Here is a 72,089-nt window from a genome sequence, read left to right as displayed (position 1 = left end):
GACAGACCTTCTCCTACAGAACCTTCACACAAAAGTATTTTACACCCTGGACATTTATAAGATAGTCCACGTGTTGGCTAATTACAGAGAAGTTGACTTTCCCAGGCTCGGTCATAGATTTGGGAGATATCTCGACACGACCCTGAAGCTTCTCCTTGGGCAGGGTCATTGTACTGCAAGGGCAATTCCAAGGCAATATGAATTTTGATTTCTTAGAAGTCTTCCTAATAAGATCAAGATTTAAACAAGGATGTCCATTAACAACAGTATTATGCACTATTGTACTGGAACAGTTTTCTTCAGTAATAAGTGATGAAAGAGAAATGGAAGGAATTAGTGTACTCAGTGTAAAAGCAAAAATAACACTTTTGGTAGTTCAAGTGCCTGATGGGATTTTGGAGTGACTGAACTCAGAAATATTTGGAATGTAATTTTTCAGGTTAAGGTATATTGGAATGGGGGGTAAAGCCAAGATGTTGGAGAAGGCACACGTGACTTTCTAAGTCCCTCTCATCCCCTCACAACCAAGTATTAAATTCAGCCTCAAAAATACCGCTTGACTGCTAAAATCCATGAAGATTAGAAGCACCCAATTTACCAGCCAAAGATAATCTGGAAGATCACCAGGAAAGGTTTGTCCTGAGGGGCCAGCAACAGACCAGCACAGGCAGGGAGAGACTAGCGTCCTGAGCAGACCAGGGGTGGGGGTGATTTCTGTGGCTATAGAAGCTATAGAGATGACTCTGCTATAGGCTAACTGCTCTTCCTTGATTACAAAGCAGTAAACTGGCAGAGAAATTAAAGCCTATAACAGAGGGTACTCTAAAAAATGCCAGAACCTAACAAGATCTTCCTAGAACTACCCAAAACCAGAAGTGACTCAGGCAGACTCGTAACACAGCCACACAGCCACATCCTGCAGTACGGGGCTTTTGCGGGGGCAGTTACAAATCTGCAAGGCAGAAGGCACAGTCCGGGGCAGCCTCTAATCTGCACAGTTGGCTCGGGCTGGGGCAATAGAACTTTCACAGGCAATTGTGCTTCCCTGGGCAGTGACACTTCTGGTTCCTGAAAGGCTATCCACTGCTCAACCCCTCATACCCACAGCCCCAGGGTGGGCTTTAGCTTGGGGTAGTGAAAATCTCACTGCTCAGCATCTAGCCCCAGGGCAGTTGTTATCCCACACAACGGGGGTTCTTTGCAGGGCATTTTCCCAGCTCAGCCCTGAATGCCTAAGTTATTCTCAGGTGGGGAACTCTTTCCCAGAGCATTCCAGTACCTCGCTGCTCTTTGTAGACTGTTGGCAGGACAGCTACCCATCCCTACACCTATCGCTGCTCTGCAGAGGAAGCTGGTAACCTCCTGCCCCTGAAGGCAGATCCCACAGGCTTTAAAAAATGAGTAAAAAATATTAAAAGTCCAACCAATAACTTCTATACAGAAAGAGAGCAGCTTTTCAACCCTGAAGAGACTAATTCCAGACAGTCCCAAGACAATTGCTGGTCCCCAACACAAAAGGCTCTCCTAGAAGAGACTATTAAAAACCTTAAAAGAGAACTAGAAGAAAAATGGGGAAAGGAAAGAGAAGCTATACAAGATTGGCTAGAAGCTGGAAAATTAATGGATGCTCATCAATTGGAGAATGGTTGAGTAAATTGTGGTATATGAATGTTATGGAATATTATTGTTCTGTAAGGAATGACCAGCCCAATGAATACAGAGAGGGCTGGCAAGACTTACATGAACTGATGCTAAGTGAATTGAGCAGAACCAGGAGCTTATTATATACCTCAACAACGATACTGTTTGAGGATGTATTCTGATGGAAGTGGATCTCTTCGATAAAGAGAGCTAATTCAGTTTCAGTTGTTCAAGGATGGACAGAAGCAGCTACACTCAAGGAAAGAACACTGGGAAATGAATATAAACTGCTTGCATTTTTGTTTTTCTTCCCGGGTTATTTATACTTTCTGAATCCAATTCTCCCTGTGCAACAATAAAACTGTTCAGTTCTGCACACATATATTGTATGTAGGATATACTGCAACCTATTCAACATGTAAAGGACTGCTTGCCATCTGGGAGAGGAGGGGAAAAATCGAAACAGAAGTGAGTACAAGGGATAATGCTGTTAAAAAATTACCCTGGCATGGGTTCTGTCAATAAAAAGTTATTTAAAAAAACAAAAAAGAAGAAGCTATACAAGAGAGAAACAACTTCCTGAAATGTGAATTGGAAAAGGTGAAAACCTCCCAAGAAGTTCAGGGAAACAGAAATTGTGAATTGGAAATAGAAAATAACTCACTAAAAAAAATTAGTGAAATGGAAAAAAGTTCCATAGAGCAAAACAACTCATTTAAAAACTGAATTGGACATCTACAAAAAGAAGTAAAAAAAAGCTAATGAAGAAAATAACTCACTAAGAACCAGAACTGAACAAATAGAAATGACTGATTCATTGAGACATCAAGAATCAGTCAAGCAAAATCAAAAAAAATGAAAGATTGAGAAAAAATGCCAAATATTTACTTGGAAAAACAATAGACCTGGAAAATAGATCTAGGAGAGATAACCTGAGGATCATTGGACTACCCGAAAATTATGATGAAATAAAGAGCCTAGATATTATTTTACAGGAAATCATCAAAGAGAACTGCCCAGGAGTGATAGAACCAGAAGGAAAAATGGGCATTGAAAGAATTCATTGAACACCTTCTGAAAAAGGCCCTAAAATAAGAACTCCAAGGAATATTGTGGCCAAATTTCAGAATTTTCAGACTAAAGACAAAATATTACAAGCAGCTAGGAAAAAACAATTCAAATACCGAGGTGCCACAATAAGGGTCACTCAAGATCTGGCTGCCTCCACATTAAAGGATTGAAGGACCAGGAAGCTGATATTCTGAAAGGCAAAAGAACTTGGAATGCAGCCAAAAATAAACACCTAAGCTGAGCATATTTTTCTATGGAAGAAGATGGACGTTTAATAAAACAGAGGAATTCCATTTGTTTCTAAGAAAAAACCAGATTTAAACAAAAAAGAAAAAAAATTGATCTCCAACTGTAGGACTCAAGAGAAGTAGAAAAAGTTAAAAGGAACTCTTGAGCACTGTGTTTCTGTTGTGGATATACGTAAAAACCACATGTATCATTTGATTTTATTGATATAACATAAAAAAGGGAAGTAGAAATGGAAAGGGGATAGTGTCTGAGAAAGGGAAAAGGGTAGATAAAAAGAGGGAAACTACATGTGATGATGAGGCAAAGGAAACCTATCATATCTGCGGGAACTTAGTGAGGGGGAGGAACATTTTGTGAATCTTACTGTCATCAGAGTTGGCTCAAAGAGGAAATAACTGACATATTTGTATTACAGAGAATCTTCTCTCATCTCATGAAAAAGTGGTAGAGGAAAAGGGAAAAGGAAAATGAGTTATAAGGGAAGGGTTCAAGAAAGGGGAAGGGATTTAAAGAGAGAAGGGAGGGATCCTAAAGAGGGAGAGCTGTGTGACGCAAGTGGGACTCTTAAGATTAATATTAGGGAAGGGGTAAGGGAGGCAAGGAAAAAAAGCATAATCTGGCGATAGTAGGTTGGCAACCTACTATACCAGTAAGAATCAAACCACAAAACAAATAAGAAAGAAATTAAAGTGGTAAATAGAGTCGGGTTAGATATGATAGATCTTTGAAGAAAACTGAATGGTGACAGAAGGGAGTATACTTTCTTCTCAGCAGTTCATGGAACCTATACAAAAATTGACCATATATTAGGACATAAAGACTTCAGAATTAAATGCAGGAAGGGAGAAATAGTATATGCTTTCTTTTCAGATCACGATGCAATAAAAACTACATTCAACAAAAAGTTAGGGGTAAATAGACCAAAAAATAATTGGAAACTAAATAATCTCATCTTAAAGAATGATTGGGTGAAACAGCAAATTATAGACAAAACAATTTCACTCAAGATAATGACAACGATGAGACATCATACCAAAATTTGTGGGATGCGGCCAAAGCAGCGATAAGGGGAAATTTTATATCTTTGGAGGCTTACTTGAATAAAATAAAGAGAAGATCAATGAACTGCGCTTGCAACTTAAAAAGCTAGAAAAAGACTAAATTAAAAACCCCCAATCAAATACTAAGGTTGAAATTCTAAAATTAAAAGGAGAAATTAATAATATTGAAAGTAAAAAAACTATTGAATTCATAAATAAAACAAAGAGTTGGTTTTGTGAAAAAACCAATAAAATCGATAAACCTATGGCAAATCTGATTAGAAAAAAAGAAATAGGACAATCAAATTGTTATTCTAAAAAATGAAAAGGGAAAACTTTCCACCAATGAAAAAGAAATTAGAGCAATAATAAGGAGTTACTTTGCCCAACTCTATGCCAATAAATTTGATAACCTAAGTGAAATGGATGACTACTTCCAAAAATATTGGCTTCCCAGATTAACAGAGGAGGAAGTAAATTGCTTCAATAGACCCATTTCAGAAAAAGAATTTAAAAAAGCTAGTAATCATCTCCCTAAGAAAAAGTCCCCAGGACCAGATGGATTTACATGTGAATTCTACCAAACATTTAAAGAACAATTAGCCCTACTGCAATATAAGCTATTTGAAAAAATAGGGAATAAAGGAATCCTACCAGATTCCTTTTATGACACAGACATGGTACTGATACCTAAACCAGGTAGGTTGAAAACAGAGAAAGAAAATTATAGACTATTCTCCCTAATGAATATTGATGCTAAAATCTTAGATAAGATATTAGCAAAAAGACTACAGAAAATCATCTCCAAGATAATATATCATGATCAAGTAGGATTTATACCAGGAATGCAGGGCTGGTTCAATATTAGGAAAACTATCAGGATAATTGGCCACATTAATAACCAAATTATCAAAAACCATATTATCCTCTCAACAGATGCAGAAAAAGCATTTCATAAAATCCAACATCCATTCCTACTAAAAAGCACTTGAGAGTATAGGAATAAATGGACTTTTTATTAGTAGTAACTATTTATCAGTAAGCATCATATGTAATGAGGATAAACTGCAACCCTTCCCAAAAAGATCAGGAGTGAAAAAAGGTTGCCCACTATCACCATTACTATTCAATATTGTATTAGAAATGCTAGCTTTGGCCATAAGAGCTGAGAAAGAGATTAATGGAATTAGAGTAGGTAATGAGGAAACCAAACTATCACTCTTTGCTGATGATATGATGGTATACTTAGAGAATCCCAGAGATTCTACTAAAAAGCTATTACCAATAATCCACACCTTGAGCAAGTTGCAGGATACAAAATAAGCCCACATAAGTCCTCAGCATTCTTATATATTACTAAAAAAAATTCAATAGTTAGAGTTACAAAGAGAAATTCCATTTAAAGTAAGTACTGACAGTATAAAATATTTAGGAATCCATCTGCCAAGGGAAAATCAGAAACTATATGAGTAAAAGTACAAAACTCTTTCCACACAAATAAAGTCAGATCTAACCAATTGGAAAAATATTAAATACTCTTGGATTGGGAGAGCAAATATAATGAAGATGACAATACTTCCTAAACTAATCTATTTATTTAGCACTATACCAATTAGACGTCTAAAAAAGTTATTTTAATGACCTAGAAAAAATAACAACAAAGTTCATAAAGAAAAACAAAAGGTCAAGAATTTCAAGGGAATTTTAAAAAAATCAAATGAAGGTGGCCTATCTGTACCAGATCTAAAATTATACCATAAAGCAGCAGTTACCAAAACCATTTGGTATTGGTTAGGAAACAGACTCGTTGATTAATGGAATAGGTTAGGTTCAAAGGACAAAATAGCCAGTAACTTTAATAATCTAGTGTTTGACAGATCCAAAGACCCCAGCTTTTGGGATAAGAACTCAGTGTTTGACAAAAATTGCTGGGAAATTTGGAAATTAATATGGCAGAAACTAGGCATTGACCCACACTTAAGACCATACACCAAAATAAGATCAAAATAGGTTCATGATCTAGGTATAAAGAATGAGATTATAAAGAAATTGGAAGAGCATAGGATAGTTTACTTCTCAGACCTGTGGAAAAGGAAGGAATTTATGACCGAAGAAGAACTAGAGATCATTATTGATCACAAAATAGAAAAATTTGATTATATCAAATTGAAAAGTTTTTGTACAAACAAAACTAATGCAGATAAGATTAGAAGGGAAGCAATAAACTGGGAAAACATTTTTATAGTCAAAAGTTCTGATAGAGGCCTCATTTCCAAAATATATATAGGGAATTGACCCTACTATATAATAATTATGTTATTATATGACTATAATTTATAAATCAAGCCATTCTCCCATTGATAAATGGTCAAAGGATACGAACAGACAATTCTCAGATGAAGAAATTGAAACTAGCCATATGAAAAGATGCTCCAAGTCATTATTCATCAGAGAAATGCAAATTAAGACAACTCTGATATACCACTACACACCTGTCAGATTAGCTAGAATGACAGGGAAAGATAATGCGGAATGTTGGAGGGCAAAACTGGGACACTGATATATTGTTGGTGGAATTGTGGATACATCCAGCCATTCTGGAGAGCAATTAGGAATTATGCTCAAAAAGCTATCAAACTGTGCATACCCTTTGACCCAGCAGTGTTAGGACTGGACTTATATCCCAAAGAAATTTTAAAGAAGGGAAAGGGACCTGTATGTACAAGAATGTTAGGCACAAGGTGTAGGAATAAGTTAACATCAATATGATGATATAAAAAAGAAATTAAAGGTGGAAAACAACTACAATGGGAAAAAAAAAAGGGGAAGTAAAATGAGCTAAATGACATCATTCAAAGAGGCACACATGGCCTATTACAATATAGGGAAAGAAGGGAGAAGTATGAGCATTGGTGGACTCTTAATCACCTGGGTTTGGACTCACAGAGGGAAAATCCTACATATTTTATTACATACTGAAACTTTTTTCACTGTCTATAGAAGTAGAAATGGGACTGGGAAAGAAAAAAAAGAAAGTTATTAGAAGGAAAGCCAGAAGTAGAAAGGAAAGGGATAAAATAAATGGGAAGTGACTGAAAAGGGGGAGGGCATATTGCGGGATGTGAGGATCAGAAGCAAATCACTGGTGAGGAAGGAAAGGGTGAAAGGAGAGAGAAAAGTATAATGGGAAAAACATCAATTGCTGGGAAATAGGGAGTTAGTAATCTCAAGTGTGAATATGAATAAGATGGGCACTCCCAGAAAAGAGAAGTAGAGAGTAGAATGGATTAAAGGCCAGAATCTTCAATATATTGTTTGCAACAAACAAATGTGAAGCAAAAATATACATACAGATTAAAGGTAAACAGTAGAACAAAATATATTATTCTACATCTGAAATAAAAATAAAAGCAGGAATAATGATCCTGCTGCTAGATCAAGTGAAACCAAAAATAGATACAATTTAAAGAGATAAGGAAGAAAACAAACTCTTACTGAGGAGTACCAGAGATAAAGAGATAATATTAATACTAATGTATAGAACCCAGTGAACATTTTACAAAGTAATAAGATTATATGATGGTCAGCTGGGATGGACTTGTTTCATTTCAACAATGAGATGACAGAACATAATTCTAATAGACTTTGGTCTTGGTTGTGAGTGTGTATGTGTGTGTGTGTGTGTGTGTGTGTGTGTGTGTGTGTGTGTGAATTGGGATTAAGTGACTTGCTCAGGGTCAAACATCTAGGTAGTTTAGTGACTCAGACTGGATGTAAACTCAGGTTCCCCTGGCTCCAGGATCGGTGCTCTATTCACTGTGACTAAACAAGATGCGGCGTATATAACAGTGAGAGAATAGTGTTGTGCTATTAGAAATGATGACCTGGTTGAATTTAGAAAAACAGAGTAAAAATTGCATGAAATAACAAAAAGTAAAATGAGTTGAACTAGGAAAATACTGTTCACAGTAACAGTGATGGTTTTCCAAGAACACTTTTGAATCTAAGTCATTTTGTGTGCTATCACTTCTAAAATCAATCACAAAGGACAGATGCAAGTATAAATAATTTACCTCGAAAGAGAGATAGAACATGGATACTTTTGTTTTACACACACACACACACACACACACACACAAACACAAACACACACATTCTCACACACAGATAGACAGATACACAGATACATTTTTTAGGGAAAATGTAAGCAATGTGAAATGGAAAGTTATGGTTGCATATTGAATCCTCTATATTGTGCTGCATACAAGCTAAAGGTTTTTTCATTCTTTCCTATATAAGTTGAAAAGAAAGACAAATTAAAATATACTCATGCCTGCTTTGGAAATGGCAAAAAATGGGAATATGAAATGGTATTATATTTATAGATATCTATGTGAATACATAGATCTAAAATTGCATATATGTGTATATTTCTCTGTGTTTAACAATATACCTATGTAGATGTATATAAATATAATAAAGCATTATAATGCCGTAAAAAATGATAAAGAGGATTGCTACAGAGAAAAGAGGGGAAACATGCATGAATTTATGATAATTGAAACAGAGCCAGGCCTACAGTCTAGCCATTTTCCCACCCAGCTGCACCTTTCAATTATGGAGAGTGCACCACATAAGTCAAAGATTCTTCTGCTGTTTAGGAGCATAAAGTAACATTAACAATGTGTCTGACCTTTGAACTCCATGCGCCCCACACTATGACATTTGCACAAATTGTAAAATCTTGACCGAGCTGAGCTTCTGGGATAAAGTCCCCCACATAGAGAACATGACCATTATAAAAATTGAAGTATATGTAGTTCATAAGGGCATAGTGAGCCTCTGTGCGTCTGTTCTCATCCACAAACACCTGCTCACCAACAACGTTCTCAAACTGGGTGTTCTTCAGGTAGGAGTGAAGCTGAAAAAGAGGAGAAATGTTCATCCGTGAGCGGTACCCAAGGGAAAGGCAATTGTACACGAGATTTTATGGAGTCTCGTGCTCTTATTTTCAGGTGGGATCAAATCTGAATTTCTTCTGGGACATGGAAATGACCCTCTGACACCCGCAGGATTGCCTGCATCTCCTAGGTTTGTAGTTTCAGTTTCTCACTCAAGTCCTCATTATTTCTCACCCCCTTTATTTAATTTATTGCCAAGGTCTGCTTGCAGCATCTCTCTAATATGTTCCCCTCCTGTTCTCTGCTCCTGGAACATCCTCATGACTTCACACCCAGATTATTGCAATAGCCTCTGACTAAACCTCTCCTGTTCTGCCTACCCTACTGCGTTGGAAGCGATTGCTCTGATGTTCAGGCCAGACCATGGCTCTCCCATCCTTGATAATCTGAAGTGGTTTTCTCTCATCTGCAGGATAAACTATCAAACCATTTGTGTGACATTAAAGGCAATTGATGCAAAGCAGGAGCTCAATTCAGCAGCCACTAAATACACAACACTCCAAGAAACAGCAGAAGGGGCAGCCATTGCAGGAGTTCTTGGACCACATATGGTAAGAGGTTGAAGAGCTTGTCAGAAGGTATTACAAGTGTCTCTTTTAAAGCACTGGGCCAGAACTCAGTTGCTTTGCCAGTACCCACATCGAGTGTACCTTCCTGGCTCACAATGTGAGAGTGAGGAAGAGAACTAGCACATGACAACATTTAGCAACAGCGGAATATGGATCTTCTCACAGTTGTGGTAACTCACAGAACAGAATAGAGGCCAGGACATTAATAAACACATTTCTTCTAAGTTCAGACAACCTTGGAAGAAGTGAAATATCCAGCTCCCTTGAAGAATCTCTAAAAATAGCTGTACAAACTCCTGAAGCTTGGGCCATTGGCTCTTTTACCACAGGAAACAGGGCACTACTCTAGTAAACAGGTAAAGTCAAATAATAGCCTGGGGAAATTGGTGAACAACAGAAAATGGTTCTGATCATAGAAAAATACTGTGATGAACAGGAAGATGAAAAATCCACACTAAGAAGAAAATAACAAAGTCAAAACTCCTTTATCAACTAAATCTGCAACATAAGTAAGAATTGGTCTAAAGTCACAGAAGGCTTAAAATTTTTCAAAAGGGAGGTACAGACAGAATTATGAAGAGAAATGAGAGAGATGTAAAAGAAAGCAGAAAAAGACAATAGAGGAGAAAATGCCTTAAAAATCAGAATTAGATAAATTGAACGGGAAATATAGAGGACCACTAAGGAGAATATCTACTTAAAAATTAGAACTAAGAAGGTAGAACATAATGACACCTTGAGAAATAAAAGAAAAAGCCAAAAGTAAAAAGAATGGAAAACAATAGGCAATATCCCCATAGATAATGCTGAACTAGAAAATAGATAGAAGAGAGAGCATTTAACATTATGAGATTACACGAGTTCTACAATGAAAAGGAACATGGATTCTATCTTTCAAGAAAATATCAAATAAATTTCTCCTGTATTCTAGAAAATGAACGTAAAATAGAGTATGAAAGAAGCCACAGATCATCTACTGAAAAAGATTCCCAGAGGAAATCACCAGGGATATTTTAGTCCAATTCTAGATCTCCAAAGTAAAGGAGCAAATAGTGCAAGGACGCAGAAAGAAGCACATATATATGTTGGAGCTACAGTCAGGATGACAAAAGAGCCCTCACTTTCTTAATTGAAAGATCAGAGTGCTTGGAATAGGATAAATTTGCAAAAAAAAAAAAAGGATCTGGCTAACAACTAAGAATCACCTGCCCAGAAAACCTGAGTTCAGTCCTTCAGAAAAAAAAAAGGATCTGGCTAACAACTAAGAATCACCTGCCCAGAAAACCTGAGTTCAGTCCTTCAGGAAAAAAAAAAGGGTTCCCAATGAAATAAAGGGCCTTCAAATATTTATGATAAAATAAAAGTCCAGAACTGAATTGGAAATATAAAATGTAAGCTTATTTATATCTCTAAGACTCTAGGAAAGAAGTTTAATTTTAGTTTTATATGCAATTTGACAAATATTGGAAACCAACAATAAAATCATTGAGGAATATACAATCAGAATCATTTTAGAAATTGAAAAGTCTTCAATGTCTCCCATGTCCCACTTCTTGCTAAAATACATACTCAAAATATCATCACTAAAAAGGCACCACACTTTCCATGTTACCTGCCATGGATGAGGCAATGCAGATTCTTCATTTCCCAGGGATCTTTTCATCACTATTTCATGGAGAGCCCACGCCACAGCATAAAAAGCATTGTAGATGTTGTAACTCAAGGTAGATGTTGGCATTTCCACAGGGTAAAAAGGTAAATGTTCCATGGAGGCATTTGGTAAATATAAATCTTGCTCTGGGATATCTGGTTGATCTGAGCATTTCAAAGGTGATGGCCTATATGCTTTAAGAAGACCAATGCTCCAAATTAAAGGAGATATAAAATTGGAGAGAAAACTCTCAAACCCAGGTATGCGACTAGTCAAGTGTGAAAAGAAGAGAGAAGCATGGAAAGGAAAACCATAATGGTACAAAGCTTTCGATGTAATGTCTGAATGAAATGTGACAATCCACACCTTCTTGGTTGGAAATAAGAATCCTGGTGAGTTTCCCATAATCGTAAATGAATCTGTGTCAGGATGGATGACAATGACTTTAACTTCTGAAATTAGGATCCTGGACATGAAGGCCTCAGAGGTCTTCCTAATTTTTCTGTCACTGAGAGGGATCTTCTCCGTAAATGACACACAAACTCTATTCTTTTTCATTTCCTCTCTCATTTCCCTGAGGAATTCCTCACCTCTCATGTCATCAAAGACAATCAGGCCTATCCAGTTCCATTGAAAATAGACCAATAAGCGGACAATTCCTCGGTGAAGAGAAGAGGATTTGTGGGCCATCTGATAGAGGGAAGGAAACTGGACTTTGTCAGCAAGACTGGGACTAAATGGACCATAAGTAATCTGGATGAGAAAAAAAATATGGATGAGCAGGTGCATGCTGCTGCTGAGAGAGCTAAAGTAAAAAATATACTTACTCCAACTGGCATATTTATTGTTACAAAAAAGTTTTAGATTTTATTGTAAATTTTATCATACATGACAATTTCCCTCTGAAAGTCTCTCCATTTATCTCTTGAAATGTATTGTTTATTCTCCACGAGACATCAAAACGTCTGCCGCCAAATTTGTTAACCATGACCACAATCTTTGGCAAGAACATTTATGTCATTGACAAAAACCAGATATTCATGGACTTCATTAGAGGCTGATGAAAATTCAAATCATCTATGACAAATAGTGTTTCAGATCTGAGGGTCAAATATATACCCACACATCACAGTAGGAAAGAAGCTGCCTGTTTGGCAAAGGAGACTTTTCCAACTTATCCTGCCATGTTCTTTCTGATCAGAATCAAAGGAAAATAATCCCATATGGAACAGGTTGCCTCTTCTCTAGACCAGACTTCCTTCTATTTTATTATCTGGCAACAAAGATGCTAGATGAACTCTTTCTCATGATTCTCTCAATTAGAGAGTTCAGTCATGTTTCCACAAGTATATCTAGAGTTAATTCTTATGCTTTTTGAGCCTGTAAGTTTTTGTTTTTACTATTCTCCAAGTATATGGTCAGGACTATTTATAGTTTCAATGTGAGTGAGACATCAAAGATCCCAATTGGTTTTTCTCCAAAGACCTTACATACAGAATCTGAAATATTGGACATTAAACAAATTATAGTTAAATAATGTTAAATTGTAGTTAAATAAGCTTAGGTTCAATCAATCTTTAAAATAAGAAATGTGGATATAAATGGAGAGAGGCTTCCAGTCCTTCACTCTTTTATATGCATAGTTCCATATTCCAAACTGACCTCCATTTCCTTTAAATGAAACCATCTAAATTTTCATTGTTTCTCTTCCATGAAATCATCCTTAATTTTCTTCTTGCTTCTGAATACACAAAGTAGTCACTCATCTGACTGACCATTGACAAAGTTCACTAAGCAGCCAGCTGAAACTACAGTGCTCAGAGAGGTCACTTTTCAGTTTAGAAAACATGAGGTGCTTTCTGAAATGTCTTTTCTTGCACCGTATGTTTCTGCCTTCCTTCTGTGCCCATTAATTGTTAGGTTCCTCTTTGAGAACAATGTCAGGAATATTTTCAAACTCATGTACATTTTTAAATGTACTTATGGTGTTCTTAGGACAGACTTCCCAGTGCTCCCCAAAACAAGCACTGTATACATCAGCACTCATGCTCAGTTTCCTTTTATAAATAATTCTCATCTCAATAATCTCTGGACTAATTATATTATGATTATGAAAAACGAAGCTCATAGAATGAGATGTAAAAACCTGAAAGATCATTCAACTTAAAGTCCAGAATGGTAAGATAATCAGTTTTCTTCCACCAGTGAATTGTGTACTGTTGATTAAATACTTTAACTTCTGTAATCATTATTGAAGTTATCTGTATAATGGGCAAATATAACTACTTCTGCTTTCAGATCTTTCTTTGGGCTGAAAACTAACTGGCTTCTTATCTTATAATAGGGTTGATATTCCAGGAGTTATTCAATTTCCCGGAGGATGAAAACAGTGGCTTTGTTCAGTCATTAGAGAGTTAAACTGTTCTAAGAAGACCTGAATTAATTAGTATCACAATCAATCACTAGCTGCATGATAACAATTTAAGTTTTCTCAGTCACAGTAGTCTCCACTATAAAGGGAAGTTAGAATATCTTCATCATGAGTTTATTGTGAAGATCAAAAGAAATATATATGTAAAGCAATTTTTTTTTAATTTTTAAAGGTACACATAGATGCATTTTGTTTTACTGCTGCTGCTCCTGCTACATCTACTTCCAATACTACTGCTCTGACTAGTAGATTGTACAGAAGAAGAGACAATCTATTAGGTTCTATCTCATTCACCTGGGGTAAATGGTAGAGGTCGAACAGGGTCCCCATCTGAACAGAGAGAGCTGACGTGGCTCCTCCAATGACAGCCACAACCTTTCCTCCCTTTCTGCAGTTGTAATTAGGGATGATCTGGCGTGTTCCAGACAGCCACCACAGGTAGCTCTCCAAGGTCCTTTCTTCAGTGGAGTAGGAGTTGTACATATGGTATCCCAGGGAAATGTTGGGCAACAGTTTGGGATTCCTGTTAATCTCATGTAGAGTGAAGGGAGGCATGAAGATTTGCTGGTAATTTTTTGTAATAGTTCTAGTGAATTAATGGTAAACATTACAGAACATTACAACAACCTTGACACAGAATTCATTTCAGAAGAGGGATTTTCCCAACATTTAGTCAAAACTAAGCACTGCAATAGCTATTTAGCTCCTTCCATTTGAATTCAATCTAGCCTCTATCCATACACATTGTTCCAATATTCTTTTCTTTTTGTAATTTGTAATGTGAGGACTATTGGCTTTCTGTCCTCAGGTAACTGCTTGCTTGAGCCATTCACTTATTCCACAAGAAGACATGGATAGTTGTTGACTCTAGAAGCCTTAAAGTATAATGGAAGGAAGAAAAAAGGTACTGTGACATTCTATCACTTATATTCAATTGCATCAACTTATCATCAGTGCTGACAATATGGAGGCCTTGCCTTCTGCATGGAGTGCCGTTCTCAAGGTAAAAATCAAATAATTCATAAAACATAAAAGGGCATTTGATTTAGAACAGGATGTTTATTTAATGTTTCAAAATGGTTGGTGAAACTTCTCCCTTTAGGTCAAACTTCCCACTTTTCCTAGATGATGAACTACAAATAGAATAAAAAGAAGCATACTAAAGCATTAAAAAATAACCAATAATTCATATCATTTAATGGCCTTGTTTCTTAGACAAAAATATACACAATTGTTATAAAATATTTATTATTTATGACTATTGATTCTTAGAGAATTTTTATTTGTAACTACAAAGAAAAATTCAAATGGAAAAAGAATCCAGAGGGATTAAATAATGACAGAAAGCTACAACAAGTTCAGAAAAGAATTCTTATTTGCCAAAGAACCATTCAGTAAAACTCATGCTGTGTCTTCAACAAGCAGAGGACAGAATAAATAGCCGATCAGCTTCTCTGATGTGATGGAGGAAAATGATCCATAAATCGGTGGAGGAGTCTGAATTTTTTTACTACAGAACAAACTTACAAAAGGTTATATTTGAGTGTCACATTGCTATATACTGAGATCCTGCCATGTAAAGGAGGGTTTTGCAAAGAGAGCTGATAGTGACAAACCATAGAACTAAGACCTTTGCAGCAGCAGGAAGGTCAGGATGCCTTGTCAAAATCCCAGAAAGTAAATACACCTACCTATCCTTGGTTCATGCAGTTAAGGAAGAGTTAGCTTAGAAATTAAAAGCAGCCCCTCTCACACCCCCTGGAGAAAACAGACTCTCCAGACATCACTGAGAAGGAACAGACATTTCCTAAAGCCATTTGCAAGTCTGAGAACTTGCTAGTGCTCCATCCTGCACCATTCTGTCTTTCCCAAATAAAGTCAAGTTTCCCAGCCCTCAGTTTTAGGCTCCATCAGTCCCAATGTACTCAGTACCTTTGAGATTCCCTAAGCTGGACACGCTGACTTTTGTTATCACATTACTTCATACAAAAAAAAAATAGGAACTAATGTAAATACACTTACCCACAGGGAGGAGTAACCATAAGATCGTATTTCCCGCTCATAAATGAGGTGGGAGGAGTAGAATTGTCCCCAACCCTAAATTTCCTGAAGAAGGGGTCCCATGGCTTCCTAACAAGGGCTGCTCTCTTGTTGTCACATAGGCAAAGCTGGGGAGGAGACACAGCTTCCCTTCCTGGGAACGGGCCAGATTTCCCCTTGCTCAGGTTCTGTACACTCAGCAATGACTCTGTCCTAGGGTGGAAAGGCAGTGGTGCCCAAGCACTTCTGCTGCCTCGGGCCATTAATCCTTCCCTATTTACATGAAGTCAGGATGGTCGGGAAGGGAGGGAGACAAAAGACTGAGCCTAGTAGGGAGGGAGAAGCCTGGGCACAGCCTGTTTGATGGGGAATGGGAAGGGACAGGAGGGGAGAGGGGTTTTCTTTCTTCAGCTCTGACTTTAAGGAGACAGAATGAAAGCTGCCCAGAAGAAACAAACAGTAAGAGACAGGGAGAGGGGGAGCGCCCCGACTCAGACTGACCAATGAGGACTTTTCCTGCATCCTCGCAGTGAAAATGAGCACAGGCACATAGAGAGACACTTACTCAAAATCCCTACAAGCCTTGTAAGGAGGACTCTGAAACCGCGCTGCTCCTGTTATGTTGCTCACTTCAACTGAGTATAGGGGGAGAAAGAAGCCAATCTCCACATCTCCAGGGATATAATCCATGGGTTGAAGATCTTCGTAGCAAATCTGCCCAGAGCCTGGAAGCTGCAGCAACAGACACACAGCAAGGGAAGGAAGGAGGTGAGAAATGCTTCTCACAATGCAGGGCCACATCCCCCTGAACAGTAACCAGAGCTTTAACTCTGAGGAAGTGGAGCGACTGCTCATGCTACAGCCGAGTCAGCTGCTAGAGTCAGGGACTGAGGAGGGACTTTTCCCCACCAGCCACGACCCGTCTATCTACAGAAGCCCGAGCTCTGATCTCCAGATTACACTGGAGGAAACAGAGGGACATTAGCCAGGTCCATGTGCAAGACAAAGACAATGGTGCGAGATGAGTGACCGTTATGTACTTTCTCTCTGTCTCCTGGTACATTTATTTTTAGATAATGATGGGCTCCATTCCTCTTATTCCAGTTTCCACAGAGAAGTCTCAGTCTCAGAAGAATTCCGGGGACCAGACTGCCTGCGGCATCTCCAGCTGAGTCCCTGCGTCCAGGGGAAATCCTAAGTGCGAAATTATATTTTGACCTCTCTTTCCCTTGTTCCACGTCAGGCTCCATCCCAGAGGTGCCTTTTGTAGGAAAATAGTTTTGTGACCTGAATTCAATCAATCACCTGTGATGAAGAAACTTTCTGAAATCTTCTATTATAGGTCACAAGATTTACTAAATCCTTCAGAGATGAGAATTTCCATGAAAAACTGTAAAATTGTAGCCTTTCTTCTCATCCAGGTCCCTGCACCAGGGTCCATGTGAGCCAGGTCTCCTGCTCAGGGCTCAGTGTCATCCATTTGGAAGAGTCATTCTAGAAAGTCCAGTGCTCATAGTTTTCCTCTGCTCGTGGGTCTCACTCTTTATGGAGGATTATCACATCCATCAGTTAGAGATGAAAGGAACCTCAGAGGTTCCTCAGTCCAGGATTTTGATGACAGATTTCCACTCTCCAACAACTAGAACAGAGACACCTGCAGGCCCATCTTCCCCACCTGAGAAGATAGAAATCCAGGATCTACAGATAAATCTTTGTACTCAGGGCATTGGGAGCAATGAGTTATGAAGTTGCAGGAACATTTGGAGGAAATCTTTCATGAAATCTCCACTTTACAGATGAGAAATGACTCCAAGGAGATTAGAATGACTTGTCTGCCTTTACACAATATGGTGCAGAACAATCCTGAGATTTTACTCAAAAGCTAATTCCCTTCCTACTCCCAACCACAGCCCTTAGACATGTTCCCAGGCAGAGCTCATGCAGTCAGAAACCCTTTGAATCAGAGGCCCAGGGCATTTTTGGGGTGTTCCCCCATCCCCCCTTGCTTCATGTCCCTGAGGGTGAGTCCCACTTCCTTTGCCAACGATAGGCCTTCCCTGAGCCTGGGCTTCACAGGGAGGGGGACTGGCCCATTCTCTGTACAATGAATTAGGACAAGTGAGAGCCAAAACCTGACTCATCTTTGGATAATCTGGGGGACCCCGGGCCTCAGTTTCCCTGGCTATGACATGATGCACTTGCACTTCCCATCTCCTTGGTCCTTTCTGGCTCTCCATGGAGACCTTTACCATCCCTCCTCCTCTTCCTATTTCCCTGCTCCCTCTTTTTTCTGGATGCTTTCACACTGGATAATCCTTGGCTCCAATGTAACCTTGACAAGCACCTTCCCTGCTCTGAGCCTCAGCTCCCTTGGAGCCCACCTGACTCTCCACATCTCCCCTTTTTCTCTTCACTTGCTCCTTTGCCTTCTTCCCCTCTTCCCAAATGAGTCTAATTGAATCCCTCAAGATGTTGGCCCATCCAGGCCATGAGAGAAGCCTTCCAGCCCAGACAGGGCACAGACAGGCCCTCAGTTTACTGTTAAGACCTCTGGGGTGGGGGGAGGTAATGAGGTCTAGATTTGAGGTACTCAAATGAAAATGAGGTCTAGTGGCAGATTCAGGGTACAGGGAGTCAAATGGAGCTGCTCTGAAACCCCTTTGGATTCTGCCCAAGGATAGGGAGTTAAATGAGGTCTAGTGCTGGTGTAAGAGTCCCCTGTAAAGGAATTTACAGACCCAAAAAACTAGATTGATAAAAGAGGTTTATTATGGGCATAGGAAGTAAGGTTAAAGTCTAGTTAGTAGCAAAAGGTGCTAGGTAAAGAGAAGAGGGCACTGGAAATATTATTCCAGTGGGCAGAGACCCTTGGCATGCCAGGCATAAGGCTGCATGTTTTGAACCTCTACAAAAAGAGGCCTCCTGTTTGGCTCTTTTGTTATGAGAGATTTAGCTAAAGGGGCCCCTGGGTGGATTCCCAAGTTGGCTCAGATCCAATGGGGGCTGGGAGAGCCCACGTTGGCTCAGATCTGGGCGATGGCTGGGACAGGCCAGGATCTCCCATTGGAATTTGAAAGGGTCCTTTTGTCCAGGATCAAAGGTCCTAGCTTCTTGAATTGATAATTCATCAGCCAGGAAGGGTTGGGAATCAGAAAGGAATAAATCAATCTGAAAGGACTAGTTTCTTAAAATGACCACAAGCTGCTTCATTGCCCCCTCAAGCAGTTAAAACTTAAATTCATTTAGGAGAGAAAAAAAGATTTGGGGCACTGAGGCAGAATTGAAGGAGATTTTCTTCAAGGATCTTCAGAGTTCCAGGGTCCCCTCTTCATTCTCCCCTCAAGCAGTCACCTGCAGATGCATGTGGGGAAAAGGGGTGATGATCCCTTACTTGCTTCAAGCTAGCAAGGGTTTTAGAGATTTGGGGGTTCATGCCAGGAGGTGAGGCATGAAGTGTGGGGCTTGGGGATGGCAGCAGGACATCTAAGGGGTGTTTTATCCCAGTCAGTCATTCCCAGTCTTCCCATGTTCTCCAGGCTGTAAAAATCTTTTAACGATGATGCTTTTCATTAAAAATAATAAAGTTGGTTCCTCAATAAGCAAAGCTCCTGAACCTTCCCTTCTGCTATCCCCACTCTTATGGGGATGGGGTGAAAGGGGTCAGAGGGAGATCAAAGTATCCGTATTGCCTACCAGCTTACCGGCCCCAAGGTGTTCGGACTATCTTGGGATAAAAAGAGAAACAGAACCAGACTCCAATTTCCTACCAGGCAGCAGGATGCTGGGGGCCAGTTCAGCCCCTGTGGTGTTTGCTGACGTGTTCCTACTGCTTAAATTCAGGATAGATGCTGGGGTCTCCTGGCACAGTTCTGTGGCACCTACAGGCCTGAGTCTGGGAGAGATTTGTATTAAAAAGGCACCTCTGCTCTGAGGGTCCTTTCAGGAGGCAGAAGTTGCCCTGAGAAGAAGAGAGGTGAGAGTTTCAGGTTAGAGAGTTCATGTATAGAACAGAGAGCAAGTCGAGAGAGAGCTGGAGAAAAAGCCAACAGGAAAGACGGACCGCTTTCCTGTAAAATGTTCACAAAATTGAAGTTAAGGAGTTTTGAAAATAACTTCAGTTTCTCCCACTGAGTCATTTCCTGCTGCAGTCAGGGAATGAGGGGAGAAAAGAAAGAAAGGTGCCATCTTTGCTCTCTTAATAATTTAATTTGCCTTGATTTGGAATTTTATTCCCCAGCCATCATCCCAAAGGTCTTTCTTGAAGCTGCAACTTGGCCAGGGTTGGAGCTTAGGGAAAAAAACAAAAACAACTTTAATTGTTGGCAGGGGCATAGAATGCCAATCCAGAAAAAAAATAGGACAGAGTGTGCTAAGAGCAAAAGGTCTTGGGACTGAGAAAGGGTTCCCACCTGTAAGGTTGGATAGGAAAGTGAGAGAGAGAGAGAGAGAGAGAGAGAGAGAGAGAGAGAGAGAGAGAGAGAGAGAGAGAGAGAGAGAGAGAGACAGAGAGAGAGAGAGAGAGAGAGAGAGAGAGAGAGAGAGAGAGAGAGAGACAGAGACAGAGAGAGACAGAGACAGGGAGAGGGAGAGAGACAGAGAGACAGAGAGACAGAGAGAGACAGAGACTGTTTTATCTAGGTTTGTGTCTCCAAGAGTAGCTGAGAAATGATTTTAAGTGAGTGCCCTGAGGCTAGGGGAAAAACCAAACAAAACTGAGAGCAGTTTGAAATCCCCAGTTTTGGTAGACAGCCTCGTGAGCATGCAAAAGCATAATTTTGAGGCTTCTCCAGCTAAAAGGCTGTGACGGGAGGCTGTTCTAAGGCAGGTTGATCAAATCAGGGAAACTGAGTCCCGTTTTACAATGTATGGGGCAAGCTTTAAACTGTATGGGACCAGCACACTTCCCCAGAGGGCTGGAAGCTGTGGGTCCTTTAAGAGCCAGGTAAAGGTCTGGGAGGGGCGTGGCCAGCAAAGTTCTGTTTTAAAAGTTGGTGAAACTTTCCAGGAGATTGGAGATTAAGGTTGAGTCCCCAATCTGTACGGTACAGTACCCCAAGAAGGGGACAGGAGGGAGCAGTTAAATGGCAGGTTGCCAAGCCACGTGGGAGAGGTCTGAAAAAGGCCTCGAGTCCTCTGTGATCCCCACTCCATGGGGGAGGGAGAGGAAAGGCCAGAGCGAGGGTGAGAGACGCCATCTTACCCCGCGCATCCTGAATGGCGAGGGCTCCTCTGGCGATTCCACGCTGGAACTTGAGAGCGGGGGAGCTCGTCTAAGCCCCAAATCTTGCTGGGAGAGCCAGACCTGAAGGAGACGGCCCCACCCCTGTCCAGGGAGTAGCAGCCCTGGGTAGAGACATGTATCCAAGCTCACCCCAATTCAGTGACATTCTCCTCGTGGCTACAGCCTGACCATGAGAGACTCCATTGCATTTAACATGGAGTGGGAAAAGGGCCCAAACTTGGCTCCTCTCACGTTTCTCTGGTTATCTCCCCAGAACAGATCAAAGAGAGCACTGACCTGGGACCCCCGAGGGGGGTGGGGTCCCAGAACGGCCACGTGTCTCCTGGGTCTGGGGGGTGTTAAAGAGAAACTTCCTCTCATGTCTCAGAGTCCCTGCCTGAGAGCAGGGCTTTCTGGTGAGACAAAAAAGTTTAGAAATGCCTTGAGATGCAAAGGAAGTTTTGGACAAAAGGAGTTTCCTCAAGCCAAGCATCTGCTCAAGGAAGGATTTTAGAGCAGAGGAGTATCTAGACTGTGGACTTCTTCCAACTTCTTTCATATCTTTAGAGACAGAGAGTGGGACAAAAGGAGGCCTTCTGTGAGTGCACAGAAATTCGTAAAGAATTGTGCACGCGCTTAGAGCTCCAACAAGGATCCGAGCCTGACCCGGGTGCCTTGGATGTCCACTGCAGGATACCTCATCCAGAGTTCCAGATTTCCTGGTCCCACTATCTCTAAAAATAGAGTGTGACAAAAAGAGGCCTTTTTGCCCGAAATGGGAATACTCTTCATGGGAGAATACTGCCCGAAGTCCAGACCTGGTCTGGGTGTCCGTTATCTCTAGAGACAGAGTGAGACGAAAGAAGGCACAGATATTCTTCCCAGAAGAATACTGCACCGATAGCTCAAAACCCAGATTGGTTCTGAGTGCTCTGAAAAAGGTGGGAATCCATTGGGTCATCAAAGTATGTCTCATTTTTGGGGATCTTCGTCAGGGAGCCAGATGATGAGGTCTAGATGTTGGTACCCAAATGAAAATGAGGTCTAGCAGCAGGTTCAGGGTACAGGGAGTCAAATAGAGCTCCCCTGCAACCCCTTTGGATTCTGTGCAAGGATAGGGAGTTAAATGAGGTCTAGTGCCGGTGTAAGAGACCCCTGTAAAAGAATTTTCAGACCCGAAAACTAGATTGATAAAAGAGGTTTATTACGGGCATAGGAAGTAAGGTTAAAGTCTAGATAGTAGTGAAAGGTGTTAGATAAAGCAAAGAGGGCACCGGAAACAGTATTCCAGTGGGCAGAGACCCTTGGCATGCCGGGCATAAAGCTGCCATGTTTGGAACCTCTGCAAAGAAAGGACTCCAGCTTGGTTCTTTTGTTAAGAGAGATTTAGCTAAAGGGGCCCCTGGGTGGAAACCCAAGTTGGCTCAGATCCGATGGGGGCTGGGAGAGCCCAGGTTGGCTCAGATCTGGGCGGTGGCTGGGATAGGCCAGGATCTCCTATTGGGATTCAAAAGGGTGCTTTTGACCAGGATCAAAGGTCCTAGCTTCTTGAATTGATAATGCATCAGCCAGGAGGGATTGGGAATCAGAAAGGAATAAATCAATCTGAAAGGACTAGTTTCTTAAAGGGACCACAACCCGCTTCAGAGCCAGTAGGGCCCGTGTGCCCTGTCTCTGGCCTGGCTGGCTCGTGTCCTGTGGATGCTCTGCCCCCTCCCGGGTGACCAGGGCCATGTTTCTTTTTTAAGTGACGAGGTCATTTGGTGACAGGCAGTGGTCAGCAGCTGACCTGGGGCTGGACTCCGCCCCAGGGGCTCCCAGAAATCCTGGGCCTGACCCCCCTCACTGCCTCATCTCCAGCCCCGTGGATTCCCCAAAGCTCACATGATGGGCTGGACAAACGGCTCCTCCAACAGCCTGGGGAGAAGCACTTCCCAAAGCAGGTAAAAAGTTTGTTTTCCAGACTGTAATGTCTGAGCTAGCTCCCTGGAGGCCTCAGGATCACACCGATTCAAGATAAAGGAAAGTCCTTGCTCTTTAGGGGGAGAAGTGAAGGAGACAGACAAAACTGCCCCTGATAAGGTTTAGATTTAGGGAACCAAAATGAGATTAGGGTTTCTGTTGGTCAGGGAGTTAAATGATAAGGCTAGAGGCAGGTTTGGGGTTCAGGGAACTAAATGGAGAGGTTTGGCTCCCCTGAACTCCCTTGGGATTTGGCACAAGGACAGGTAGTTTTGGGGACTCCCTTCTGGTGGCGCTGAGGTTCTTTGTAAAGGAATTTACAGACCCCAAAATTTAGATTGATAAAAGAAATTTATTATAGGAAAGGTTAGAAATCCTGTTAGAGGCATAAAGTCTGCTCAGGGACATAGGGGAGGGTAAAGAGAGGGTGGCGCTGGAAAGAGTATTCCAGTGGACAGAGGTTCCTTGGCATCCCAAGCATGGCAGAGCTGGCATGTTTGGAACATGTGCAAAGAGAGAGTTTTAGTTTGGCTCTTTTATATTGAGTGTCTTAGTGGGCACTGGGACAGCCCGAGCAGATCAGAAGCACTGGGGGCTGGGGTAGCCCAAGCAAGTCAGTTGGCTCAGACCCACCAAAGCCTTGGAGAGCCTGGATCTCCTATTGGACTTCAAAGGGATGCTTTTTAAGCATGATTTGTAACTGAATCAAAGGCTCTGGCATCCTGGAAAGACAACTGGTCTGGGGAGGACATGCCTCAGCCAGGAGGGGTGGGAATCTAAAAGGAATCACCGATCGATAGGAAATAGTTTCTTAAAGGGACCACCACTCACTTCATCTCCCCCTCCCCCTAGCAGTTAAAATTTAAATTCATTTTAGAGAAAAGGGACAAAGATCTCAACTTCATGTTACTGCTTCAAGCTGACAAGGGTCGTAGAAATTTTGGGGGTCCAAGCCAGGAGAGGGAGGGAGAACTGAAGACAGCAGCAGAGCATCTGGTTGTGTGTCATGTGTCCCAATAAGTCCCCGTGGAGAGGCTGGAGGACAGTTGAAAATCTAAAGTTTGAAGCCTAAAGAAAACATCTGGGGAGCAGATTAAAAGTGGGGTGTCCTCCAGGGTTGAGATGATGACATTCGGGAATGGGGCCTATTGCAGGAAATGCATCAGGTCCCTTCTGTGGGCTGCCTTTAAGAATGCTCATGGCCCACCTAACAATACCAAATGCCAAAGAAAAAATAGGAGAAAATGCCAGGAGCAAAAAATTCCTAGAATTTAGCTCTTTCCCAGGATTTGAAACAAAAAGAAGGTACTTTAAGAGCCCACTTTTAAGATGCAAAAAAGGCTTCTTTCAAGGATTCTAGAGAGTTGGTGGGTAGAGGAAGATTAAAATTCAGGTAATCTAATGAGTGGTCAAATTTTGAGGTTGAGGTAATTTTCAGCTCTGTCTCTGCATTAAGAGACAGCCTAAAGGTGAGTCTTTAGGGATAGGGAAACAGGTCCCAAGCCCCAAGCTTTCCCAGTTCTATAGCTCTGTCCTTCTCCAGGCATCCCTAGAGATAGAAGTGAAAAAGAGGAAGCTTGTACACAGGAAGCTAGCCCAGAGGAGGCAAAAGAAGAAGTTAGGCTAGAGGAGAAAAAAGAAAAATTTAGGACAGAGGAGAAAAAAGAGGAAGCTGTTATACAAGAAGCTAGGCCAGAGGAGACAAAAGAAGTTAGGACAGAGGAGAAAAAAGAGGAAGTTAGGACAGAGGAGATAAAAGAGGTAGGTGGTATACAGGAAGCTAGGCCAGAGGAGAAAAAAAGAAGTTCGGACAAAAGAGAAAAAAGAGGAAGGTAGAACTCAAACTAGTGCTCAAGGGCGAAGTACTCCTTTCTTTACTCCACAGCAGTTGCCTCCTCATTCGGATTCAGAACCACTCCAATGGATAGAGGCTAAAAAGGCATCTCCGCTCCCCAACCTTTAAGATTCAGCATCAGTGCTTTGGAAGGCTGTTAAAATGCACCAATTGAGGAATATTCTCAATATTCAAGATTAGAAATAGCCCTTAGGGAAGCAAAAGAAAGTGGAGAATACATTGGGAATCTCCTTAGCAAGCTTTCCTATTATAAAGGAACAAGAACGCTTCTTTTGCCCTTAGTATATTGAAAGATTTAAAAAAAAAATCTTCTCAATAAGGAGCCACATCACCGTACGTGAGCATGTTATTAGATAATTTGGCTTATGAAATATTAACACCTATTCATCACAAAAGCAGAGTAAATACTTTCTAGAACTGGGACAAACTTTACCATGGATGTTTGAATTCAGGGAATTATGCCAAGTCCAGCAACAAAAGAATAGGATGCCAGGTGCTCAAGTGCAACTTACTGTTGATCAATTAGCAGGAACAAGTGATTATGCTGATACTTTGAGAGAAATTCACTACTCAATAGGTGCTTAGGAACAAACAGCAGCTGCAGCTTCAAGAGCATGGAGTAGTATCCCTGGTTGGTAAGACAAAGAGGAAAAATTTACTAAAATAACTCAAGGTCCATCTGAGTAGCTTGCAGATTTTATAGGGAGATTACAAGAACTGTAGGTGAGATGGCTGCTAATGAATTATTAATCAGGCAAGTGGCAAAAGAGAAGGCTAATGAAGATTGTAGAAAGATTATTTTAAGTCTCTGTCAAGATGCATCTCTTGATGAAATAATTAGGTGTTGTGCACAAGTAGGCACTCATGTATTTTATGCTAAAACTAAGATGGAAGCATTTCAGGATTTTACAATACAGGAATCAAAGGGGAACAACTCCCGAGAAAGAAAGTGTTTTCATTGTGGAAAATCAGGTCATATAAAGCCTCAGTGCTGACAGACAGGAAATAAGAAAGAAAAAGAGAATAGACCAAAATATCCAAAATGTGGAAAAGGGTTTCATTGGGCATCAGAATGTAAATTTGGGGAGAAATCTTCAGGAAATCAGTCTCGGGGCCCATTCTGCAGGGAAACCTTTCAATTCCCAAGGACAAGCTACAGTGGAACGGGGAAATAGAAATATCAAAACATTACTTCCAAAACAGAAGCTAACAGAAGTTAGCTATAGGCACCCTAGGAGCTCGCTAAGTATAATTCTTTGAGGAAGACACGATTTGGGGTCAGAATGGCTTGTCACCCGGAGATTGGTTGTTATGCCCCCAGACTGGATGAGAAAGAAATAACTTCCAGACCTCTTCCATGTGATGATCACTTAGTCAGGTGGAAGGAGCCAAAGACAGGGCAGTGGGAGTGCCGCCCGAAGGAACAGCTGGGGCGGAGGGTTTGCTGTATTTGCCCATATGTAGCAAGCACTCGCTGGCGGCCAAGCAGATATCTCCGCCTTATCCCTCAGGAGAAGCCAGAAAACGAGGCGTCCGGCAAAAAGGAGACGAGGAAACCGGTGAGAGAAGAGCAGGGCTCCCAGGTCGGGCTTCTGGCTTTTTGCGTGTGGAAAGGGGCTGCTCTGGGAGCGCAAACATCCCCTTTGTCAGTCCACCTTTCAGACCGATGCCAGTACGACCCGTCTTTGTCATTGCCTCTGCATCGGCCGGGTGACAGCAGAATCCCCCAAATAAATTGGGACGAGCGGCGGCGAATTCCGGTCCTCGGGGCTGCTGGGCGAGTCGGATCCGCCCCCAGTGAGGAATGGACCGCACAGTGTCAGGGCGCACGTGCGCGGGCAGATCCATCTCCTCCTGCGGGGTTCGCTCCCCCGGTGCAGGCGCAGCCGGTAGGAGACACTTTGCATGACGTCCTTCGTTTCCGGGCCGGGATGCGTTGTTACAATGTGGCGTTCGAGGCGCCGCAGCGCTCTGGCAGGATGCTGACGGACCTGGAGGGAACGGCACAGAAGGACCGCCCACATTTGTGAGTGACAGTTTTTCTGCTTTTCCATCTCCAAACTGGACACGCTTTTTGTGCGGCAATTGAACAATATCTATGGTTACTTTTCAGACTGATATTGGCACTTTGCAGCCACTAGGCGTCGCTATTGGCCTCCGAATTCCTCTATGTGACTGCGAGGTGACAGGAGAATTTTTTCTTTTTCTTTTTTTCTTTTTTTTAAAAATTTTTATTTAATAATTACTTTATATTGACAGAATCCATGCCAGGGTAATTTATTTTTTACAACATTATCCCTTGCACTCGCTTCTGTAACGATTTTTCCCCTCCCTCCCTCCCTCCACCCCCTCCCCTAGATGGCAAGCAGTCCTTTACATGTTGAATAGGTTACAGTATATCCCAGATACAATATATGTTTGCAGAACCGAACAGTCCTCTTGTTGCACAGGGAGAATTGGATTCAGAAGGTAAAAATAACCCGGGAAGAAAAACAAAAATGCAGATAGTTCACAATCGTTTCCTGGTGTTCTTTCTTTGGGTGTAGCTGCTTTTGTCCGTCATTTATCAATTGAAACTCAGGTCTCTTTGTCAAAGAAATCCACTTCCATCAAAATATGTCCTCATACAATATCGTTGTCGAAGTGTATAATGATCTCCTGGTTCTGCTCATTTCATTTAGCATCAGTTCATGTAAGTCTCGCCAGTCCTCTCTGTATTCATCCTCCTGGTCATTTCTTACAGAACAATAATATTCCATAACATTCATATACCACAATTTACCCAGCCATTCTCCAATTGATGGGCATCCATTCATTTTCCAGTTTCTAGCCACTACAAACAGGGCTGCTACAAACATTTTGGCACATACAGGTCCCTTTCCCTTCTTTAGTATTTCTTTAGGATATAAGCCCAATAGAAACACTGCTGGATCAAAGGGTATGCACAATTTGATAACTTTTTGGGCATAATTCCAGATTGCTCTAGGTAGGAGAATTTTAATGGAAGCCCACTCCGCCAGAACCCCCCCCCCCCCGCAAGTTCCTCTCCCGCTGAATAACAGACGAGCTTCCTTTTCTGTTACCACGTTGTAGCATCTGCCGAGCGGAGCCAGGAGTAAGTGCAGCCTTAGACACCACAAAGCGCGGCTCGGCGCGTGCTCCAAAAGGTATTTGTTTCTTTGTGGAAGATCAACAGAACCTGTGACTGTATATGGGGCTCGGGCCAACAACACCCGGCAGGACGGGATCACCGCGCTCAGTGCTTCCCGAGGTCTAAGCCCGGCATCAACTCTGGGCAATGTACCTCGGGGATGATCCACCCAGGGGCGCAAATAACAACTCTTTACCGTCCCCGCAGCGCGATACCCGCCGTATAAAAAGGAGATCCTGGGGTCGTTTCTTAGGGTGGGTCAGAGAAACTCCTGCGCTCCTTCTCCCTTGGGCAGGATAGAGAGATCACGAGATCGCTATGTTAACTAATGTTAACTAACATTATAACGGCCAGTGAAGTAATTGCTAGTGAAACCGCTGCAGATCTCCGGGATTTACGGGAATCATGGAATTCCCGGCCCGTGAGGCCATAGATAACAGAACAGCGCTGGGTTATCTGTTAGCGGCCAAAGGTGCTGTATCCGTGGTTGGGACTTCATCTTACTGTGTATAGAAATCACAACAGGTACTTACAAATGTGCATCATCTCCACCAGGCAGCCCAATGGGTGGAAGACATGAGACCACAATTATTTCCTACACGGTCATTATGGGATACGTGGAAATCATTTATCCTTTCCTGCTTGTTTTTTGTACTTGTATTATTGGTTCTTATCCACATAATTCCTACACTGCTTCATTGACCTTGGTACTGAGGTATATCTTCTCCAATTACAAGAAAACAAAGGGGCAGAGCTTTATGGCCCCGATATTAAAGGACATAAAAACTTATTAAGACCCTTTGCTGTGGAGAACTTTGCTAATCAATTCTGGCCGGGCTTCTGCATCTTCCCCGCAGGGGGCAGGCCTTCTGGGAAGTCAGGAGATGTGTCTGTCCTTGCTGATTTCTAGTACCAAGAATCTCTGGAGGAAGACAAGGTTACTGAGTTCTAAGAAACGTGTTTGGAGGAGATCTGCCACACATTCTATTATTAGAGAAATTGACTCTAATTTATAAGAAATTACGTCATCCTCCAATTGATGAAAGGACAAATGATATGAAGAGACAATTTTCAGATGAAGAAATTGAAACTACTTCTAGTCATGTGAGAAGGTGCTCCAAATCAGTATTGATCAGAGAAATGCAAATTAAGACAACTCTGACATACCACTACACACCTCTCAGATTGGCTAAGACGACAGGAAAAGATAATGCCGAATGTTGGAGCGGATGTGGGAAAACAGGGACACTGATACATTGTTGATGGAATTGTGACTACATCCAGCCATTCTGGAGAACAAGCTGGAACTATGCTCAAAAAGTTATCAAACTGTGCATACCCTTTGATCCAGCAGTATTCCTACTGGGCTCTTATCCCAAAGAGATCTTAAAGGAGGCAAAGGGACCCACATGTGCAAGAATGTTTGTGGCAGCCCTCTTTGTAGTGGCCAGAAACCGGAAACTGAGTGGATGCCCATCAATTGGAGAATGGCTGAATAAATTGTGGTATATGAATGTTATGGAATATTATGGTTCAGTAAGAAATGACCAACAGGATGATTTCAGAAAGGCCTGGAGAGACTTACATGAAGTGATGCTGAATGAAATGAGCAGGATCAGGAGATCATTATATACTTCAACAACAGTACTACAAGATGATCAGTTCTGATGGACGTGGCCATCTCCAGCAATGAGATGAACCAAATCAGCTCCAATAGAGCAGTAATGAATTGAACCAGCTACACCCAGGGAAAGAACTCTGGGAGATGACTATAAACCATTACATGAATTCCCAATCCTTCTATTTTTGTCCACTTGCATTTTTGATTTCCTTCACAGGCTAATAGTACACTATTTCAAACTCTGATTCTTTTTGTACAGGAAAATAACTGTTTGGACATGTATACTTATATTGTATTTAATTTATACTTTAACATATTTAACATGTATTGGTCACTGGGGGAGGGGGTGGGAGGAAGGATAGGAAAAATTGGAACAAAAGGTTTGGCAATTGTCAATGCTGTAACATTACCCATGCATATAACTTGTAAATGAAAAGCTATAATAATAATAAAAAAAAGAAACAACCAGGAGTATGATTTCAGAAAGGCCTGGAGAGAGTTACATGAACTAAAGGTAAGTGAAATGAGCAGAACCAGGAGATCAGTATGCATGGCAACAAGACTATACGAAAATCGATTCCGATAGAAGTGGTTTTCTTCAACAATGAAAGGATTCAAAACAGTTCCATTTGCTCAGTGATGAAGAGAGCCATCTACACCCAGAGAGAGGATTGTGGGAACAGAGTGGAACACAACATAGCATTCTTACTATCTATTGTAATTTGTTTGAATTTTGTTTTATTCCTCAGTTTTTTTTTTCCTTTCCTTCTTGATATGATTTTTCTTGTGCAGCAAGTGAAGTACAATATATTGTGCAGTAGTATAAATATGTAAAGCTATATTGGATTTAACATGTATTTCAACATGTGTAACATGTATTGGAATACTGGCAAGCTAGACGAGGGGGTGGAGGAAGGTGGGGAAAATTTGGAACAAAAGGTTTTGCAAGGGTCAATGTTGAAAATTAACATTGCATATTTTTTGTAAATAAATAAATAAATGAAAATTTTAAAAAAGAAAAAGAAAAGAGCTGCTATAAAGATTTTTAAACATATAATTCAATTTCCATTTCCCCCCTTAATCTTTTTAATGTTATCCACCCTTTCCACTTTACCTGATGAGGACAGATGCCATGGGGTGTGTAAATCCCATGATATTCCTAGAGTTTGGGCCACAGATGGGAGGAGCTTAGCTGTGAAACGGGCGCCTTGGTCCAAGTGTACCTGCTTCACCAGCACATGACCTGGAGTGATATACTCAGGGAGGACTTTTTTGACTACTGAGGCAGTTTCCTGGGCAAGGGGGAGGCCTCCTCCCATGAGGCAGATGGTCCGCTACAACCCACAGGAATTTGAGACGCCCACAGATGGCAGTTCGGTAAAGTCCACCTGAATGCTTTGTAAGGGCCCGATACCAGGGGCCTTCCTTCTTTCTGGACTTTTCGTTGGGCCGCCCTATTCATCCTCTGACAACAAGACACCTGCTGGCCAGTTGCCTGCTATCATGTACAAGCCAGTGCTACAAACTTGGTCAGCACCACGTCACACAGGCCTCTGACACCCCAGTGACTGCCCCAATGTAAATGTGGGAGCACATGTCTCACACCCGCTGTGCTCAGTACCTCTCTGCCGTCAGGGAGGACCCAGGGCCCCTCTTTATTCTCCTGAGGGCCAAGGTTTTGCATTTCTTGCTTCTCTTCTGGGGTAAGGGAAGGCAGAGGCTTTGGAGGTGGAAATGCCAGAATTATCACCAACATTTCCTCTGGACTCAAAGAGTTTTCCTTCTATTTCCAACTATAAAAGTGGCCTAGAATCAGTTATCGATTGCATCCCGAATACCTCTTTTCCTGTACTCTCAGAACCTTTTAATATTCTCTTTCTACTCTTTTGTAAGATATTATCAGTAACTGTGCTATCCTCTCCTGTTTTTTTTTTTTCAAAATATTTCAATTAGAAAATATAGGAACTGGAAAAACTCCTGGCCCTGTTTCTCTAAAATATTCCCTCATTGATTTTCCCTCTGTCTTCCAAACAACATACAAATGTGAAGCAATAATATACATACAGATTGAAGGTAAAAAGTAGAACAGAATATATTATTCTTCAGCTAAAGTAAAAAAAAAAAAAAAGCAGAAGTAATGATCCTGATCGTAGACCAAGTAAAATAAAAAACAGATACAATTTAAAGAGATAAGGAAGAAAACAAACTTACTGAGGAGTACCAGAGATAAAGAGGTGATTTTAATAATAATTAAGAGAACCCAGAGAATATTTTACAAAGTAGTAAGATTATATGATGGTCAGCTGGGATGGACCTGTTTCATTTCAACAATGAGATGATACAAGATAATTCTAACACACTTTGGTCTTACTTTTGTGTGTGTGTGTGTGTGTGTGTGTGTGTGTGTGTGTGTGTGTGTGCGTGTGAGAGAGAGAGAGAGAGAGAGAGAGAGAGAGAGAGAGAGAGAGAGAGAGAGAGTGAATTTGAATTAAGTGACTTGCTCAGGGTCAAACATCTAGGCAGTGTTCACTGTCTCAGACTGGATATAAATTCAGGTCCCCCTGGCTCCAGGGTCGGGGCTCTATCCACTGTGACTGAACAAGATGTGGTGTATATAATGGTGATATTATAGTGATGTACTATTAGAAATGATGAGCTGGTTGATTTTAGAAAAACAGGGAAAAATTTACATGAAATAACAAAAAGTAAAATGAGTTGAACTATGAAAATATCGTGTACAGTAACAGCAATGGTTTAATAAGAACACTTTTGAAGTCTAAGTCATTTTCTGTGCTATAATTTCTAAAATCAATTTCAAAGAACAGATGAAAGTATAAACAATTTACTTCAAAAAAGAGATAGAACATGAACACTTTGGTTTTACACACACACACACACACACACACACACACACAAACACAGATATATCTTTTAGGAAAAAAGTAAAAAATGTGAAATGGAAAGTTATGGTTATGTATCTTCGGTGTTGTGCTATATACAAGTTAAAGATTTTTTCCTTCTTTCCTATATAAGTTGAAAACAAATACAAATTAAAATATATTTATGCCTTCGTAGGAAATGGCAAAGAATGGGGATATGAAATGATATCTATAAATTGAAGATTTGTTGGATTACATATTATATTTATAGATATCTCTGTGAATACATACATATAAATTTACATATATATGTAACAAAACTTCTCTGTATGTTTAATAATATACATTTGTAGATGTGTATAAATATAATATAATAATAAATATAATAAAGTATTATACTGATGTAAGAAATGATAAAGATGATTGCTATAGAGAAAACAGGAGTGACATGGATGAACTTATGACAATTGAAACAGAACCAGGCCTACAGTTTAGCCATTTTTCCCACCCAGCTGTACCTGTCAGTCATGGAGAGTACACCACATGAGTCATAGATTCTTCCTGTTTAGGAACATAAAGTAACATTAAAAATGTGTCTGACCTTTGAACTCCATGCATCCCACACGATGACATTTGCACAAATTGTAAACTCTTGACTGAGCTGAGCTTCTGGGATAAAGTCCCCCACGTACAGAAGATGATCATTATAAAAATTGAAGTATATATAATTCATAATGGCATAGTGAGCCTCTGCGCGTCTGTTCTCATCCACAAACACCTGCTCACCAACGACATTCTTAAACTGGGTGTTCTTCAGGTAGGAGCGCAGCTGAAAAAGAGGAGAAATGCTCATCAGTGAGTGGTACCTGAGGGAAAGGCAATTGTACAGGAGAATTTATGGAGTCCTGTGCTCTTATTTTCAGATGGGATAAAATATGACTTTCTTCTGGGCCACAGAAATGACCCTCTGATATCCCCAGGGTTGCCTGCATCTCCTGGGTTTGTAGTTTCAGTTTCACACTTAAGTCTTCATTGTTTCTCACCCCCTTTATATAATTTATTGCCAAGGTCGGCTTGCAGCATCTCTCTAATATGTTCCCCTCCTGTTCTCTGCAGGTGGAACATCCTCAGGACTTCACACCCGGATTATTGCAATAGCATATTGCAATATGCTCTCTGACTAAACCTCTCCTATTCCGTCCTTCATCCTGACTTGGAAGGGATTGTTCTGAAGTGTAGGCCTGACCGTGGCTCTCCCATTCTTGATAACTCCAATGGATTTTCTCCCATCTCCAGGATAATCTATGAAACCATTTGTGTGACATTCAAAGCACTCGGTATAAACCAGGAGCTCAATACAACAGCCAATGAATACACAGCAAGTGAAGAAACAGCAGAAGTAACAGCCATTGCAGGAGTGCTTGGACCACAGCCTCTTAGAAGGGTATTACAAGGGTCTCTTTTAAAGCACTGAGACAGGACTCAGTTGCTTTGCCAGTATCCAGATCGAGCGCACCTTCCTGGCTCACAGTGTGAAAGTGAGAAAGAGAACTAGCACAGGACAACTTTTAGCAAGAGTGGAATATGGATCTTCTCACAGCTGCAGGGCAGAAAATAGTGCTTGTGGCAACTCACAGAACAGAACAGAGGCCAGGACATGAATAAAGATATTTCTCCTAAGATAAGACAACCTTAGAAGAAATGAAACTTCCAGGTCCCTAGAAAAATCCCTGAAAAGAGCTGTATAAAATCCTGAAGTTTGGGATATTGGTCCTTTTACCCTGTAAACAGGGCACTACTCTAATAAATAGGTAAAGTCAAATAATTGCCCGAGAAAATTGTCAAACAACAGAAAATGTTTTTGATCATTGAAAATTACTGTGATGAACAGGAAGATGAAAAATCCATACTTAGAAGAAAATAAAAAAGTCAAAACTCCTTTATCCAAAACCCACAATATAAGTAAAAATAGGTCTAAAGCCACAGAAGAGTTCAAAATGAAATTTCAAAATTTTCAAAAGGTAGATAGAAAAACAATTATGAAGAGAAATGAGAGAGATGTAAAAGGAAGCAGAAAAAGACATAGAGGAGAAAAATGCCTTAAAAACCAGAATTGGATAAATTGAGCAGGAAATATAGAGGCCCATTGAGGAGAATATTTCCTTAAAAATTAGAAATAAGAAGGCACTTTGAGATATAAAAGAAAAAGCCAAAAGGAAAAAGAATGGAAAAGAATAGGCAATATCACAATGGAAAATGATGACCAGGAAAACAGATAGAAGAGAGAGCATCTAACATTATGAGACTACACAAATTCTACAATGAAAAAGAATATGGATTCTGTTTCAAGAAAGTATCAAGTAAATTCCTCCTACATTCCAGAATATGAAGGTAAAAATAGAGTATGAAAGAAGCCATAAATCTTCTATTGAAAAAGAGCCCCAAAGGAAGTCACCAGGCATATTTAGGCCCAATTCTAGACCCCCAAAGTGAAGGAGAAAATATTGCAAGGATGCAGAAAGAAACAAATCTATACGTTGGAGCCATAGTCAGGATGACAAAAGACTCCTCACCTTCTTAATTGAAAGATCAGAGTGCTTAGAATAGGTTATTTTGGAGAAAAATAAGATCTGGCTTACAACTAAGGATCACCTACCCAGAAAACCTGAGTTCAGTCCTTCAGGGAAAAAAAAAAGGGTTCCTAATGAAATAAAGGGCCTTCAAATATTTATGATAAAAAAAAGTCAAGAGCTGACTAGGAAATATGAATTCTAAGGTTATTTACACCAGTAATATTGTTTAGGAATATACAATCAGAATCATTTCAGAAATTGAAAAGTCTCCAATGTCTTCCATGTCTCACTTCTTGCTAAAATATATACTCAAAAAATAATAACTAAAAAGGCATCACACTTTTCATATTACCTGCCATGAATGAGGCAATACAGATTCTTTATTTCCCAAGGATCTTTTCTCAGATCTTTTCATCACTATTTCATGGAGAGCCCATGCCACAGCATAAAAAACATTGTAGATGTTGTAACTCAAGGCGGATGTTATCATGTCCACAGGATGTTGTCATGGAGGCATTTGGTAAATATAAATCTTGTTCTGGGATATCTGGTTGATCTGAGCATTTCAAAGGTGATGGCCTATGTGCTTTAAGAAGAACATCCCTCATAGTGAAAGGAGATATAAGCCTTCTGATAAAACTCTCAAACCCAGGGACTGGAGTAGTCAAGTGTGAAAAGAAGAGAGTAGTATGGAAAATGAAACCAAAATGGTACAAGGCTCTCATTGTAGTGTCTGAATGAGATGTGGCAATCCACACCTTCTTGGTTGGGAATAAAAATTCTGGTGGGATTTTCACAAATGTAAATGAATCTATGTCAAGATGAATGACAATGACGTTGATTCTGAAATAAGGATCCTGGACTTGAAGGCCTCAGAACTCTCCCCTTTTTTTTTGTCACTGAGAGGGATCTTCTCTGTGAAGGACATAAAAACTCTATTCTTTTCCATTTCCTATCTCATTTCCCTGAGGAATTCCTCATCTCTCATATCATCTAAGACAATCAGACCTATCCAGTTCCATTGAAAATATACCAATAAGCTGACAATACCTCGGTGAAGAGAAGAGGATTTGTGGGCCATCTGATAGAGGGAAGGAAACTGGACTTTGTCAGTAAGAACGGGATTAAATGGACCATAAGTAATCTGGATGAGAAAAAAAAATATGGATGAGCAGGTACATGCTGCTGCTGAGAGAGCTAAAGTAAAATACACTTACTCAAATGGGCGTATTTATTGTTAGAAGGAAGTTTTAGATTTTATTGTGAAGTTTATCATAGATGACAATTTTTATCTGAAAGTTTCTCCATTTATCTCTTGAAATGTATTGTTGACTCTCCAAAAGACATCAGAACATCTGTCCCCAAATTTGTTATTCATTACCACAGTCTCTGGCAAGAACATTTATCTCATTGATAAATACAAATATTCATGGACTTCATTAGATGTTTTCATTAGAAGGACTTCATTAGAGGGCTGATAAAAATTGAAATCATCTATGAGAAATACTGTGTCAGATCTGAGTGTCAGATATATACCCATATATCACAGTAGGAAAGAATCTACCTTTTGGCAAAGGAGACTTATTCAACTTAGCCTGCTGTGTTCTCTCTGATCAGGATGAAGGAAAAATAATCCCTGATGGAAGAGGTTGCCTCTTCTCTAGACCAGACTTCCTGCTATTATATTATTTGGCAACAAAGATGCGAGATATACCCTTTCTCATGATTCCCTCAATTAGACAGTTCAGTCATGTTTCCACAAGAACATCTAGAGTTAATTCCTATGCTCTTTGAGCTTATAAGTCTTTGTTTTTACTGTTCTCCAAGTATATGGAGAGGACTATTAATAATTTCAATGTTAGTGGCACAATAAAGATCCCAATTGGTTTTTCTCCATGGGCTTTAAATATTGAATCTGAAATACTGAATATTAAAGAAAATATAATTAAATAATGTTAGGTTCAATCAGGAGAGGTTTAAAATAAGAAATGTGGATATAAATGGAGAGAGGCTTCCAATCCTTCACTTTTATATGCATAGTTCCATATTCCAAACTGACCTCCATTTCCTTTCATTGAAACAATCTAAATTTTCAATGTTTCTCCTTCATGAAATCATCCCTAATTTTCTTCTTGCTTTCAACATACAAAACACTCATATATCTGATTGACCATTGAAAAAGTTCAGTAAGCAGCCAGATTAAAATACAGTGCTCAGAGAAGTCCATTTTCAGTTTTGAAAAGATGAGGTATTTTCTGAAATGTCATTCCTTGCCCCTTATGTTTCTGCTTTCCTTCTGGTGCCCATTAATACTTAGTTTCCTCTTTGAGAACAATGTCAGGAATGTTCTCAAACTCTTGTACATTTGTAAATGTACTTAGGAAGTTCTTAGGACAGCTCTGTGGACAGGCTTCCCAGTGCTCCCCAAAACAAGCGCTGTATACATCAGTGCTCATACGCAATTTCCTTTTATAAATAATTCTCCTCTCAATAAATTCTGGACTAATAGTATTATGATTATGAAGAATCAGGCTCATAGGTGAGATGTAAAAGACGAAAAGATCATTCAACTTAAAGTCAAGAATGGTAAGATCTCATCAGTTCTCTTCCACCAGTGAATTGTTTAGTGTTGAGTAAACACTTTAACTTCTCCAATCATTATTGAACTTATTTGTATAATGAAAAAATATAACCAGTCTTTCTTTCAGATCCTTTCTTGGGCTGAAAGCTAAATGGCTTCTTGGCTTGCAGTAGGGTTGATGTTCTAGGAGTTGTTCATTTTCCCTGATGATGAAGACAGTGCCTTTGTTCAGTCACTAAAGAGTTAAACCAATCTAAAAAAAACCTAGATTAATTAGTTTCACAGTTTATCATTAGCTACGTGATCACAATTTAACTTTTCTCAGTTATAGTAACCTCCACTATAAATGGAAGTTACAAGAATATCTTTATTATGAATTTGTTGTGAAGATCAAAAGAAATGCAAAACAAAGACACCTGCAGGCCCATATTCCCCACCTGAGAAGGTAGAAATCACAGGATCTATAGATACACTTTGCACTTTGGGTGATGGGAGCAATGACTTCTGATGTCCCAGAGACATTTGGAGGAAATCTTTCATGAAATCTCTACTTTACAAATGAGGAAATGTCTCCCAGGAGATTAGAATGACTCGTCTGTCTTTATACAATTCAGAGCAGAACAATCCTGAGATTTTACCCAAAAGCTAATTCCCTTCCTACTTCCAACCCCTGCCCTTAGACAAGTCCCCAGGTGGAGTTCATGCAGTTAAAAATCCTTTGGACCAGAGGTTATGGCTCCAGCCTTCTGCCCTCCAGCCTGAGGGAAAGGCACCCAAGCAGAGGAGATGGGGCCTGTTTGCTCCGTGATTCCACTTCAAGAGATCAATTTATGCAACATATTTAACATATATAAGACTGCTTGCCATCTAGGGGAGGGGCTGGAGAGAGGGAGGGGAAAAATCGGAACAGAAGCGAATGCAAGGGATAATGTTGTAAAAATATTACCCTGGTATGGGTTCTGTCAATAAAAAGTTATTATAAAATAAAATTAAATTTAAAAAGAGAGAGAGAGAGAGAGAGAGAGAGAGAGAGAGAGAGAGAGAGATCAGTTTAGTCCTGGGGGAAGGGATGCTGCTCCTGGCAGCAAAAACCAGTCAGAGCTGTGGAGAAAAATGAATAGAATCAAACATGAAGTACTTTGGTATATATGCCTTTGCCTACTGGATCTCAGGCCATCTTCCCACGCTGATTACCTACAAGAAGGCAAAGGATCCTATAGCCAGAACTGGCAGGGACCTCAGAGACCTTGTGATTCTAGTTTGGTCCCTTCTTTCTCTGGATCTAGGAAATGAGCCCGGCAAGGTTCATGCATTTTAGTCAGGTCTAATCTTCAGTGACCCCATTTTGAGGTTTTCCTAAAGGGTTTTGCAGCTCCCCCTCCAACTCCTTTGATTGATGAAGTAACTGAAGCAAATAAGGTGAAGGACTTGCCTAGGCTCACAAAGTGATTCCAGTAAGTGTCTGAGGCCAGATTTCAACTTGTCTCATGTCCCCTAACTGTCCCTATCCAATTTGAGACCCTTCCAATGGAAGATCCACTCAGAATCTCTGTAAGTTCCTGGCCTCCACTTCATGGCACAGGAGCCCTAGGTGGCTCCTTCTCCTCTATATTCCTAGATTGAAATCTCTGGAGACTTAACACCCAACATGGTCCAAAGGGATGAGTTCCAGTGGCCAAACAGCCCATAGTCACCTGTAAGTACAGGAAGTTCCTCTCACAAAGGATTCTACATCTAGAATGCTACAGACCCAAATGTATCTTGTGGGAACTTGTCCCTCCAAATGGGGAGATCAGGCTTCTCTCACAAGCCTATTGTTCGTACTTTGGAATAAATCTCAGGGAAAAAATAATATTAAAACACAGCTTCATTATGACTCCTGTGTAGGGTCTCCTCAAAGTGCTCCCAGCAGAGGATATTGGTGGAATTAGGGAGGTCATTTAACACATACACACACACACACACACACACACACACACACACACACCACACGCCACAAGCACCAGAACATTTCCTGGGACATTCTGTGAATAAAGAAGCTTTGGTAGAGACCAGTGGTTTTTAACAACCTTGTTTCCGGGTGGATTAATCTGGGATCAAGCTGTGAGCCCTTTGGGCAAAGAGACTTCAGGCAGCCCTCCCCCTCTGGCAGAGAATTCCACAGAACTTTGTTTCCTTTTACTTTGGCCTCCTCAGGACCCACTTTTAGCTGGGGATGTTGGGTTGAATTCTTGGGAAAGCCTTGGTGTGACTGTACCTTCAGGTTCTGAGTGGATTATTGCAGCCCATCCAGAACACTGAGGAGACGACGGCTAATCTGACTAGAAAAGGGAACACAAGACACACAGGGGGACTGGCAGTGGGGCAGCTGGTCATGTCCTTGCCCACAGAGAAGGCCCAACATCTGTGATGCATCTAATAAGTGTCCATCATCTTTCCTGGAAGGAAACAACTTGGCAGAACTGCAAAGCAGACATTTCCATTGGCCCAGAGACCTGCCCAATGACGGGATGTGTGGCTCTCCAGGGCAGCCAAAGAATGGTTTTGACTCATATTTAGTCTTCAACTCCAAGATGTTCTAGAATGATCAGAATCATCATCCCAGAACTCTCTTGCATCAAAGACATCATCTCCTAATGAGAGTTGTCACTTGGCTCTAAATTATTCTTGAGGCAAAAGAGTGGAAACTTCCTTTTCCCCTCAGGATTTTTGATCACTGAAAGTTTTTCTTTCTTTGTTTCTTTCTTTCTTTCCTTCCTTCCTTCCTTCCTTCCATCCTTTCCTTCCTTCCTTCCTCCTTCCTTCCTTCCTTCCTTCCTTCCTTCCTTCCTTCCTTCCTTCCTTCCTTCCTTCCTTCCTTCCTTCCTTCCTTCCTTCCTTCCTTCCTTCCTTCCTTTCTTTCTTTCTTCCTTCCTTCCTTCCTTCCTTCCTTCCTTCCTTCCTTCCTTCCTTCCTTCCTTCCTTCCTTCCTTCTTCCTTCCTTCCTTTCTTTCTTTCTTCTTTCTTTCTTTCTTTCTTTCTTTCTTTCTTTCTCTTTCTTTCTTTCTTCTTTCTTTCTTCTTTCTTTCTTTCTTTCTTTCTTTCTTTCTTTCTTTCTTTCTTTCTTTTTTCTTTCTTTCTTTCTTCCTTTTCTTTTTTTTTTTTGCAAAGGGGACATTTTATTTTATTGAACTAAAATTAGTGTAGATCAGGAGGAGGGTGGGCAACAATGGCTCAAGTTTTCATTAGGTTAAACAAAATGACCTTGTGTCAGTTTTTAACCATGAGAGTCCGAATATGATTTGTGTGGAAACAAGAAATAGTGTGTGTGTGTGTGTGTGTGTGTGTGTGTGTGTATTTTTAATCACATCAGAAAAATTCAGAAAGGAGCTTCACAATCTTGTTTATGTAATCTTCATGTTACAAAATGCTTTGCAAACATCCCCTGCTGTTTTTCTTCAGTAGCATCACTGATGTAATATTCTTGTCTAAAATATATTGTTCTCTAGGAGCTAGTTTCTTGGAGTCCCTGGGAGCAGTCTTCATTTCACTTCAGTGTAATCACCCCAAATGCAGCCAGGAGTTAAAGTCCAAATCCTTTATTGTCTCCTCCAAAGTCTTATCTCTTTTCCTGGGGTCTGCTTACCTTTGATAGAGGCCTATCTCTCTCCTTGGTTCCGAGAGCTCTTGTTGCTAGTCTGTTGCCTCTGCCAGCTTCAGCCTCCAGCCAGAACAAAGGTAAAAGATGGAATGAATCCGTCTCCTCAGAAAGCTTCTATTGGGCTTGTCCTTTTGGCCCCAAGAGCTTCTCTCTTATATGCCCCATTCTGAGTATACACCAATCATTATATCACTAAAGAACCATTATTTATTGGAGGATTAAATCAATTCTAACCTAGATTTAGCCACTGTCTCTTCAATTCTACTTACTCAGCACCTTGTAAGAATCCTAACATCTCCCGCTCTCTTTTGTTTTTAGAATATAGGTGGTCATGACCTCCCTGACTTCTCAAGGAGGTGAGAACACCATAAAAAAGAAGATGATCACGACTTCCCTGACTACTCAAAAAAGGAGTGAAAACACCATAAAAGGAGGCGATCACGCCCTCCTTGACATCTCAGGAAGGGAGATGAAAACCCCAAAGGAAATGGGAAATCAAATCAAATTAGCGGGTTTTTGAAAAGGCTCGTTTGAAATAGCTATACATAAATCCATCCATATGGGAGGCATTACACATAATTACATAAATTACATAAACACATAGCAATATAACACAGTGATGTAACAAATAACATGAATCAACATGAGGAATTATACATGTCCATAAGTCCTAGAAATAGTCCAAAAGGAATCTCTTGTCCATTATTCATGTGCCAGGAATACCATAATTCCTGCAAGTTTTGAAGTCCTGCAACGGTCTCATCTTGTGTTAGGGAATCTAATGATTCCTGAAGATTTTGTTCTTAGGTCTTTTCCTGTTTCAAGGTTTTTCTCTTTTTCTGTCTCTCTCTAGGTGCTCATTGTCACCCATCTGATTCCTTCTCCGTCTGAAGAGATACAAGTAAACCCTTTCTCCCAATTGATTAACCTATCTAGTCCCTTCTATTTACCACTTTCTAAATTTCTCCTCATCACTGGTAATTACATTAGAATTGTTTGCACTGAAAAATGTTATGCACAATCATTCCTTTTAGCAAATCTCTCCCCCATAAATGAATAGGCAGTGTCTGAAGAACTTCAGATCGGAACCACCGTTCTTTATTCTCCTTTCTCCACAATAACCATTTAGCCTGCATACCTTGGAAAGGTTTGTGCGCTTGTATGTTGGCCAAGCTTGTGACCAAAAGCACTGTGACCTCACTGACTTATCAGCTCCTGTGTCCACCGACCCTTCAAAGAGTTTTCCTTCTATTTCCAACTATAAAAGTGGCTGAGAATCAGTTATTGCTTGCATCCAGAACACCTCTTTTCCTGTACTTTCAGAACCTTTTAATATTCTTTTCCTACACTTTTGTAAGGTATTCTCAGTAACTGTGCTATCCTCTCCTGCTTTTTTTTTAATGTCCTGGTGAGGAGCAGCAAGTGAGGAATACACATTTCCCCTTCAAAAATCATGGCATGAACTGATGCTGAGTGAAAAGAGCAGAACCAGGAGATCATTGTACAAGGCAATAACAAGGTTATATGATGATCAATTCAGGACGATGTGGCTCTCTTCAACAATGAGAAGCTTCAGACCAGATGCAATGGTTTAGTGATAAAGGGAGCCATCTACAACCAGAAAGAGGGACTGAGTGTGGTTCACAACAGAACATTTTCAATTTTTTCTTGTTGTTTGCTTACATTTTATTTTGTCTATAACATTTTTCTGGTTTGATTTGATTTTTATAGCATAGTAAAATAATTATATAAATATGTATGAACATATTGAATTTAACCTATAATTCTACCATGTTTAACATATATTGGACTATTTGCCATCTCAAAGAGGGGGTGAGGAAAGGGGGAAAATTAGAACACAAGATTTTTGTGAGGGTCACTGTTGAAGAATTGTCCATGCATATCTTTTTAAAAATAAAAAAAAAGCTTTGATAAAGAAAAAAATTTAAAAAAAAGAAATGAAGAAAAAGAAACACTGTTCTATGCTCCCCAAAACATCTTGGACAGAGAGCTCAGAAGGCCAAATAAAGACATAATTCTCTTCAGGTCTCACCCCAAATGTTCCAAATTCCTTTAAAATGATGATATATACATTTTAGAATGTTGTTACTCAGGAAAAAAAAAGATGGAATAGATTATTTTCTAACCTATGACAGCTTATCATCAGGAAAGGTCTATTGTGAGATAGGAGCACAGTATTGGTATAGATCAAGACAGCAAAGTCGCAGCCCTGGCTTGATGCCAGCAAACAAGGAGCAATAACTCTGAATCTGCTGCTGTCTTGGCAAAAAAATATAAGGTATAATTGGTCAAATGGAAGCTAATGTCATTATGAGAAATCCAGAAACAATCAATCAAAATATACATAACGAAAAGTAGATAACAATGCGATATATCTCACTGAAAAAATAATGATCCTGAAGAGATCATTTTAAAATTATGGGACTTTCTAGACATCTTCTGGTAAGATATTATCGAGGAAAACTCTGTATTCTGGAGGGTAAAAGAAAAATGGAATGAACACACTAATCATTGTCTGAAGAATTCAAGAAGGAAATGTCCAGAAATAGGGTTGTCAAATTCCAGAATTTTTATTGCAAATATCTAAAAAGAAAGAATTCAAGTATAGTGAGAAGACAGTTAGGATACACAAGATTTTGTCACTTCTTTAAAGGATCAGAGTATTTGGAATGTGAATTTCTGTAGAGCAAAGGAGTTAGGATTGTAACCAGGAATCGCCTGCCCAGTAAAACTGATGATGGCCCTTCAGGAAAAAGTGTGGTGTTCTCTTCTTTTTTATAATATAAATGATGATTCTGTGTGGGAGCAGGTTTCTTGGGGAGGTTTTCTGGAGGCAGCCTTAGTTTCAGTTCAGATTCTTAGAGGCCTATCTTTCTGCTTGGTTCCAAGAGCTCTTACAGCTTGTCCTTTGCCTCTGCTTTCTTCAGCCTCCAGCCAGCACAAAGCCTCCGAGAGTGGGTTCGTGGACTTCTGTATCTCCCAGAGTGCTCTTTGGCCCTGAGAGCTTCTTGGTTATATGCTGTTCACTAAGTACACACCAATCATTATATCAGGAAACCATTATTTGTTGTATGATTGAATCAATGCGAAACTAGATTTAAACATTGTCTACTCAGTTCCACTTAGTACTTTGTTTCAAGTTCTGGCCCATAACATCTCCTTGTAGGATCAGCTCAATCATACTGAACCATGCTAAAGTAGATAATTGTTGTCTCTATAATGAGTTAACACTTTGTAGGGATTCGAACAAAAAAGGTAGGCGCTCAGTGAAATAGAGGAATTCCAAGTATATGTCATGAAAAGACCAGAGCTGAACAAAAATTTTGATTTTCAAATACAGAATTCAGGAGAAGCACAAGTGGTTAATCAGGAAATGGAAATCATAAGGGACTTAACCTGATTAATTTGTTTACTTTTGTGCATGGGAGGATGATCCTTGTAATTCATGAGAAATTTCCCATTAATAGGGAAGTTAGAAGGAGTATATATAAACAGAGTGCATAGGTGTGCATTGAATATGAATATGAAAGAATACATTATGAAAGAAATTACATTAAATTAAAGATTTGGTGGAATGTGTTGGGAGAAAGGGAAAGGAAGAAGGAGGATGGCATAAATTATCTTCTATTAAAAAGGCAACATAAAGCATGTAGCAGAGGGGAAGGAAGAGGGGAGAGAGAGAGAGTGAATATTATACTCATTTGAATTGGCTCTAAGACGAAATAACATACACACTCAATATGGATAGAGAAATCTATATTATTTTGTAAGGTAGTAATATGTTAAAACAATAAGAGCAGAGCTAGGGTGAGAAAAGAGAGGGAATATTGTGAAATGTGTGATGAAAAGTAAAACCCTTTCATGAAGGATAAATTGAAAAAAAACAAAATAGAATAATCAGAGAAAATATAATTAGCAATAGTCATTGTGGAAACAATTTTGAAGCAACTTTCTTTTCTGCAAACAGCTCTTCTCAAATGTATAGATAAAGGAATGAAAAGTATTAAAATATGAGCTAGTTCCCAACTGATATTGATAAAAATTTATGATATATTTTGAAAAGGCTATAAAATTAGGCAAATTCATCCACCTAAAACTAACACATCATGGCTTGAATCCTAAAAGGAATTAAGAAAAAAAAGGAAAAGGAAACATATGAACAAAAATATTGATGTCACCTCTGTTCTTGGGGAAAGAATTGGAAATTGAGGGAATTCTCATGAAATGCAGAATGGCTGAAAAAATTGTTGTATGTAATTACGATGGAATACTTTGATGATTTATAACTATGATGACCAGAAAAATCTGGAAAGATACATGAACATATGAAAACTGAAATGTAATGTGTATCAAGTCAAGCAATAGAGTGGATTGGTCACCTGTGAATAACTTTGCTTTTTCAACAACAAAATGGTCCAAAACTGCTCTGAAGGTCTTTATGATGAAACTGTTGGATGTTACACAGTTTGTAAAAATTTTATTTTTAGGAGTTCTTTTTATTAACCCAAGGAATGATGCATGTATATTTCTCAGCAAGGCATTTCTATAAATATTTTGTGTAACTGCACATGTGGTATCTCAGTGGTTCTGGGGATGGGCAAGAAGGGAGAGAATGGGGAAGGCAAACCTTTTTAAAAAGTTAAAAATATTGTTTTACATGGAAAGGGGAAAATAAAGATATCACACTAAAAAAAGAAGAAGAATTCTTGCTCCTGGAACTCCTTTGATTCTTGTTCTGTTTTGTGCTATTTTCCCACAATATCAGGAGAATTGCAAAACATTTGGGAATAAAAATGCAGCCCAATAACCCGGCACTGGAGGCCAAAATGGAGAAGATCTCCACGATCATCACGGCTTTCCCTTTGGAGCTCTGATATGTGGGGAGGAAAGAGACCCAGACACTGCAAAACACCAGCATGCTGAACGTGATGAACTTGGTTTCGTTGAAGGCATCAGGTAGGTTCCTGGCCAGGAAGGCTATGGTGAAGCTGCCCAGGGCCAGAAAGCCCATGTAGCCCAGGACACAGTAAAATGCAAAGGCAGAACCCTCGTTACAAGTGAGGATGATGTGCCTGGATTCAGAGCTTGTGTCTGCCTCTGGAAAGGGGGGATGGGTCCCCAACCAGATGGCACAGAAAAGCCCTTGGATTCCGGAGCAGATGAGAACCACACAGTAGGGCACTCTGGGATGAAGGAACATCCGCATCCTGCTCCCTGGCCTTGTAACCCTGAAAGCCAGAACCACTATGATGGTTTTGGCCAGAATGGAGGAAACAGCCACCGTGAACACAACTGCAAATACTGTTTGTCGGAGAAGGCAGGAAGCCGTTGTGGGACGGCCCAGGAAGAGCAAGGAGCAGAGGAAGCAGGAGGAAAGGGAGGTGAGGAGCAGGTAGCTGAGGTTCCTGTTATTGGCTTGGACTATGGGAGTGTCTTGGAACTTCACAAAGACCCACAGAACCAGGGCGGTGAGCAATGAGAGTGAAACAGCTACAGCTGTCACTGCCTTCCCCCAGGGTTCATTCACATCCAGGAAGGTCACAGTCTTGGGCAAGCAGAGATCTCTCTGCTCATTAGAATATTCATGCTCTGGGCACTTCTTACACTTCTCGGCATCTGCAGGAGACAAACAAGGACTTAACATTTAGATTAAAATATTCCTCTTCATTCCCACAGTAGGAAATCGTCCCCAGATCTGCAGCAATTCCTTCTGCTTCCACCGGATGCAAAACCCCATTCTCTCTTTACCAGAGGACACAGTCACTGGTAAGTCACTTGGTACAGTACACTGGCCAGATCAAATCTATTCATGCTCTTGATCACTCTTGGCTTGGGTTCAAGTTCTCTTTATTCCTTTTATATAAGGGATGATACCTTTTTTTCTTAACTTAATCACTAAAGACAATAAGCTTAGACAGTGGAGCCCTTTCCTATCAAATATCCAGATTCCTTCTGTGTTGTGTTGGGCAACAACTCAAGTAGAAGAGCTGCCTGTCTCAATACTTCCTCATTCTTTGCAACTCCCAGTTTTCACCTTTCCACAACTGATTTATATGAATTTTAAACATTTCCTTGGTAGATGCACACAGTATGTGTATACTTGTCTCCTAGGTTGGAATAGAATCTCCCTGAATGAAGGATTCACTTCCTTTTTATCACTCTAACCCTTTATTTATGACCACGTTCTTCCCATACTAAATGACTCTTGATTGACTGATTAATGACTTCTTAAACAGCTAGCAAGTTTCTTATAGAAAACCTGTTTCTTTTGTTTTGGAAGTATTCCTTTTATGAATCCCAAGAGAAATCAAGCCTTTCCAGGATGTATTCAATAGTGAAAATGATAACCCATTAATATCTTCATTTCATCAATTAATTTAAAGAAAAGTTCTCTTTGGATCCTCAGTTGGAGTTTTTCACTAGTATTTGGAATATTGGATTGACCTTATTTTAACCATAGCTTTCAGGTCCATGAGACCTGAAATTAGTATCTCGAATGCTTCAATGACACACTAGACCCCTGATTTCTTTCAGCAGTCTCTCTGTTGCCTCAAAATTATTATTATTTCCTCATTGATTCTCCTTCTTTGTCTATGATCTTCACAAATCTTTTATTGTCCCTGTCACATTTGCAGTGAAAACCCAAAGAGACATGGCAGCTATGTCACAAATTACCCTCAACTGCTTCAATTTTACTATGAATTATCACTAAGTAAATGACTACTGGATATGAATAGGACTTGAAATCAAGAAAGTCGGAGTTTACACCCCGCCTCAGAAACACAGTTGTTATGTAACTGGGTAAATAATATGCTTTGGTCTGTCTTTGTTTTCCTTTCAGGGAAATAAGGATAATAATCACACCATCTTCATAAGGTTATTATGAGCATCACATGAGAGAGAACATATGTAGCACAAAATTGAGCCTCTATTTAAATGGTTTTTACAATTTTTATCATGATCACAAGAGTTTGCCCTCATTGCAGGGGAGAGACCCATGAGGGCCCCACTAAGGCAGCAGATGAGATTGAGGGATCGTCTAAATTTTGTAATTGTAGGATCTTCTCACAGAAGCCGCCTTTTCTCTGGTTTCCTGTTTTCCCCTCTCTCTTGGATTCAAAACCACGTAAAGCCAGACTCAAATGCAATGCTATTGAATAAGCCACGGCAGCATCCATTCTGCTTGGAGCTTGGGATGCAGTGTTGACTCCATAAGCCCTGTGACCCACGTGGTGATTTACTTATCCCATGTCTCTTTTCTTAACCTCCTGAGCTGATTAATTATCTGATGTCACTCCATGTGCCGTGTGATAAAAATAGGTGATGGCCACGAAGGGCAGATGCATTTTTAGTACTGTGGAAGTCACTCTGCTCCACAATGGTTTTGGTATCTCCCAGAAAACAAGGCCCAGCTAAATACCTGACCTTCTTAAGTAGAGATGGTTCCTGCTGCAGGATTTCCTTCTAACCACAAGTTCCAGGTTCAGTCCCAGGGCTATCCCTGCTTTAACTGTGTTGATTAAAATGTCAGGGGGAAAAGGCCAATTTGTTTAGCATTGCTCACTATGTCTGACTTTTTTGTTACTATATTGTTCAATACCATAAAGCATTAGAACAATGAAATAGGGAAAGGCAATACTGGATCATCAGTAGAAAGGGGTAATAGCATTTGGATGGCTCCTATGGAACTTACAGAGTCAGCTAATGGCTCTGGGTTTCTTATGGGACATGAACCATGATCTTTGAAGACCCTGCTACTTTTCAGCTCTTGGTCAGTTTTGAGTAAATTTTCTGCTGAAACCAGACCCGTAAGTTAGAGAAAAGTCTGCAATCTAAAATGTGTGGAATACAACTCCCCCATCAGGTAACTTTCTTTGCTTTTGCATTCTCCAGCTCAACATCTCTGTTTCGATTTCTGTTTCTCTATTCATTTCTTTCTATCTCTACCTCTGCCTTCGTCTCTCAACATCTATCTGTTTCTCCCTTTTTATTTCTTGCAAAGACATCTCTCTCACTCCTTTATCTATAAACTTATATATTTACATATTTTATAAATACACATACAAATGCAGAGACACTTGTATGTATTGATTTTAATCTTTACCTTTGTGTATATCAATGGCAAACTGTGTAGGAGTAAAATGGTAAATGATTGCAGTTCATCAAAGAAATAAGATGATGAATAATTTCTTCCTTTTTATTATCTTTCTCATTTTGCAGCAGGAAAAATTTACCATGTCATTGTGTTTGTACAGTTCCTGGCACTGACTTGGCAAGTTGACTTCCACATATTTTGTCTTGTTTCCACTTATCTGGGATTTTTCTTTCTACCTCTCATTCCTGGCCTTTTTTTGTAACATGCAAATGGCGGTGATATATGTGGGTTTTTGTTCTATACAGCGATTGTGTTGAAAATGTTTCAAGTAGTTTTTGTTGAGTTTCAAGGATTCTCTAAACATACCAAATCTCCTGCAAAGTGTGATACTAGTTTTTTCATTGCTTACATTAATTTTCAATTTCACTTTGGTCTCTTATTGCTAAAGGTAACATTTTTAGTACAAAGATTCAGAATATTGGTGAGAATGTGCATCCTTGTTTTCACCCTTTATCTTATGAGAAAAGTTCCTAACTTTTTCTCTTTCTCTGACTCATATAATCATTTACAGAGACAGGGACATTTCTGCAAAATTGAGACAAAAGAATATCCTCTTATTCTTTTTCACTAGCATGGGCAGTAAAAAGCGAGCTCCTTGCTGTAACTCACCCATATGGCTGGAGATTTCTCCTTCTGAGCATGGGGAGCAGTTGAAGCAACAAGGAGGCTTCCCCTCCAAAGGCAACTTCCTGGATCCAGCAGGACAACTGGGACTACATACAGCAGAGGGAATCTAAGATGGTGACAGGAGAATGCAATAAACATTTTTAACTGACAGCTATTTATGTTTGTGACGAAAAACGCAGCTGTTTTTTTTTTTTTTTTTTTTTTTTTTTTTGCCATTCTGGCTTTGATAACCACCTCCACAGGTACCTAATTAGGAGTGTACATGGATGATCACATGTTCCAACTTACTCTTTCCATTTGTCACCCTCTCTTCTGCAACACTCAGTAACAAAACTTCTCCTACAGAAACATTCCCAAAAATGTATTTCACACCCTGGTTCTTTATGAGATAGTCCATATATTGCATAATTACAAAGAAGAAGACTTCCCTTATTTTAATCATAGATGGGGGAGATAGCTCAACAAGACCCTGAAGCTTCTCCTTCGGCAGGGCCATTATTCTGCAAGTGCCATTCCCAAAGTCATGTGAATTTTGATTGCCTAGAAATATTCCTAATAAGATCAAGGGTTAAACAAGCATGTCCATTCACACCACTATTATGCAATATTGTACTGGAAATGTTTTCTTCAGTAATAAGTGATGAAAGCGAAATTGAAGGAATCAGTGTATTCAACGAAAAACCAAACATAACACTTTTGGCACATCAAGTGCCCGACTGGATTATGGAGTGAGAGAACCCAGAAACATTTGGAATGTAATTTTTCAGCTTAAGATATATTGGAATGCCTTCAGGACAGGTCTGTATAGACAGCACAGATGGATCATGGTCCAGCAGAGTTGGGGGGGGGGGGGCGGGGAGCTACATCTAGGAATAGCCAGGAGAAGTCCAGCATTGGGAATTTAGTGTGAGGCTCTTAGCCAAAGTACAGAAACAGTACCTACTGTGTCCTCATCCAGAAAGCCAGCACATCAGCAGTTCTGCTGTGAGACCCCCAGGGCAAACACAGAAGAGTACCTGGGAGTCAGTGAACTTCAGCAAGCAGCCTAATGGAAAAGCACCCTTTGCCCCACATAGTAAGAGACCCCTGTTCTTCCCAAAAGAAGCTTGAGACCATCTCTTGTGTGTCCAAGGAACAGAGCTCAAATTTTAAAAGTGAGCAGATGAGCACCAAAAACTGTGACCATAGAGAGATATTATGTAGTCAGGAAAGATCATAAGAGAAGCCTGGAAGAGGATAACAATGGCAAAATGTCTATGAGTAAAATCTCAGAGGGGATATGAACTCAGGTCAAGCTCAAAAGGCTCTCTTGAAAAAGCTAAAAAATTCTTTAAAAAGAGATGAGAAAAAATGTGCAGGAATAAGAATTATGAAGGAAATTTATGACAATTTGAGAATAAAAACCCAAGCTTGGAATTGAAAATAAGCAAATGTCTAGAAGAAACAACTCCTCAACACACACACACACACACACACACACACACACACACACACACATTTGGGAAAATGGGAAAAAATATAAAAGATAATTATTTCTTTAAAATCAATTGGAAGAAATTGAAAAAGAAAATAACAACTAAAAATAAAATTGGAGAAATGAAAAAAAAAAGCCATAGAACAAAAATTCTTCTGAACTACAATTTGCCAAATCCAAAAGGAGGTGAAAGACTCAGAAAAAAAGTGATGCACTAAAATTTTGAATTTGACAAATGAAAACAAAGGACTCAACTAGGCATCTAGAATCAGTGAAATAAAATTTAATAGTGAAAAATTTGACTAAAATATAAAATATTTCATTGGAGAAACAAATGATGTGGAAACCAGAACCAGGAGTGACAAAATAGTAATTAGTGGATGTTCTGAAAACTACCATCAATAAAAGGCCCAGTAAACATTTTTCAAGAAATCATCAAGGAAAACTGTCCTGATATTTGAGCAACAGAAGTAAAATTTATTGAAAGAATCCACAAATTATTTCCTTAAAGCGACCTAAAATGAAACCTCCAAGGAATATTGCAGCTAAGTTCCATAATCAAGAGGAAAATTCTGCAAGAATACAGAAACAGAAGCAAAAATCGAGGCCTCCCCGCATTGCGGGAGGTAAGAGTTTGTAGACAATCAAAAATCAGCTACTCAGAAAAATGAAACATCATCTTGGTGAGGGGAAATTAGATATTTAATTAAATAGGAAATTTTCAATCTTTTCTAATGAAAAGACTAAAGCTATAAATAAAATGCAAATTTCAAATACAAGAGTGAAGAGTATCAGAAAAAGTTAAATCAGGATAAAAAGAAGGAAAGTGTACCTAGGCAGAAGGTGTAGGAATAACTTAACATCAATTTGATAAAAACAAAGAAATAAAAGGTGGAAAATAATTCCATTGGGAGAAGAAAAAGGAGAAGTAAAATGAGTTAAATGATGTCATGCAAGGAGATACACATGACAGATTTCAGTATAGGGAAAGAAGGGAGAGGTATGAGCATTAGAGACTCTTAATCTCTTGAGTTTTGGCTCATGGGGAATACACTAAATATTTTATTAGATACTGAATTTTTTTTCACTGCCTAAACAAGTAGAAGGAAAAAAGGAAAGCTAATAGAAGGGAAGGAGAAGTAGAAGGGAAATGGGGAAAGTAAATGGGAAGTGACTCAAAAGGGGGAAAACAGATGGAGGAATGTGAGGATCAGAAGCAAAACACTGGTGAGAAAGGAAAGGGTGAAGGGAGAGAGAAATGTATAATGTAGAAAACATAGATCACTGGGACATACAGAGTTAGTAATCTTAAGTATGAATATGAATCTGATGAGCACTCCCAGAAAAGAGAAGTTAGCGAGCAGAATGGATTAAAAACCAGAATCTTCAATATGTTGTTTGAAACAAACGAATGTGAAGCAATAATATCCATACAGATTAAAGGTAAAAAATAGAACAGAATATATTATGCTTCAGCTGAAGTAAAAAAAAAAAAAAAAAAAAAAAAGCAGAAGTAGTGATCCTGGTTCTAGACCAAGTAAAACCAAAAATAGCTACAATTTAAAGAGATAAGGAAGAAAACAAAATCTTCCTGAAGAGTACCAGAGATAAAGAGGTAATATTAATAATAATTAACAGAACCCAGAGAACATCTTACAAATTAGTAAGATTATATGATAATCAGCTGTGATAGACTTGTTTCATTTCAACAATGAGATGATACAAGAGACTTCTAATAGACTTTGGTCTTAATTTGTTGTGAGTGTGTGTGTTTGAGTGTATGATAGTGTGTATGAGTGTGTATGAGTGTGAGTGTAAGTGTGTGTGTGAGTGTGAGTGCATGAGAATGTGTGTGTATGTGTGTGTGAATGTGAGTGAGTGTGAGTGTGTATGTGTGTGTGTATATGAGTATGTGAGTGAGTGTGAGTGTGTGTATGTGAGTGTGTGTGAGTGTGTTTGTGAATTGGGATTAAGTGACTTGCTCAGGGTCAAATATCTAGGCAGTGTTCAGTGATTCAGACTGGAGGTAAACTCGGCTCCCCCTGGCTCCAGGATCGGTGCTCTATCCACTGTGACTAAACAAGATGTGCTGTATATAACAGTGAGAGAATAGTATTGTGCTATTAGAAATGATGACCTGATTGATTTTAGAAAAATGGGGTAAAAGTTTAATGAAATAACAAAAAGTAAAATGAGTTGAACTAAGAAACTAAGAAAATATTGTGCCCAGTAACAGCAATGGTTTTCCAGGAACACTTTTGAAATCTAAGTCATTTTGTGTGCTTTAACTTCTCAAATCAATTACAAAGAACAAATGCAAGTATAAACAATTTGCCTCCAAAGAGAGATAGAACATGGATACTTGTGTTTTACACACACACACACATACACACATGCACACACGCACACACACACGCACACACACACGCACACACACACGCACACATACACACACAGCGCGCCCACGTGCACACACACACACACACAGATACACAGATGCATTTTTTAGGAAAAAAGTAAGCAATGTGAAATGGAAAGTCGTGGTTATATATTGAATCCTCTATGTTGGGCTGCATACAAGCTAAAGATTTTTTCATTCTTTCCTATGTAAGTTGAAAACAAATATGAATTAAAATATATTTATGCTTTCATTGGAAATGACAAAGAATGGGAATATGAAATGGTATCTATAAATTGAAGATTTGTTGAACTACATGTTATAGTTATAAATATCTGTATGAATACATAGATATAAATTCATATAGATATGTATATATGCAAAAATATACCTATGTAGATGTGTATAAATATAATAAAGTATTATAGTGATGTAAGAAACGATGAAGAGGATTGCTACAGAGAAAACAGGGGAGACATGTATGAGCTTATAACAAATGAAATGGAACCAGGACTTACAGTCTAGCCATTTTCCCACCCAGCTGCACCTGTCAGTAATGGAGAGTACACACATGAGTCAAGGATTTTTCCTGTTCAGGAGCATAAAATAACATTAAAAATGTATCTGACCTTTGAACTCCATGGGTCCCACACTATGACATCTGCACAAATTGTAAACTCTCGACTGAGCTGAGCTTCTGGGATAAAGTCCCCCACGTAGAGAAGATGATCATTGTAATAATCGAAGTATATGTAGTTCATAAGGGCATAGTGAGCCTCTGTGCGTCTGTTCTCATCCACAAACACCTGCTCACCAACGACATTCTCAAACTGGGTGTTCTTCAGGTAGGAGTGCAGCTGAAAAAGAGGAGAAATGCTCATCAGTGAGCGGTACCTGAGAGAAAGGCAATTGTACAGGAGAATTTATGGAGTCTGTGCTCTTATTTTCAGTTAGGATCAAATCTGAGTTTCTTCTGAGACACCCGCAGGGTTGCCTGCATCTCCTAGGTTTGTAGTTTCACTTTCACACTCAAGTCCTCATTGTTTCTCACCCCCTTTATTTCATTTATTGCCAAGGTCTGCTTGCAGCATCTCTCTAACATGTTCCCCTCCTTTTCTCTGCTCCTGGAACATCCTCATGACTTCACACCTACCTTATTGCAATAGCCTCCCGGTAGGTGCCTCTGCCTTAAACCTCTCCCATTCTGCCCTCCCTCCTGCCCTGGAAGGGACTGTTCTGAAGTGCAAGCCAGACCGCGGCTCTCCCATCCTCAATCATCTCCAGTGGTTTTCTCCCATTTCCAGAATAAACTGACAAACCATCTGCATGACATTCAAAGTACTTGGTGTAAAGCAGGAGCTCAATACAGCAGCCATTGACTCTATAGCACCTGAAGAAACAGCAGATGTGGCAGCCATTGGAGGAGCGCTTGGAACACGGATGTTAAGAGGGTTGAAGAGCATGTCAGAAGGTATTACAAGGTATTTAAAGCGCTGAGACAGGACTCGGTGGCTTTGCCAGTACCCAGATGGAGCGCGCCTTCCTGGCTCACAGTGTAAGAGTGAGAAAGAGAACTAGCACAAGACAACATTTAGCAACAGCAGAATATGGATCTCCTCACAGTTGCAGGGCAGGAAAAATGCTTGTGGTAACTCACAGAAGATAATAGAGGCCAGGACTTTAATAAACGCATTTCTTCTAAGATCAGTCAACCTTGGAAGAAATGAAACTTCCACGTCCCTAGAAGAATCCCTGAAAAGAGCTGTATAAAATTCCTGAAGCTTGGGATTTTGGCCCCTTCATCCTGGAAAGAGGGCATTACTCTAATAAACAGGTAAAGTCAAATAACAGCCTGGGGAAACTGGGAAACAACAGAAAATAGTTCTGATCACAGAAAATTACTGTGTTGAACAGGAAGATGAAAAATGCACACTAAGAAGAAAATAACACAGTCAAAATTCCTTTATCCAAAATCTGCAACCTAAGTAAGAATTGGTCTAAACCCACAGAAGAGTTCAAAATGAAATTTCAAAATTTTCAAAAGGGAGATAGAGAAAAACATATGAAGAGAGATATAAAAGGAAGCAGAAAAAGACATAGAGGAGAAAAATGCCTTAAAAATCAGAATTGGACAAATTGAGCAGTAAATATAGAGGCCCATTGAGGAGACTATTTCCTTCAAAATTAGAGCTAAGAAGACAGAAAGTAATGACACTTTGCAAAAAAAAAAAAATAGCCACAAGGAAAAAGAATGGAAAATAATATGCAATATCACAATGGAAAATGCTGCCCTGGAAAACAGATAGAAGAGAGCACATTTAACGTTATGAGACGAGACTTCGGGCCAAGATCGCAGAGAGGAGGCACATAGCTGTGTAAGTTCCGCATTTTCTCTCACTATCCATTTCATTACAAGCCTCTGAATTAATGCTTGACTGAAAAAAATCCCACAAATAGTTACCAAGAGAAGCCATCCTTGAGATTCACCAGGAAAGGTCTGTTTTTGCTTGAGGGCAGGGAAGGTTTTAGATTGGGTGCAGGTGGCGGGAAGCAGCAGCAGCGAGAGTATGGAAGGAAGTTCAGAGCCGAGCAGAGCGGAGAGGGGGTGGGGTGTGATCGCAGCCATCTCTGCGGGGAGAGCTTTGCTACAGGACTGGATACTTTGCCTGGCAGTAAGTCAGCAGCCCAGCAGAAAAGCTAAAAACACCGGGGGGTGAATAATACAACCCCAAATAGCTGGAGTCTCTCGGGACCTGGCCACCCCTCCCCCACAGTGTCTCAGCACACTCTCGGAGTCTCAGAGCGCAGGCGCAGCACAGTCCTCCTAGTACCTCGCTGCTGCCCCTACGGTCTGTAGAGGACGCTCGGTAACACCACCCAGCCCCTCCCCCCCAAAAAAGCAGACTCCATTTAAGGGTTTTTTCTTTTTTTTTCTTTGCTAGTTTGTCTTTGATTCTTTGACAAAATGAGCAAAAATTGAAGAGGACTTTAATCCTTGATAGCTTCTATATGGCTAGAGAGCAGACTCTAAATCCTGAGGAGACTAAAAACAGACTGTCTCCAGGTGAATCCCCAAAGGAGGAGATCATCTGTTCCTCAGCACAGATGAACCTCATACAAGAAATTAAAAAGGCTCTCACAAGAGAGCTAGAAGAAAAATGGGAAAAGGAGAGGGACGCTTGGCAAGAGAGTCTGGAGAGGTCATCCCTCTCATTTAAAGACAGAGTGGATAAAGAAATAAAATCCTTGAAAAATAGGATTAGTGAACTGGAAACAGAAAATAGCTCTCTAAAAAATAAAATTGGCGAAATGGAAAAAAATTCCATAGAACAAAAGAACACAATTGGACAATTAGAAAAAAATTTTTTAAAAGTGAGTGAAGAAAATACTTCATTGAAAATCAGGTTCAAACAAATGGAATTGAATGACTTGAGGAGACAAGAAGAATCAGTCAAGCAAATCCAAAAAAATAAAACGATGTAACAGAATGTGAAATACCTTCTGGGGAAAACAACAGACCTGGAAAACAGATCCAGGAGAGACAATCTGAGAATCATTGGACTCCCAGAAAAGCATGATGAAAAAAAGAGCCTGGACACTATTTTCCAGGAAATTATCAAAGAGAACTGCCCAGAAGTCATAGAAACAGAGGGGAAAATAGATATTGAAAGAATTCATCGATCACCTACTGAAAGGGATCCTAAAATCAAAACACCAAGAAATATAGTGGCCAAATGCCAGAACCCTCAGACGAAGGAAAAAATACTGCAAGCGGCTAGAAAAACCCAATTCAAGTATTGAGGAGCCACAATAAGGATTACCCAGGATCTAGCAGCATCCACATAAAAGGATCGAAGGACCTGGAATATGATATTCCGAAAGGCTAAGGAACTTGGTATGCAACCAAAAATAACTTACCCAGCCAGAACAAGCATCTTTTTCCAGGGAAGAAGATGGACGTTCAATGAAATAAGCAAATTTCACCTATTTTTGATGAAAAAGCCAAAAAGTTTGATCTACAAATATAGAACTCAAGAGAAATCTAAAAAGGTAAAGATTAATCTTGGGAACTATATTTCAGCTATAAAGATGTGTAATACCTTGAACAAGAAATTAGATGTGGAGAGGACATTGTAGCAGAAAAAGGGTAAAGTGGGGGTACTACATCTCATGAAGAGGCAAAGGAAACCTATTATATCTGAGAGAAAGAATGGAGGGGGATGAATAAAGCGGGTATCTTACTGCCATCAGAATTGGCTTTAAGAGAAAAATTTTAGACATATTCAATCTATGGTGAAACTTCTCCCACCTCATTGAAAAGTGAGAAGGGAAAAGTGAAAAGGGAAGGAATAAGCTAAGTGGAAGGGAATACGGAAACTGGGAGGGAAAGGGATAAGATAGGGGGAGGAACTCTAAGGCGGGGGGAGGGATACTAAAAAGGGAAGGCTGTGAGAAGCAAGTGGTGCTCACAAGCTTAATACTGGCAAGGAGGGTAAGGGGGAAAGAAGGGAGAAAAGCATAAACAGGGGTTAACAAGATGGCAAGTAATACCAAAGTGGTCATTTTAACCATAAATGTGAATGGGTTAAGCTCCCCCATAAAGAGGAAGCGGTTAGCAGAATGGATTAAAAGCCAGAATCCTACAATATGTTGTTTACAGGAAACACACCTGAAGTGGAGAGATACATGCAGAGTAAAGGTAAAAGGTTGGAGCGAAATCTACTACGCTTCAGGTGAAGTCAAAAAAGCAGAGGTAGCCATCCTGATCTCAGATCAAGCTAAAGCAAAAATTGATCTAAATAAAAGAGATAAGGAAGGGCACTATATCTTGCTAAAGGGTAGCATGGATAATGAAGCACTATCTATATTAAACATATATGCACCAAGGGGTGTAGCATCTAAATTCTTAAAAGAGAAATTAAGAGAGCTGCAAGAAGAAATAGACAGCAAAACTATAATAGTGGGAGATCTCAAACTTGCACTCTCAGAATTAGATAAATCAAACCACAAAATAAATAAGAAAGAAGTCAAAGAGGTAAATAGAATACTACAAAAATTAGATATGATAGATCTCTGGAGAAAATGTAATGGAGACAGAAAGGAGTACACTTTCTTTTCAGCAGTTCATGGAACCTATACAAAAATTGACCATATATTAGGACATAAAAACCTCAAACTCAAATGCAGTAAGGCAGAAATAGTAAATGCATCCTTTTCAGACCACGATGCAATGAAAATTACATTCAACAAAAAACCAGGGGGAAGTAGACCAAAAAATAATTGGAAACTAAATAATCTCATACTAAAGAACGATTGGGTGAAACAGCAAATCATAGACATAATTAATAACTTCACCCAAGAAAACAATAATAATGAGACATCATATCAAAATGTATGGGATGCAGCCAAAGCAGTAATAAGGGGAAATTTCATATCTCTAGAGGCCTATTTGTATAAAATAGAGAAAGAGAAGGTCAATGAATTGGGCTTGCAACTAAAAATGCTAGAAAAGGAACAAATTAAAAACCCCCAGTCAAACACTAAACTTGAAATTCTAAAAATAAAAGGAGAGATCAATAAAATTGAAAGTAAAAAAACTATTGAATTGATTAATAAAACTAAGAGTTGGTTCTATGAAAAAACCAACAAAATAGACAAACCCTTAGTAAATCTGATTAAAAAAAGGAAAGAGGAAAATCAAAATGTTAGTCTTAAAAATGAAAAGGGAGAACTCGCCACTAACGAAGAGGAAATTAGAGCAATAATTAGGAGTTACTTTGCCCAACTTTATGCCAATAAATTCGACAACTTAAATGAAATAGAAGAATACCTCCAAAAATATAGCTTGTCCAAACTAACAGAGGAAGAAGTAAATATCCTAAACAGTCCCATCTCAGAAAAAGAAATAGAACAAACTATCAATCAACTCCCTAAGAAAAAATCCCCAGGACCAGATGGATTTACATGTGAATTCTACCAAACATTTAAAGAACAATTAACTCCAATGCTAAATAAACTATTTGAAAAAATAGGGATTGAAGGAGTCCTACCAAACTCCTTTTATGACACACACATGGTACTGAAAACTAAACCAGGTAGGCTGAAAACAGAGAAAGAAAATTATAGACCAATCTCCCTAATGACTATTGATGCTAAAATCTTAAATAAAATATTAGCAAAAAGATTACAGAAAATCATCCCCAGGATAATACACTATGACCAAGTAGGATTTATTCCAGGAATGCAGGACTGGTTCAATATTAGGAAAACTATTAGCATAATTGACTATATCAATAACCAAACAAACAAAAACCATATGATCATCTCAATAGATGCAGAAAAAGCATTTGATAAAATCCAACATCCATTCCTAATAAAAACATTTGATAACATAGGAATAAATGGACTTTTCCTTAAAATAGTCAGGAGCATATATTCAAAACCATCAGTAAGCATCATATGCAATGGGGAAAAACTGGAACCTTTCCCACTAAGATCTGGAGTGAAGCAAGGTTGCCCACTATCACCATTATTATTCAATATCATATTAGAAACACTAGCCTCTGCAATAAGAGCCGAGAAAGATATTAAAGGAATTAGAGTAGGCAATGAGGAAACCAAACTATCACTCTTTGCAGATGATATGATGGTATACCTAGAGAACCCCAGAGATTCTACTAAAAAGCTATTAGAAATAATTCATAATTTTAGCAAAGTAGCTGGCTACAAAATAAATCCCCATAAATCCTCAGCATTTTTATACATCACCAACAAAATCCAACAGCAAGAGATACAAAGAGAAATTCCATTCAGAATTAATGGTGATAGTATAAAATATTTGGGAATCTATCTACCAAAGGAAAGTCTGGAATTATATGAGCAAAATTACAAAAAAGTTTCCACACAAATAAAGTCAGACTTAAATAATGGGAAAAATATTAAGTGCTCTTGGATAGGCCGAGTGAATATAATAAAGATGACAATACTCCCTAAACTAATCTATTTATTTAGTGCTATACCAATCAGATTTCCAAGAAAATATTTTAATGATCTAGAAAAAATAACAACAAAATTCATATGGAACAATAAAAAGTCAAGAATCTCAAGGGAATTAATGAAAAAAAAATCAAATGAAGGTGGCCTAGCTGTACCTGATCTAAAATTATATTATAAAGCAGCAGTCACTAAAAGTATTTGGTATTGGCTAAGAAATAGATTAGTTGATCAGTGGAAAAGGTTAGGTTCACAAGACAGAACAGTCAACTATAGCAATTTAGTGTTTGACAAACCCAAAGTTCCTAACTTTTGGGATAAGAATCCATTATTTGATAAAAACTGCTGGGACAACTCAAAATTAGTATGGCAGAAATTAGGCATGGCCCCACACTTAACACCATATACCAAGATCAAAATGGGTCCACGACCTAGGCATAAAGAATGAGATTATAAATAAATTAGAGGAACATAGGATAGTTTATCTCTCAGACTTGTGGAGGAGAAAGAAATTTGTGACCAAAGATGAACTAGAGACCATTACTGTTCACAAAATAGAAAATTTTGATTACATCAAATTAAAAAGCCTTTGTACAAACAAAACTAATGCAAACAAGATTAGAAGGGAAGCAACAAACTGGGAAAACATCTTCACAGTTAAAGGTTCTGATAAAGGCCTTATTTCTAAAATATATAGAGAACTGACTCAAATTTATAAGAAATCAAGCCATTCTCCAATTGATAAATGGTCAAAGGATATGAACAGACAATTTTCAGATGATGAAATTGAAACTGTTACCAGTGTTCCAAATCATTATTGATCAGAGAAATGCAAATTAAGACAAGTCTGAGATACCACTACACACCTGTCAGATTGGCTAAGATGACAGGAAAAATGATGAATGTTGGAAGGGATGCCGGAAAACTGGGACAATGATGCATTTTGGTGAAGTTGTGAACGAATCCAACCATTCTGGAGAGCAATCTGGAATTATGCCCCAAAAGTTATCAAATTATACATACCCTTTGATCCAGCAGTGTTTCTATTGGGCTTATACCCCAAAGAAATACTAACGAAGGGAAAGGGACCTGTATGTGGCAAAATGTTTGTGGCAGCCCTGTTTGTAGTGGCTAGAAACTGAAAATTGAATGGATGCCCATCAATTGGAGAATGACTGGGTAAATTGTGGTATATGAATGTTATGGAATATTATTGTTCTGTAAGAAATGACCAGCAGGATGAATACAGAGAGGCTTGGAGAGACTTACATGAACTGATGCTAAGTGAAATGAGTAGAACCAGGAGATCATTATACACTTCGACAACAATATTGTATGAGGATGTATTCTGATGGAAGTAGATTTCTTTGACAAAGAGACCTAACTGAGTTTCAATTGATAAATGATGGACAGAAGCAGGTACGCCCCAAGGAAAGAACACTGGGAAACGAATGTGAACTATCTGCATTTTTATTTTTCTTCCCAGGTTATTTATACCTTCTGAATCCAATTCTCTCTGTGCAGCAAGAGAACTCTTCGGTTCTGCAAACATATATTGTATCTAGGATATACTGCAACATATCTAACATATATAGGACTGCTTGCTATCTAGGGGAGGGGGTGGAGGGAGGGAGGGGAAAAATTGGAACAGAAACGAGTGCAAGGGATAATGTAAAAAAAAATTACCCTGGCATGGATTCTGTCAATATAAAGCTATTATTAAATAAAATAAAATATTTATTAAAAAAAAACATTATGAGACTAAACGAGTTCTACAATCAAAAAGAACATGGATTCTATCTTTCAAGAAAGTATCAAGTAAATTTCTTCTGCATTCTGGAATATGAAGGTAAAATTGCGTATGAAAGTATGAAAGAAGCCATAGATCATCTACTGAAAAAGATTGACAGAGGAAGTCACCAGGGATATTTTAGCCCAATTCTATGCCCCCGAGGTGAAGGAGAAAATAGTGCAAGCATGCAGAAAGAAACAAATGTGTACATTGGAGCCACAGTTAGAATGACAAAAGACTCCTCACCTTCTTAATGAAAAACCAGAGTGCTTAGAATAGGCCAATTTGGAGAAAAAAAGATCTGGCTTACAAGTAAGGATCACCTACCATGAAAACCTCAGTTCAGTCCTTCAGGAAAAAATTGGGTTCCTAATGAAATAAAGGTCCTTCAAATATTTATAATTAAAAAATACAGAGCTGAATAAGAAATATGAAACCTAACATCATTTAGACCTCTAAGACTCTAGGAAGGAAATTTATTTTTAACTTTATATGCAATTTGACAAACATTGGAAACCAACAATAAAATCATTGAGAAATATACAATCAGAATAATTTTAGAAATTGAAAAGTCTTCAATGTCTCCCGTGTCCCACTTCTTGCTAAAATACATACTCAAATCATCATCATTAAAAAGGCACCACACTTTCCATATTACCTGCCATGGATGAGGCAATACAGATTCTTCATTTCCCAAGGATCTTTTCTCAGACCTTTTCATCAGTATTTCATGGAGAGCCCACGCCACAGCATATAAAGCATTGTAGATGTTGTAACTCAAGGTAGATGTTGTCATGTCCACACGGTAAAAAGGTAAATATTTCATGGAGGCATTTGGTAAATATAAATCTTGCTTTGGGATATATGGTTGATCTGAGCATTTCAAAGGTGATGGCCTATATGCTTTAAGAAGAATATCCTTTAGGATAAAAGGAGGTATAAGCTCCCTCATAAAACTCTCAAACCCAGGGACTGAAGTAGTCAAGTGTGAAAAGAAGAGAGTAGTAGGGAACATGAAACCATAATAGTACAGAGGTCTCATTGTAATGTCTGAATGAGAGGTGAGAATCCACACCTTCTTAGTTCGGAATAAAAAAGCCAATGGCTTTCCCACGAATGTAAATGAATCTGTGTCAGGATGGATGACAATGACTTTGACTTCTGAAGTAAGAATCCTGGACTTGAAGGCCTCAGAAATCGCCCCTTTTTTTTTGTCACTGAGAAGGATCTTTTCTGTGAAGGACATACAAACTGTATTCTTTTTCATTTCCTCTCTCATTGCCCTGAGGAATTCCTCACCTCTCATATCATCAAAGACAATCAAACCTATCCAGTTCCACTGAAAATAGACCAATAAGCGGACAATACCTCGATGAAGAGAAGAAGATTTGTGGGCCACCTGATAGAGGGAAGGAAACTGGACTTTGTCAGCAAGACTGGGATCAAATGGACCATAAGTAATCTGGATGAGAAAAAAAAAATATGGATGAACAGATGCATGCTGCTGCTGAGAGAACTAAAGTAAAATACACTTACTCAAATGGGCATATTTATTGTTAGAAGAAAGTTTTAGATTTTATTGTAAAGTTTATCATAGATGACAATTTCTCTCTGAAAGTCTCTCCATTTATCTCTTGAAGTGTATTGTTTCACTCTGAGAGACATCAGAATGTCTGCCCTGAAATTTGTTAATCATTATCACAATCTTTGGGGAGAACATTTATCTCATTGACAAAAAACCAGATATTCATGAACTTCATTAGAGGGCTGATAAAAATTCAAATCATCTATGAGAAATATTGTTTCAAATCGGAGTGTCAGATATATACCCACACAGCACAGTAGGAAAGAATCTACCCCTTTGGCAAAGGAGACTTATTCAACTTATCTTGCCATGTTTTCTCTGATCAGGATCAAGGAAAAATAATCCCAGGTGGAACAGGTTGCCTCTTCTCTAGACCAGACTTCCTTCTATTTTATTATCTGGCAACAAAGATGCTAGATGTACCCTTTCTCATGATTCCCTCAATTAGAAAGTTCAGTCATGTTTCCACAAGGACATCTAGAGTTAATTCCTATGCTCTTTGAGCTTGTAAGTTTTTGTTTTTACTATTTTCTAAGTATATAGTCAGGACTATTTATAATTTCAATGTTAGTGACAGGATAAAGTTCCCAATTCCTTTTTCTCTGAAATATTGAATATGAAACAAATTATAGTTAAATAATGTTAAATTGTAGTTAAATAATCTTAGGTTCAATCAATCTTTAAAATAAGAAATGTGGATATAAATGGAGAGAGGCTTCCAGTCCTTCACCCTTTTATATGCATAGTTCCATATTCCAAACTGACCCCCATTTCCTTTAAATGAAACCATCTAAATTTTCATTGTTTTTCTTCCATGAAATCATCCCTAATTTTCTTCTTGCATCTGAACACACAAAGCAGTCACTCTTCCGACGGATCAGTGACAAAGTTCACTAAGCAGCCGGCTGAAACTGAAGTGTTCAGAGAGCTCTCTTTGCAGTTTTGAAAATTTGAGGTGCTTTCTGAAACATCGCTCCTTGCACCGTATGTTTCTGCTTTCCTTCTGTGCCCATTAATTGTTAGTTTCCACTTTGAGAACAATGTCAGAAATGTTCTCAAACTCTGGTATATGTGTAAATGTTCTTATGGAGTTTTTAGGGCAGCTGTGTGGACAGCCTTCCCAGGGCTCCCCCAAACAAGCACCTCATACATCAGTGCTCGTGCTCAGTTTCCTTTTATAAATAATTCTCCTCTCAATAAATTCTGGACTAATAGGAAGGGACTAAGTGATTATGAAAAATGACGCTGCTAGAATGAGATGTAAAAGCCTGAAAGATCATTCAACTTCAAGTCAAGAATGGTACAATTCTCTTCCACCAGTGAATTGTGCAGTGGTGAGTAAACACTTCAACTTCTCCAATCATTATTGAACTTATTTGTATAATGGGAAAGTACAACCAGTTTTGCTTTCAGATCCTTTCTTGGGTTGAAAACTAAATGGCTTCTTGGCTTGCAATGGGTTTAATGTTCTAAGAATTGTTCATTTTCCCTGAGGATGAAAACAGTGGCTTTGTTCAGTCACTAGAGTTAAACTGATCTTTAAAAAACCTAGATTAATTAGTATGCCAGTTAATCATTAGCTGCATGATAACAATTTAACTTTTCTCAGTCACAGGAGCCTCCACTATAAATGGGAGTTACAAGAATATCTTCATTATGAGTTTGTTGTGAAGATCAAAAGAAATGCATATGGAAAGCCTTTAAAAAATTTAAATGGTATACATACATGCATTTTATTTGACTGCTGCTGCCCCGACTACATCTGCCACCAACACTACTGCGGTGGATACTATGCTGTATGGAACAGAGAATGTATTAGGTTCCTTTTCATTCACCTGGGGTACATGGTAGAGGTCAAGCAGGGTCCCCATCTCAATAGAGAGAGCTGACGAGGCTCCTCCAATGACAGCCACAACCTTTCCTCGCTCTCTGCAGTTGTAATTAGGGATGAACTGATTTGTTCCAGACAGCCACCACAGGTAGCTCTCCAAGGACCTTTCTTCACTGGAATAGCAGTTGTACATACGGAATCCCACGGAAATGTTGGGCAACAGATTGGGATTCCTGTTAATCTCACGTACAGTGAATTTAGGCATGAGGTATTGCTGGTAATTCTTTTCAAAAACTCTAGTGAATTAATGGTAAAGGTTAGAAAACATTAAAACAACCTTCACATAGAATTCATTTCAGAAGAAGGACCTTCCCATCACTTAGTCAAAACTAAGCACTGCAATAGCTGTTTAACTCCTTCCATTTGAATTCACACTAGCCTCTATCCATACACATTGTTCCAATATGCTTTTCTTTTTGTAATTTCTGAAAATGTGAGGACTATTGGCTTTCTGTCCTCAGGTAACTCTGTTTGCTTGAGCCATTCACTCATTCCACAAGAAGACATGGATAGTTGTTGACTCTAGAAGCCTGAGCGTATAATGGAAGGAAGAAATAAGGTGCTGTCACATTATACTCACTCATATTCAATTTGCATCAATATAGAGGCCTTGCCTTCTGCATGGGGTGCAGTTCTCAAGGTAAAAACCAAATAATTCACAAAACTTAAAAGGGCGTTTGATTTAGAACAGGATTGTTATTTAATGTTTCAAAATGGTTGGTGAAACTTCTCCCTTTAGGTCAAACTTCCCACTTTTCCTAGATGATGAACTACAAATAGAATAAAAAGAAGCATACTAAAGTATTAAAAAAAATAACCAATAATTCATACCATTTAATGGCCTTGTTTCTTAGACAAAAATATACACAATTGTTATAAAATATTTATCATTTATGACTATTGATTCATAGAGAATTTCTATTTGTAACAACAAAGAAAAGTATAAATAAAAAAGAATCCAGAGGGATTCAATAATGACACAAGGCTACAACAAGGTTCGGAAAAGAATTCTTATTTGCTAAAGAACCATTCAGTGAAACTCATGGTGCGTCTTCAACAAGTAGAGGACAGAGTAAATAGCCCATCGGTTTCTCCCCTGATGTGACAGAGGAAAATGAGCCAGAAATTGGTGGAGGAGCCTGAATTTTTTTTGCTACAGCGCAGATTTAGGAAGTGTTATACATGAGTGTTGCATTGCTATATACTGAGATCCTGCCATGTAAAGGAGGGATTTGCAAAGAGGGTTGATATGGCAATGCATAAAAGTAAGACCCAGGCAGCAGCAGGAAGGTTGGAATGTCTTGTCAAAATCCCAGAAAGTAAACACGCCCACCTGTCCCGGGTTCATGCAGTTAAGGAAGAGTTAGCCTGAGAAATTAAAAGCAGCCCCTCTCACACCCCTTGGAGAAAACAGAATTCTCCAGACATCACTGAGAGGGAACAGGCATTTCCTAAAGCCATTTGCTAGTCTGAGAACTTGCTCCCGCTCCATTCTGCACCATTCTGTCTTTCCCAAATAAAGTCAGATTTCCCAGCCCTCAGTTCCAGGCTCCATCAGTCCCAACGTACTCAGTGCCTTTGAGATTCCCTAAGCTGGGACACGCTGACGTTCCTGACAACAATCCTTCATCCCAAACGAAGAAAAACTAATGATAAATTCACTTACCCACAGGAAGGAAGAAACATAAGATCATAATTCCCACTCATAAATGAGGTGGGGGGAGTAGAATTGTCCCCAACCCTAAATTTCCTGAAGAAGGGGTCCCACGGCTTCCTAACAAGGGCTGCTCTCTTGTTGCCAGATAGGCAAAGCTGGGGAGGAGACACAGCTTCCCTTCCTGGGAATGGGGCAGATTTCCCCTTGCTCAGGATCTGCACACTCAGCAATGACTCTGTCCTAGGATAGAAAGGGGGGGGGGGAGGGGAGAGGGAGGGAGCCCAAGCACTTCTGCTGCCTCGGGCCATTAACCCTTCACTATTTACATGAGGTCAGGATGGCCGGGAGGGGAGGGAGACAAAAGACTGAGCCTAGTAGGGAGGGAGAAGCCTGGGCAAGGCCTGTTTGATGGGGAATGGGAAGGGAAGGGAGGGGAGAGGGGTTTTCTTTCTTCAACTCTGACATTAAGGAGACAGAATGAAAGCTGCCAAGAAGATACAGACAGTAAGAGACAGGGAGAGGGGGAGCGCCCCGACTCAGACTGAGCAATGAGGACTTTTCCTGCATCCTCACAGTGAAAATGAGCACAGGCAGACAGAGAGACACTTACTCAAACTCCCTACAAGGCTTTTTAGGAGGACTCTGAAACCGCGCTGCCCCTGTTACTTTGCTCATTTCAGGTAAGGAGAAGGGCATAAAGAAGCCAATCTCCACATCTCCAGGGACGTAATAAAGGATTTGTTCGTCTTCAAAGCAAATCTGCCCAGAGCCTGGAAGCTGCAGCAACAGACACACAGCAAGGGAAGGAACGAGGTGAGAAATGCTTCTCACAACACAGGGCCACATCCCCCTGAACAGTAACCAGAGCTTTAGCTCCGAGGAAGTGGAGCGACTGCTCATGCTACAGCCGAGTCAGCTGCTTGAGTCAGGGACTGAGGAGGGACTTTTCCGCACCAGCCATGACCTGTCTCTCTACAGAAGCCCGGGCTCTGCTCACACTGGAGGAAACAGAGGGACATTAGCCAGGTCCATATGCAAGAGAAGGACAATGGTGCGAGATGAGTGACCGTTATGTACTATCTCCCTCTCTCCCGGTACATTTATTTTTAGATAATGATGGGCTCCATTCCTCTTATTCCATTTTCCACAGAGAAGTCTCAGTCTCAGAAGAATTCCGGGGACCAGACTGCCTGCGGCATCTCCAGCTGAGTCCCTGCGTCCAGGGGAAATCATAAGTGCGAAATTATATTTTGACCTCACTTTCCCTTGTTCCAAGTCAGGCTCCATCCCAGAGGTGCCTTTTGTAGGAAAATAGTTTTGTGACCTGAATTCAATCAATCACCTGTGATGAAGAAACCTCACGAAAAGTTCTATTTTATCACAAGATTTACTAAATCCTTCAGAGATGAGAATTTCCTTAAAAGTCTGTAAAATTGTGGCCTTGCTGCTCATCCAGTTCCCTGCACCAGGGGTCCTTGTGAGCCAGGTCTCCTGCTCAGTGCGCACTGTCATCCATTTGGAAGCATCATTAGAGAAAGTCCAGTGCTCACAGTTTTCCTCTGCTGGTAGGTCTCACTCTTTATGGAGGATTATCACATCCATCAGTTAGTGATGAAAGGAACCTCTGAGGTTCCTCAGTCCAGGATTTTGATGACAAATTTCCGCTCTCCAACAACTAAAACAGAGACACCTGCAGGCCCATCTTCCCCACCTGAGAAGGTAGAAATCCAGGATCTACAGATAAATCTTTGTACTCAGGGCATTGGGAGCAATGAGTTATGAAGTTCCAGGAACATTTGGAGGAAATCTTTCCTGAAATCTCTACTTTACAGATGAGAAATGACTCCCAGGAGATTAGAATGACTCCTTTGCCTTTATACAGTTCAGAGTAGAACAATCCTGAGATTTTACCCCAAAGCTAATTCCTTTCCTACTCCCAACCACAGCCCATAGACATGTTCCAAGACGGAGTTCTTGCAGTCAGAAACCCTTTAGATCAGAGCTTATGACTCCTGCCTTCCGCCCTCCAGCCTGAGGGAGACACACCTGAGAGGCTGAGATGGGGCCATTTTGCTCCGTGATTCCAGTTCAAGAGATCAGTTCAGTCCTGGGGTAAGGGATGCTGCTGCTCCTGGCAGTGAAAACCAGTCAGAGCTGTGGAAGAAAAAGGAAGAGAATCAAACATGAAATACTTCCCTATATATGCCTTTGCCTATTGGATCCCAGGCCATCTTCCCACCCTGATTATCTATAAGAAGATAAAGGATCCTATAGCCAGACCTGGGAGGGACCTCAGAGACCTTGTGATGCTGGTTTGGTCCCTTCCTTCTCTGGATCTAGGAAATGGGCCCGGCAAAGTTCACTCATTGTAGTCAGGTCTAATCTTCAGTGACCCCATGTTGAGGTTTTCCTAGAGGGCTTTGCAGCTCCCCCTGCACCTCCTTTGATTGATGAAGTAACTGAAGTAAATAAGGTGAAGGACTTGCCTTGGGCCACAAAGTGATTCCAGTAAGTGCCTGAGGCCAGATTTGAACTTGCCTCCTGTCCCCTGACTGTCCCTGTCCCATCTGAGACCCTTCCCATGGAAGATCCACTTTTGGCTCTTGGGGGAACTTGCCCCTCATATGGGGAGGTCAGGGTCCTCTCAGGGGCTCATTTATCCCACTTTGGAGCAAATCTCAGGGAAAAAATAACATTAAACCAAAGCTTCATTGTGAAGTAGGGTCTCCCCAAAGTGCTCCCAGCAGAGGAAATTGGAGGAACGTGGTGGTGGGGGGGAGGGCTTCATTTAACACACACACACACACACTCACACACACACAAGCACCCGCACATTGCCTGGGACATTTTGTGAATAAAGAAGCTGTGGCAGAGACCAGTGGTTTGGAAGGACTTTGTTTCCAGGATTAATCCGGAATCCTGCTGGGAGCCCTTTGGGCAAGGAGACTTCAGGCAGCCCTCCCCCTCTGGCAGGGAACTCCTGGAATTGCCCAGGACTTTGTCCCCTTTCACTCTGACCCTCCTCAGGCCCCCCTTTTAGCTGGGGATGTTGGGATGAATTTCTGGGAGAGACAAGGTGGGACTGAACCTCCCGGTTCTGAGGGGACCATCGTGGCCCATCCAGAACCCTGAGGAAACCACGGCCATTCTGGCTGGAAAAGGGAGCACAGGACGCCCGGGGGGGACGGGCAGCAGGGCAGCTGTTCCTTTCCTTCCCACAGAGATGGCCCAGCAGGCAAGGGCTCAGAACCAGGCATCTGGGGTGCATCTCATCAGGGCCCATCCTCCTTCTGATGTGGGAAAGATTCCTTTCTAGATTCCCAGCCTCTCCTAGTTAATGTAAATTGCCCTTTAACTCACAAATCCTGGTCCCTTTGAATTCCAATAGAAGATCTGACCTGTTCCCAGCCCCACCCGCATATGAGCCAACTTTGGGGCTACACTGAAAAGCCCCTCGAGCTAAGTCTCCTATTATAAAAAGGCCACGCTGGGAACCCCTCTTTGCAGAGATTCCAAACATGGCAGCCATGTGAGGACCCTCTGTCCAGTGCCCTCCTTATCTCTACCTTGGCCTATACTTTAACTTTGCTTATCTAATAATAAATCTCTTTTATCAATCTAGCTCTCTGGGCCAATAAATGCTTTTATTGGGAACTCGCGCCACTACTAGACCCCCTTGTGCCGAATCTGTACCCCAAACCTGCCACTAGACCTTAACCCTAATTTCATTTAGGTACCCCAAAGCTAGACCTCAACATTTGGTTCCCTGACCGGGAACACCGGAAGCTAGATGATTTGGCGATCAAACTGGACCCCAACCTTTTCGGGGCACTCAGAACCAATCTGGGTTTTGAGCTGTTCAGGCAGTATTCTTCCGGGAAGAATCTGCATTCTTTCTTTGGTCTCACTCTATCTCTAAAGGTAGTGGGGAGAATATCTGTGTTCCTTCTCACCCTACTTCCATTTCAGGTGAAAAGGCTTCTCTAAAGTCTTTCCTGGAGCAGATGCTTTGCTTGAAGAAACTCCCTCTGACCAAATCTTTTGGAGAGAGAAAGGCCCTTCCTTTGCATCTCAATACATTTCTAGTCTTTTTTTTTTTCCGTCACCAGATAGTCCTGCTCTCCAGCAGGAACTGCTGAGACACAAGAGGAAGTGTCTCTTTAACACCACCCCAGACCAAAGAGTGGTCATGTGGCCGTTCTGGGGACCCCACCCCTCTCGGGGGTCCCAGGCCAGCGCTCTCTTTGCTCTGTTCTGGGGAGATAGCCGGAGAAACTTGAGCCCTTCTCCCACTCCACTGTTAAATGCAATGGAGTCTCTAATGGTCAGGCTGTAGCCACGAGGAGAAAGGTCACTGAAT

The 72,089-nt window shown here is 40.0% G+C and overlaps 2 protein-coding genes across 2 annotated transcripts in view; both read right to left on the bottom strand.

Annotated features, from left to right (window-relative positions):
- LOC127549023 (vomeronasal type-2 receptor 26-like) overlaps positions 1-14,096 on the bottom strand; it is an 18,727-nt gene extending 4,631 nt beyond the window's left edge. Inside the window, exons 1-2 of the mRNA XM_051976759.1 lie at positions 13,908-14,096; positions 8,782-8,922 (exon numbers count right to left, since the gene is read on the bottom strand). Coding sequence (XP_051832719.1) covers positions 8,782-8,922; positions 13,908-14,096 — 330 coding nt within the window. The remainder of the gene's footprint in view (positions 1-8,781; positions 8,923-13,907) is intronic.
- A 31,499-nt stretch (positions 14,097-45,595) lies between these two features.
- LOC127549016 (vomeronasal type-2 receptor 26-like) lies at positions 45,596-66,277 on the bottom strand. The gene is made up of 5 exons (XM_051976747.1): positions 66,017-66,277; positions 55,127-55,239; positions 54,441-54,705; positions 49,922-50,045; positions 45,596-46,773 (listed from the first exon to the last, which is right to left on the bottom strand). Exons 1-5 carry the CDS (start codon positions 66,275-66,277, stop codon positions 45,797-45,799), a joined length of 1,740 nt encoding a protein of 579 aa, XP_051832707.1. The 3' UTR covers positions 45,596-45,796.
- Between the last annotated feature and the right edge of the window lie 5,812 nt (positions 66,278-72,089).

The sequence above is a fragment of the Antechinus flavipes genome, chromosome 1, assembly GCF_016432865.1.
Source record: "Antechinus flavipes isolate AdamAnt ecotype Samford, QLD, Australia chromosome 1, AdamAnt_v2, whole genome shotgun sequence".
NCBI classification, from domain to species: Eukaryota; Metazoa; Chordata; class Mammalia; order Dasyuromorphia; family Dasyuridae; genus Antechinus; species Antechinus flavipes.
The sequence above is the reverse complement of the archived record's forward strand: the minus strand, read 5'-3'. Positions and strand labels throughout refer to the sequence as shown.

What these genes read in the sequence shown, in the direction of transcription:
- LOC127549016 (XM_051976747.1), bottom strand. Translation starts at nt 66,277, where the DNA reads ATGCCTAAATTCACTGTACGTGAGATTAACAGGAATCCCAATCTGTTG. An exon ending in GGGACCCATGGAGTTCAAAG is followed by an intron (nt 50,046 to 54,440) that starts GTCAGATACATT and finishes TCACCATCTTAG; the next exon opens with ATTCCCTCTGCTGTATGTAG. An exon ending in AGAAATCTCCAGCCATATGG is followed by an intron (nt 46,774 to 49,921) that starts GTGAGTTACAGC and finishes TGTCTCCTGCAG; the next exon opens with ATGCCGAGAAGTGTAAGAAG.